Consider the following 66,316-nt stretch of genomic DNA (forward strand, 5'->3'; position numbering starts at 1 on the left):
TATCTTTTTAATCATGGAAGTTTCACTGATTTACGGTTTATGATTTTGCTCATCATGTGTTGTTCATATGAGTAGTGTGTTAGGATATTAGGGATGGATTAGGCTGGATGAGAGTTATGTAAGTTTAGACTGACCAAGCTTGATTGTTTAAATATCTCTTCTGGGTTGGGTGTGCTCTAAGATGTTCTTATATCTGAGAGGTTAAGAACAAATCCAAGGTTGCTTAGCATCATACCAATGTTTAAGCTTCTGGATAATACTAATACTAGAGATTACTGTTCATATCCCAAGATATTGGTTGTGTAGGAAGGTTTTTGACATATGATGATCTGGATCTTTATGCCTGCTTTTATATGCAATAGCTAGTGAGAACTAGATCTAGGAGTATCTAAGCTTGATTGTTATTGTCATGAGAATGGATTAACAAGTATTGGAAGATCATTGTCTAGAGGTAGCTCACTGTTGATTGAGGTTTGTTGGTCAGTTTAGATTAGTATAGCTCAATTCCAGCCCATGAATCCATCCCTAGGACCTTCTGTGTTTATTGATTTCTCTAGTTGATTATTGTTATCCGTTTTCTGTTTGATTTACTTTCTACCTGCTCAGTTTGATTGTTAAGTTCTATTTCTGTTCTTCGTAGCTTCCCACTCGACCTTGTACTCGATCGAGCATACGATCGAGTTCTTGCTCGAGTCTGTTCCCAAGTTCTTGTTTTATGTCCTGCATCTTTCTAGTTTCATTCTTGTTTCATTGCATATCTTAGTTTCAGTTATTATTTTGCATTTAAACTGTTAACTTGTTAGTTTTACATTTTGCATTTACATTTCTATCATCAAACTGATACACCAAAACCATTTTCATATTTGGCTTAACTTAGATAAGTGTTTACATCTTGACTGCTTGCATCATACTCATTATGGATTGACATCTCTTATACTGCAACTGCATAAGAGTAATTGAAACCTCTTGCATTCCACCTTATTATATATATCTTTGGTTTCAGCTTGTGTATGTTGTCCGATTGCATCATTCATACATTCATAAGTATTTCAAAACCACCAAAAAAGATATGTTTCACATAAGCTTCTAGTCTTATCTCTTCAAGTTCATGCAGATCAAGGCGTCTCTTGGCTTGGGCTGTTTCTAAATCCAGATTCAAAAGTTTGATTGCCCACAGAGCTTTATACTCTACTTCAACAGGAAGATGGAAAGATTTTCCATAAACAAGCTGAAATGGGGTTCTTCCTATTGGAGTCTTAAAAGCTGTTCTATAGGCGCAAAGTGTTTCATCAAGTTTGCTAGACCAATCTTTCCTTGTTTCTCCCACTATCCTTGATAGAATTGCTTTGATCTGCTTGTTTGAGACCTCCACTTGCCCACTTGTTTGAGGGTGATAAGCTGTAGATACCTTGTGTTTAACTCCATACTTCTTCAACATTACCTCAAAGACCTTGTTAATGAAATGAGTCCCCCCATCACTGATCACAACCCTTGGAACTCCATATCTTGGGAAGATTATGGTTTTGAAAAGTTTAAGAACCACTGTGTGATCATTGGTGGGGCTCGTTGTAGCTTCAACCCACTTGGAGACATAGTCCACAATTACCAATATGTAAACATTGTCATTTGATGGTGGGTTAAAAGGACCCATGAAGTCAATTCCCCAAACATCAAATATCTCAACTTCCAGAATTGGGTTTTGGGGCATCTTATACCTTCTGGTAATATTTCCCATCCTTTGGCAGGCATCACAGCTTGTAATGAACTTATGAGTGTCCTTGAACAGGGTTGGCCACCATAGACCTGTTTGTAGAACCTTTTGGGCAGTTTTGAATGTTGCAAAATGTCCTCCATAAGGTGAACCATGACAGTGCTTCAAAACTCTTTCTATTTCACTTTCTGCTATGCATCTTCTAAACAGGCCATCTGTCCCTTCTTGTATAGATAAGGCTCATCCCAATAGTAATTGTTGACATCCTTGAGCAGTTTCTTCTTTTTATAAGGGTCTATGTCTTCTGGAAATTCTTCACAAACCTTGTAGTTCACTATGTCAGCATACCAAGGCAAATATCCACTGTCTACTGCCATCCACTCCTCCATCTAGTCCTGATCGATTGAGTCCCCTAACACACTCGATCGAGTGTGAGTTCGAGTGGGCGATCGAGTGGCCTCCAATTGCATCCGTCTCTCTTCTGGCATTGAATCATCAATAGGTATAACCTCTTCTATCCGCATTGTGGACAAGTGATCAGCTACTCCATTCTCTATACCCTTCTTATCCACTATCTCCATGTCAAATTCTTGTAGGAGCAGGATCCATCTTAACAACCTGGGTTTGGTGTCTTTCTTTGAGTAAATATGTCTCAAAGCAGCATGATCAGTGTACACTATCACCTTGGAACCCACCAGGTAGCTTCTGAACTTTTCAAATGCAAATACAACTGCCAAAATCTCATTTTCTGTGGTTGAATACCTCCCTTGAGTCTCATCCAAAGTTCTGCTTGCATAGTGTATAACATGCAGCTTCTTGTCCTTTTTCTGTCCCAAGACTGCTCCCACATCAAAATCAGAAGCATCACACATGATTTCAAATGGAAGATCCCAGTTTGGAGATTGAACTATGGTGCTAATATTAAAGCAGTCTTGATCTCCTTGAAAGCCTTCAAACACTCTTCATCGAAATTGAACTCAGTTTCCTTGCATAGCAACCTTGTTAATGGTCTAGCAATCTTAGAAAAGTCTTTGATAAACCTCCTGTAGAAACCAGCATGACCTAGAAAGCTTCTTATGTCCCTAACTGTCCTTGGTGGTTGAAGTTGGACTATGACTTCAATTTTAGCCTTGTCAACCTCAATACATTTCTCTGAAATCTTATGACCAAGAACTATCCCTTCGTGAACCATGAAGTGGCATTTTTCCCAGTTCAGAACCAGATTTGTCTCTTCACACCTTTTTAAAACCCTGCATAGGTTAGCTAGACAAGAAGAGAAAGAGTCCCCATAGACAGAGAAATCATCCATGAAAACTTCAACAACATCCTCAATAAGATCAGAAAAGATAGACATCATGCATCTTTGAAAAGTAGTTGGTGCATTACATAGTCCAAATGGCATTCTTCTATAAGCAAAAGTACCATATGGACATGTGAATGTTGTATTTTCTTGATCATTAGGATGGATTGGTATTTGGAAAAATCCAGAATAACCATCCAGGAAACAGTAATGAGTGTGATTAGCTAGCCTTTCAAGCATTTGATCAATAAAAGGGAGATGAAAATGATATTTTCTAGATGCAGAGTTAAGCTTTCTGTAATCAATACACATCTTATGTCCTGTTATAGTCCTTGTAGGGATTAATTCATCTTGATCATTCTTAACCACAGTGATTCCACCTTTTTCGGTCACACAATGCACTGGTGAGACCCAAGTACTATCAGAGATAGGGTAGATCACACAAGCACATAGTAGTTTAAGGATCTCTTTCTTTACCACTTCCTTAAGGTTTGGGTTAAGTCTTCTTTGGGGTTCTATGCTAGAATAAGATTAATTTTCAAGGTGAATTTTGTGCATGCAAAGACTAGGTGAAATCCCTTTGATATCATCCAAGGAATAGCCAATAGCCTTTCTAAACTTTCTAAGTTCAGTTACTAGCAGATCAAGCTCTTCATTACTCAAACTAGCAATTACTATCACAGGATAAGTAGAGTTAACTCCCAGAAACAAATACCTTAGACCAGATGGGAGTGGTTTTAGCTCCACTTTTGGTGCCTTAAGTTCAGACCAGTCATCTGTGAGTGACTCGGCAAGGCACACGACCGGGTGATATAGGTGCTCGATCGAGTGCTCGTTCGAGTGTGGGGTCGAGCACTGTGCTTCTCCAACCCCAACTGACCAGACTTCTTCTCTTGATATTGCCAATTCTTCAAATGTTTCTGGGGTGTCAGACCTCCTGTGGGAATCCAATATCTCCTCAAAAACCTTGGTTTCTTCATAGAGGAACCCATCTTCTCCACTTTTGGTTAGAACAGTTTTGAGGTGATCCTGTTCTGATAGCTCTTCCATCAATTCTCCTGCTAGTTCCTCCATTTCTTCAACCCAAAAGACTTTTCCTTCAATTGTTGGTTTTTTCATAGCCTCAACAATGTCAAGTATCATCCTGAAGTCTTCTCCTAAATTTAGATCAATTTTTCCCTTCCTTACATCAATTATAGCCCCTGTTGTAGTTAGGAAAGGCCTACCCAAGATCAAAGGATCTTTTGGTTCTTCATCCATTTCTAAAACTACAAAGTCTGTTGGGACCTCCACTGATCCAATCCTGACTGGTAGGTCCTTTAATACACCATTTAGTAGCCTTACTGATCTATCTGCTAAGATTAATGATATATTGCAAGGCTTATATCTTGTAAACCCCAGGCGCTTGGCTACTGATAAGGGTATCAGACTGACTGAAGCTCCCAAATCACAAAGGCATCTATTGAAGGTTAGAGGTCCAATGGAGCAGGCTAATGTAAAGGAACCAAGATCTCTCAATTTCTGAGGATTCACTTGCTTCTGGATTATGGCACTGCATTCATGACTGAGAACTACCATCCCTTGGACTTCCTTTATTCTTTCCATCAGCATCTTTCAAGAACTTCTGGTAAGGTGGGATCAAAGCAAAAGCATATATCAAAGGCATCTTAAGCTCAATCTCTCTGACTTGCTTATCAAACAGTGCCTTGTACTTCTCTACCATTTGCTTCTTAAACCTTCCTGGAAAAGGCAATGGGGGCTTGTAAGAAGGGGGAACAAACCAGACTTCCTTTTCTTTCGTAGCAGCTGGTTTGACCTTCTCTTGGGTAGGCACTCGACCACCTGCTTGATCACTCACTCGGTCGTTTGCCTCTTCGAGTGGGTGATCGAGCTCTGCCTGTTTTTCATTCTGAGTTGCTCTTGGCTGAAACTCCTCCCCATCTGGATCTTCACTGTCCTTAGTGACTGGCAAGATACCAACCCTCTCTGGTAGTGTCCTTCCACTGCGTAGATTAATAGCACTGACAAATTCAGTAGTTTGTTCAACTGCTTTCCCTTTGAGCTTGCTTTCCATTGTCATGACTTTGGATTGTAGAGTGTTAAACTTGGTATACAGATCAGAATAAGTGGTGTCTAGCCTCTTGTTTACCTCAACAAACTTCTTGGAGGCTTCCATCTGACCAGTGGCTTGGTTAAGCAACAGCTGCTGCATCAATGTTTTTAAGTCTGGTTTCTGGGCTTGGGTGGTCTGAAACCCTGGTGGAGGACACATTTGACCCTGGTAACCTTGGTTCTGTTGTTTAGGCACATAATTGTACTGTTGTTGTGCTTGTTGTGGTGGATAGACTTGGTCATGTGGATTTGCCACATTTGTACTTCTATAAGACAATTGTTGTTCTTAAACTGGTTATATGGCTTGAAACCTCATTGGTTCTGGATGTAACATAGCTCAGCTACCTCATTCTCCCCATCTTGAATTGTTGTGTCCTCCTCAGCAAGAAAGTGAATGTTCTTCTGTTGACTGAGCAGAACCTTGTCTAACTTGTCATTCACAATCTTTATATCCTTCTTGTATTTCTCATCTAGGGCTGAATCCACAAATCTTACAGTTCTATCATAATCTTCATTATAATTTCCATCTGACTGGGCCAAGTTTTCAACCAGTTCCCATCCTTCATCCACATGTTTGTTGAGAAAGTTCCCATTTGATGCAGAGTCCAGCAACATTCTGATCTTTGGTAGAACTCCTCTTTATAGTGTGCTAAGTAGGGACTCATTGCTGAACCCATGGTGTGGCACTGAGTGTGATAACCCTTGAACCTTTCTCAAGCTTCACAGAAAGTTTTATTGTTCTTCTGTGCAAAACCAGAAATCTCATTCCTCAACCTTGATGTCCTTGCATTGGAGAAGAACTTGGCCAAGAAGGCTTTCTTGCATCCATCCCAATTGGTGATGGCTCCTGTTGGTAAGGTCTTCTCCCACAAGTGAGCCTTGTCTCCAAGGGAAAAAGGAAATAGTCTGAGCTTGAAACTGTCTTCACTTACACCATTGATCTTGGTTAGGCCACAGAGCCTGTCAAATTCATCAAGGTGGTCTAAAGGATCTTCCATTGGCAGACCATGGAACTGGTTTGACTGAATCATTGTGATGAGCCCACTTTTGATTTCAAAATTATTGTTTGCCACTGCAGGAGGAACTATTCCTGCTCTTTGTGTATGAGTATTTGGAGCATCTCCTGCTCCAATTTGTCTTGGTCTTTGCATAGGTGGATCCATCAGTAGTTGTTGCTCTTGTTCTTGAAGGATCCTGGTTTTCTGCTGTCGCAAGTCACTTGGTAGGCGATTGATGTGATCTATATACTTCTGCAAGTTCTGATTCCCCTTTGATCTTGTCTGCATCAACTAACCCGACCAACTGCTCAGACTGACACTCGATCGTGTACTTGCTCGAGTGGCCTGGTCGATTGGCTAACTGACTGACTTGTACTCGATCACTGAGTCGGAGGTCACTCGATCGAGTGTATGCTCGAGTGGTGTACCTGAAACTCAAAATAATCAACCAAAATTGTGATAGTGGTGAACAATTAGTAACATAACTTAATCTTGGATCGATGTAAACCCGAAATGAAACAAATCAACACACTAATGGCAACGGCGCCAATTGAAACTTATCTTTTTTAAAGTAGGTGTGTGGTAAATGGTGGTACTTATGCAATGAATGTATGCAAACCAGCAAACAAAGACATAAGAAATGATATGATCAAGTGGAAGAGGTTTCAGTTCTCTTATGCAGTTGTAGTATAAGAGATGTCAATCAATAAAGTGTGAGATGTGTATGCAATCAGAGTATGAACAGTAATCCAAGATAAGCCAAGTATGAAAGTGGTTTTGGTGAAACAGTTTGATGAAAATAATGTAAATGCAGAAAGTAAGATGCTGAAACAGAAATTAAAATGCAAGTAAATAAAGTAAGCAATGCTGAAATTAAACCAACATAAGTAAAAGTAAATGTGCAAAATTGAAATGGAACAGAAAATAAATGAACAACCCGAAGGTGCTCGATCAAGCACTCGACCGTGTGACTGGTCGAGTGGGTTTTGACGAAGAACAGATGCAATCTTGACAAACTTAAACTGAAACAAATGCAACGAAACAAGCTAATATGTGATAAGTAAACAATCAAATGATAAAGAAGGTTTCTATAGATGGATTCATGGGCTAGTGTTCAGGCTGTGGCTATGAACAAACCTGAGATATCTCTAGACAATGATCTTAATGACTCACTTATCCACTCTCATGACAGAAGTGATCAAGTTACAGTAACATCCTAACCCAAATCTCATTGGTGAAACCATATTGAACAGGCATTAAGAACCGGACCATTACTTGTCAAAAACCACCATGTGCAACCAATCTCTTGGGACAAGCATGATAATCTCCAGTGTTGGCTTTATCTAACAACCTAGACATTGGTGTGATGCTAGGAAGCTTAAGATATGCTCTTACCCTCTCAGATATAAGAACAGCTTAGAGCACACCCAACCCACAAGAGATATTTAAACAAGCAAGCTTGACCATTCTAGACTACCACAGCCCTAAACCAGCCTAATCCATCTCCAAAATCCTAACTTACTACTCAGATGAACAAAACATGATGATGATCAACATAAACCTAGAAAATGATGAAACTAGCATGATAAGCATGATGAAATGATGAACAACAACTTAATATAGAGAAGCAAGCTCAGATTCTCAATACACTGAAAGTTATGGAACTTACAAAGTATAGAAATCTGAGAAAAACAGTAAATAAAAGGTGCAAAGCAGTTAATAAATCCTAAAAACCCTTAAGGGGTAAGAACTAGGTTTTTTGGTGGCTACAGAGACTTTTTTGGCTAAAGAGGGTTTTTTTTGCGGCCATGGGGTACAAAGAGTATATATAGAGGGGGAAGGAAGCCCTGATTTGGCTACCAGACAAAATAGCAAGGCGGCTCGATGTACTCGACCAGATGTGGTCGAGTGGGTTTGGTCGAGTGTTCATCCTTCTGCTTTCCACCGGTCGAGTCTTGAGTTCCACACGGTCGAGCGCTGTCATCCAAACGGTCGAGTGCTTCAGAGTCCGATGGTCGAGTGCTCCATGTTTTGTTGGTTTTCTTCTTGATTCATCTCATATTCGCTCCATTGACTGTACTCTTCTCATCCCAGATGCTATTTTCGTGCTTCTTGAGTCCAATTCACCTGTTTAAACAAAAAACAATGCAAATGCAATGCAAATCCTACTCTAATGCACAAACAGTCCTTAAGCTATATGAACAGTGGTTAAACAAAGTAAAATATATACATATCACTTTTGCATGTGGATTATTGGTTTTTACTCCATCAATTAGAATTATCATATTTAGATACTAAGAAAATAATAATCTTGGTTTTATGTTTTAATAAAAATAGGAATGACACGCTCAACTGTTATGCAAAAGGATTGTATGCTGACTATTTTATGTATTATTGGAGATTAAAAGGATGCCATCTCACATACAAAACGGAGCCAGTGTTTTGTGTTCTACGTTTTTGGAATGTTGGTGTTATTGGAGGTATTTATCGATATTAGACTTTATTGTTTAAAATTCTATTATCAAATTTAATAGAACATCTCGACTATGATAGGGAAACTATGCATTGTCAATCTCAATGGGTCATCAAGGATCTTCATAAAACTAAACATTGCTGGTTTGGAAAATCACAAAACAAAGTAAGTTTAAAACGCAAATATTTATAATCTCTTCTTAATATGTTCAGGTCTAAGCTAAATTGTAAATATATTCAGCTCTGAATTCGCGGCGTCGTATTACATAAGGAACCTGATGGGACATCATGATGAAGCCACAGGAACATTGCATAGGTAGATCAAGGATAAAGTCAATATTTATAAGTGAAACCTATGCATCTATCCTTTTATGTATTTAAACCTAAGTGTTGTTGGACCATGTTATTTTGTTTAGTTGTACTCTTGATTTTGGCGGCTATTTAGTTAATTTTGCTTGGTATGTTTTAAAAACTAAACAATCTCACTCGCGGACACCTTTTACGGTATAAGGAAATACATATATGCATTACAATTATAACTTACCACAATTGTTTATAAAATTTATTATACATATTAATCTACTCCTTTAAAATATTAAATGTGAATTATATCTAAGAAACTAGAATAGGAATAAATATCTTTTTGAGTACTTATTGTAATTATACGCAATCACAACAACTAACAAAATTATCCTTCTTCATCTCATTCTATGCAAACAGAGTTTTTATACCTTCTACTATCCAGAGTTTTTCTAAACATACTGTTAAATCATTGAATATGAAACGGAGGAAAGATGAAAGTGAGAACAGAACTCATAAAACTCCACATTTTCCAAACAAAGAGAAGAAATCTCGGATAACTACATCTTCTGAAAACGAATATCCAGCACAGCCATTTCTTGGATCTAATCATATTGTCCCTATGAAATCTGCACTTCGTCGAGTGTTGAAGGATATTACAAATATCACTGAAAGTAATAAAACTGTTAGCAATCCTACAGGGCAGTCACAGAGGAGGTCAACATGTGAAAAAAAAATGAGAAACAAGTAGCATTAACACCATCCACTTCAAGAAAAGTACTCCATGGTATGTAACTCGTTAGTATAGATTATACATAATCATATAGCTCCATCAATTTAATGCATTTTTTATTTTTTGTCAGGTCATGTTGATGCAGCTCCTAAAAATATTGGATCTAATAATACAGTCCCTATCAACTCTATATTCGGTCCAATGTTGAAGGATTTAACAAATATAAGTGATAGTAATACAAGTGTTATCAAATCTACAGAGAGGTCAGAAAGGAGGTCAACACATAGAAATAGTAGCAGAATCAATACATTAACACCATCGACTTCAAGAAAAATCCTCTATGGTATGTACCTCTTAATTATAGATTATAGATAATTATTTACATCCATTATTTCATAGTAGTTCTTATGTTCGTAAGGTTCTGGATATGCACCTCCTACCAATATAGATTTTGCAGATTATGATACACCTAACGTATGCATTTCTCCAATCCGGCGTTTTTCTTCTCAAATAAATAAATCAAGGAACAGTCCATATTCAAAAGGTCATATTTTCGTATATTCATATACTATTTTTAATATATTGCATACTTTATAATTTAGTTCTAATAGACATATTTTTATTTTGAATATATATATACAGGCAATGGATCAAATTTGTCAGAAATCATTGACACTCCAAGCAAAGATTCTGTAAATACTAATCAAGCAGGCAATATGAATAAGGAGTTACCTTGAATGTCTTTACTCAAAATACATCTCAATCGGTGCTACCAACTATCATAGATCCAAGTGACAATATCAGTAAAAAACAACAAACTAGATTTGGTATACAATTTTAATTTTGATTTTTTTCACTTTATTTGGGTACCTTTTCTATTCAAAATATTGCAAAAGTGTTTATTCTACTAAGCTCCTACTTTTCAAACCAGACACATTAAGGGTTTCTTCATCTTACCCTTCTAAGTATAACAATACTATCAGTAAGTTCAGAGATTTGGATAACACATCTGACGAAGAAGACAACTCAGAAAATGAGGATTTTGTTAGTGGTATGTTTCTTATTCTCTCTACTAATTTATAGTCAATACTTATTCAACTCAATATATTCATAGAAAAAAAATTGTTTCTCAGATGATTCAGAAGCTGAATATGAACAACAAGTCTTTGACTGTAGTAGTCAAGAAGATGAACCTGATGACCCATCTGATTCTAATGATTCTGACTCTGATTCAGAAACGATTACACAAAAAATTGAACATAGACAAAAGGTGTTTGGTCAACCTAAATCAACTGTCAAGAACAATATAAGTTCCACAGAGAAACAAAAGACGATGAGCCCAAAAGACGGTATGTTTAACAAAATTTTTTTACTATATTGGATAGTCAGTTTCGTCAAATTTAATTAACAGATTTTTAACCAAATCCAGCTTATGATGATGACAGTGATCCTATCCACACATGTAAAGATTTTGGTGCTATTTTCTGGTATGGTGAAAGATTAAATAGGAGGAAGAATACAAAAACACCAATATACAGTGGATGCTGCATGCATGGACAAATTCAACTACCATCATGGAGAGAATCTCCACCTTTGTTGTTGTGGTTATTAACATCTAATGATGAATTAGCCAAAAATTTCCGAGAAAATATCAGAGTTTATAACACGATATTCTCATTTACCTCTATAGGAGGTAAAGTGGATCGTTCAGTAAAGAAAGGTCGAGGGCCTTCTATGTTTGCTCTGCAAGGCGAAAATTATCATCTAATGGGTTCTTTGAAACCCAAACCTGGCGACTATCCAAAGTTTCAACAGTTATACATTGTTGATACTGAAAATGAAGTTGCAAACCGAATGATGATAATGAGGTAATTATAAATCCTAAATTTTATGTGTGAAAATATTTTACAATTTATTCAATTTACAGTATTTGATCTTATATTATCCTTCTTTTATCTACAGTAAAGATGATGAGAATCGATCTGAAAAGAGAAAGTTCAGAGAGGAAATAGTTGAAAAATTACGGAAGATGTTGAATGAGATAAATCCTGACGTACAACATTTTCGTTATGCAAGAGATAGGTTTTCTTTAGAAAAAGAAAAAGCCAATTTCCATATGTGAATCGTGTCTACACGTGAGCAAGATGGCACCAAATATAACTTGCCTACTGCTTTTGAAGTTGCAACATTGATACCTGGAGATTTCAATGACGAAATGAATAAGCGTGATATAGTTATTGAAATGCAGTCTGGTAAGTTGAAAAGAATTCATGAGTGTCATATCTCTTATCTTGCTCTGCAATATCCTCTTTTATTTCCACTCGGTGAAGATGGATACACATTGGGTTTAAAAATGACAGCTAAAAAAGGATGAAAGAAGAAGAAGAGAAAGGATATAAGTATGAGGCAGTGGTACGCGTATAGGCTACACGAAAGGAAAGATGAGAAACATATATTATTCCGGTCTAAGCGGTTATTTCAGCAGTTCTTGGTTGATACATATACTATGATTGAGTCTAATCGTCTCCAGTACATAAAAAAAAACATAAGAAATTAAGGATTCAAACATAGAGGAGGTTCGGCAAGCAGCGAATGATGGAGAAAATGATCTCACAAATCATGGTAACAGAGTTGTTATTCCACCTTCTTTCACCAGTGGACCAAGTTATATGAGGCAAAATTATTTAGATGCCATGTGTACATGTAAACATTTTGGGTTCCCAAACCTTTTTATAGCCTTCACTTGCAACGCGAAGTGGCCAGAAATCACGAGATTCGTCAACCAGAGGAATTTAAAAGATGATGATCGACCTAACATCATTTGCAAGATTTTTAAGATGAAACTAGAGAAATTTATGGATGATTTAACTAAGAAGCATATATTGGGCAAAACAGTTTCAGGTAAATCTCTTCGACTAATAATTTTAATTTAATTCTTATAAAAATATGTTTCATTGAATGTAAAGATATTTATAAACATAATCTATTTTGCAGCTATTTATCAGATTGAGTTTCAGAAAAGAGGTCTTCCTCATGCTCATATTATTGTCTGGATGGATAAAAAACATAATTTCCCAACAGCCGATCATATCGACAAGATAATTTCTGCTGAAATCCCAGATAAAGAGAAAGATCCAGAACTCTACGAAGTTGTCAAAGAATGTATTATTCATGGTCCCTGTGGAAGTGCGAATATTAACTCTCCGTGTATGGTTGGAGGAAAATGTTCAAAGTTCTATCCTAAGGAATTTGTTAACACAACAAACTTAGACAGAGATGGATATCCAATTTACAGGAGGAGGGATGATGACCGTTTTATAGAGAAGAATGGTTTCAAGTGCGACAATACATATGAAGTACAGAGCTCACATTAACGTGGAATGGTGTAACCAAACTGGATCGGTCAAGTACTTATTTAAGTATGTGCACAAAGGTTAAGATCATGTTACTGTGTCTGTTGAGGCCGATGAGGAAGGGGATGAAACAGAGTATCCCTCCGACAGTGTCAATAATAAAGAGACAAATAAAAAGGATGATGTTCAAGATTTCTTTGACTACAGGTTTAACTATATTTCATTATAAAACATTTAACTTTTTCATTATAAGATGTTTATTTCGTGCTATAAACTGAATGTTATGAATTTCAACAATTTGCAGATATGTTTCCGCATGTGAAGCATTCTGGAGGACGAATCAGTATCCTATACACTATAGAACAACACCTGTTGTGAAACTTACATTCCATGAGGAAGGGAAGCATCCTATTTTCTACAAAGATGGTGACAAGCCAACAACCGTATTAAATCGCCCAACTCTTGATCAGACAATGTTTACGGCTTGGTTTGAGTTGTGTCTAAGGGATGAGGAAGCCATAAAGCTTACATATGAACAGATTCCAAATAAATACATCTATGATAAAAAGGAGAAAGAGTTTCGTCGTAGAGGTAAAACTGGTTTCTTTATTGGGCGAATCAATTATGTGCCCCATAATTTAGAAGATTCCTACCATCTTCGAATTCTCATCAACAGCAAAACAGGTCCTACCGTCCTACCTGTTTCAACGACATCAAAACTGTCAAAGGTGTTGTTTATAAAACCTACAAAGAGGCATGTTTTGCTCTAGGTCTGCTAGATGATGACAAAGAGTATATTAAAAGCATAAAGGAAGCTAATTTTTGGTGTTCATCAAATTTTTGTCGTAGACTTTTTGTGATAATGCTTATATCTGAAAGTTTAACTTCATCTAAAACTGTATGGGAAGAAACATGGAAAATCCTATCAGAAGATATTGAGAGAAAAAAAAACAGAGGAGACAACGTCCAGATATATTTTGTCTTATATAGCTTAATGTAATTAAACTATATACCAGCCATTAAATATATGATAGCTTAATTAAATTTCTCTAACCAAATGACTATTTTATTTTTTTCGTAGACTTTTGTTTGTCAGAACTGGAAAAGTAGAAATTGCTACTAAGAGAGTTACAGAAGCTATTGAAAAGAAATGGATGTTCATTGAAAAAATATAACCTTATGCCACACATATCCCTTGAAGATGTAACATTGCCTAATCAGTTGATAATGGATGAACTCAACTACAACCGTGAGGATTTAGCAAAGAAACATGATGGTTGGAAAAATATGCTAACAGAAGAATAAAAGAAGGTCTATGATGAAATAATGGAAGTTGTTATCAACGACAAAGGTGGTGTCTTTTTTTTTATATGGATTTGGAGGAACAGGGAAAACTTTTTGTGGAAAGTATTGTCTGTAGCAATAAGATCCAACGGTCATATTGTTCTCGGTACAATATCTAGCGGTATTGCATCTCTACTGCTGGAAGGAGGAAGAACAGCTCACTCTAGGTTTGTCCTTCCTTTAAATCCAAATGAAACTTCTACTTGCAACATGTCACAGAGCTCAGAACTTGGTGTGTTGGTTAAATAAGCAAAGTTAATCATATGGGATGAAGCTCCAATGATGAGTAAATACTGCTTTGAGACATTAGATAGAAGCTTGAAAGATATTATGAGGAATAAAGAAGACAAATTGTTTGGAGAAAAGTTGTCTTTTTTGGAGGTGATTTCAGACAAATTCTTCTGGTTATTGTTGGCGCAGGAAGGGAAGCGATTGTCAATGCATCATTAAACTCTTCATACTTATGGAATCAGTGCAAAGTTTTAAGACTGACAAAGAACATGAGGTTGCTTCCAAGACATTGGTAAACAAGAGGCCAGAGAGATAGAAGAGTTTTCAAAATGGATACTGGCAGTTGGAGAAGGAAAAACTAATGAACCCAATGATGGTCTTTGTGAAATACATATCCCACAAGAGTTACTTATTCCATAGGGTTCCTCTCCGTTAGAGTCAATTATTGAAGTTGTTTACGGAAAGAACTTTGCCACCCAAAAGGATCCTAAATTTTTCCAAGAACGAGCTATTCTTTGCCCTACCAATGAAGATGTCAATTCTATCAATGATGTCATGTTATCAAGTTTAAACGGTTAGTTCATCTTTAATCGTCCTTCATTTATTGTTAGTAATCCTTCAGACATATTTCATCCTATTCATTGATCTTGGTTTTGTTTTTTCTTATATTTTCAGCTGACGAAAGAATTTATCTAAGTTCTGATTCCATTGACCCTTAAAATAAACATACCCTGAAAAATAAGGTTTACTCACCAGATTTCATTAATACCATTAAAGTTTCAGGTATACCTTATCATCGGCTTCGTTTGAAAATAGGTTGTCCAATTATGTTGATGAGAAATATTGATCGCATGGTGGTTTAATGAATGGTACAAGATTGCAGATCACCCAAATGGCGGACCATGTTTTACAAGCTCAGATTTTAACAGGTACGCGAGTTGGTAAGATAGTTCTCATACCTATAATGTTGATATCACCATCAGATTCTATGTTGCCTTTCAAAATGCGTAGAAGACAATTCCCAGTCTCAGTTGCTTTTGCAATGACTATCAATAAGAGCCAAGGCCAATCTCTTGAAAAAATTGGGATATACTTGCCTAGACCCGTTTTCTCACATGGTCAGTTATATGTAGCAATGTCAAGGGTTAAAACAAAGTCTAGATTAAAGATGTTGATAACAGATAGTAATGGAAAACCTCAAACAAAGACAACCAACGTTATTTTTAAAGAAGTTTTCCAAAATCTGCATTAGGAAAAGGAATGGTAATTACTTCCTAAATATTTGGTAACTAATAATTTTTTTAAATAATATCTATACTAAGCCCCTATATATTAATAGAGAAGCATTCTTGAAAAAATGCTGATGTGTCACCGCCAGAGAGCTCGAAGTACATTTTAACAAATAACCCTCATTAATTATACTAATTACATCTATGCCATTATAGATTTAAATCAAAAGTCATTACATAAACTAAAACTACTTGTAACCATTTAATTTGAATCTATATTACTATTCTTTAAAAAACAACAAATTATTTTTTTAAATTGATGATTATTCATATTTAAAGTCCATAAAAATTTCTCCACCACGTTAAAATTTTTTTCTACATTCAAATATTTCACGGATGAAATCTATTTTTACACAAAATAGTCACAAATTTGAATAACAATAAAAAATTAGTTACATATTTGGTTTTATACAAACGAATCTTAGATCTCAAATAATAATTTTACTCATAATAATTTTATTCGAATCATTCATCCGCATTATGTGCAGGTTGTTTACCTAGTAACTCTATATTTATTCTATTTTGGTGTACAGGTTAAATACAATAAATGGTTAAAGCGGTTAAGGAAGGAGTATGATACCTCCGTCAGTTTATAAGTCATGTCTAATGTTACTATTTTTAATTTTTTTCTTCTCTTATTGTTTACTTTGGATATTAAACACTCATAAACACAAATTATCATTATTATTGCTACAAGAGATTATATATTTTGTTAGTTACTTTTTTGTAATTAGTATTTTTGTAAGGTAGTTTATTATTTTGACTTATTTTCTTTGTTTATATATTGTTTCTTTGTATATTTGGGGTTATATAGTATATAGATTTTTATATTTGTGTTTATCTGTATATTTGGGGTTATAGCTATCTCTCCAAGATGTCCGTAATCGAAGAAAAAAAAAATTATCTGTCTATAGCAAGAAAAAGAAAAGTTAAAAAAACAAATTACTAAAAATAAATATAACTCCGTGGTGTAGCACGGGTGATTCCCTAGTAAAAAAAATAAACATAAAACACAGTTATCTATATATTTCTAGACTATATAAGGGTAGTATATTTAAAAATATTAATAACTTACATATATAGTTAATCTATTGTACAAATGACCATTTATTTTTTTTAATATAGTTCCACGGTGTACCGTGGATAAATATCTAGTCTAAGTTAAAACTAAACAAAAGTTGAAATCACTTTAATCAAACAAAAGTATTACTATAATAATATGTTAAAAATGGACCCAAATTAATCTGAATCGAATCAGAGGGTCGATTGGTATCAACTATGATTGGAAAATTTGACATATATATATATATATATATATATATATATATTTAAATGCCTTGAAAATCAAAACCAATCACGCTCATATTTCACATAACCAGATAATTTTTTTGTTAAAATTATGCCTGACCAAACATAAAGTAGCATCCATGTGATTAAAAAAATGAAAAAAGCCAAGTTGTTTCAAATACTTAAGATACAACGAAAGATCCGAATCTTCATATCCGAAGATTCCGAAACCAAAGACGGATCCGACGGCTCCAAGCTGCATTATTCCCTAGTTACTTCTACCACTAAATTAAACCCCACATAAAACAATAAAGACACGAAATATAAACACATAAGCAAAACTATAGGAACAGAATAAATAAAAAGAATCATTCCAGCATCATTCCTCATATCATTTTAAGACAATTATTCAAAGCAGCAACTTGGTCTTCCCTTTTTTTTTGCTTCCAAAAATTTTAAAACCCCAAAAGATCTTTACATAAAGATCACCAACCAGCCACATAGAACTCACAACCATCGGTCTTCTTCTTATTCTTTCTTCAACACCAAACAGTCATGATGCAAGTAGCCTCTCCTCGTACACGGTCGGATTCAATCACTGAGAAGGTGTTCCGACGAGTCTACAGCAATTTTAACATCTCCACGGTCGAGGATGATGACTACATCCATTGTCGGAGATCAAGTGATTACGAGAAAGTGAGTCTAAGAAAGAAAGGGTTCCAAGAAAAGAAAGAGGTTATGGAGATGGAGCAGATGGGAGCAGAGAGGATCAAAACTGTTCTTATTCTCATGAGTGATACAGGCGGTGGCCACCGTGCCTCCGCCGAAGCTATCCGTGACGCTTTCAAGATCGAGTTCGGAGATGATTACCGGGTAAATATTTTATTATTTTAATTTATTTTCTCTTTGCCTTGAATCCAACGCATAGGGTGGAGTGGAGCCAGTAACAGGGTTCCTAAAACATATAAGTTTATAACCAACAAAAAACAATTAAAAAAAAAAAGATTATATAAGCTACAAAATCCACAAGCATTTACTTGTTTCTTTTAAGTTTCTATTTAAACGGGGAAAAAAAAACATTTTGAAGTGTTCATTTTAGAAATTTTCAAAGCTGGTAATATACACATCGAATAAATTGACTATTATGCTAATATATCATAGAGGAGTTACTGATTCTAACAACAAGCTTGATGAATCTCAGCCGTTTAAAGCCGTCGTAGTGTGGTCTTCTTGACTCTGAAAAAGAAAAATAAAATAAAAACCAAACAAATATCTACTTGGAAGTTTTGTAGCCTAGTATAGCTCTTGGAGTTTGCCAGGGTGTCGGAGATACGCGCTGATGTCAACATTTTATGTCTTTAAAAACCTGTCCCACGTCATTTTATTTTGTTTGTCAATTAATGATGATTACTATTTTTGCATTATTTATTTCTCTAGCTCTGATATTACTCGACGTACTAATGACCTTTTTTTTTTGTATTATAGATAATCATAAAAGATGTTTGGAAAGAATACACTGGATGGCCATTGAATGACATGGAGAGACAGTACAAGTTCATGGTGAAACATGTTGGTCTTTGGTCAGTCGCGTTTCATGGTACCTCTCCCAAATGGATCCACAAAAGTTATCTCAGTGCTCTTGCCGCATATTATGCCAAGTACTTATACGACAACCTTCTGTTTTTTGTGTCTTATTGATCCCTTAGTGTGACAAAATTAGCAATATAATGGATATTATTCTTCTACTTTTGGTTAACAGAGAAATAGAGGCCGGTTTAATGGAGTACAAACCGGACATTATTATTAGCGTGCATCCATTGATGCAACACATCCCATTGTGGGTAATGAAATGGCAAGGACTTCATAAGAAAGTCATTTTCGTGACGGTCATCACCGATTTAAACACTTGTCACCGTACATGGTAAGATATATGATATTTAATACTTATAATATACTATATGTATTTATTGTATGAGTACCTCAAATCAGTTTAATCCACACGTCAACATGTTATTTGGTTCACAGAAATCATTTCATGTTTCTCTCATGATTTTTCTTATAATAAATGTAGATGATATGCGATGTTTAAAATTAATCTAACAGCTCGAAAATGAAATCTTTTATTTTGATGTACGTACGTAATAGGTTCCATCATGGAGTCAGCAGATGTTATTGTCCGTCCAGAGAGGTCGCTAAGAGAGCATTAGTAGACGGCCTTGATGACTCTCAAATCCGTGTCTTTGGCTTACCCGTCCGCCCATCTTTCCCCCGCACTATTATCAACAAAGTAACTTTTGTCCCATCCAAACCTTTTAGAGTTTTTTTTTTGTTTTCCGTCACCAAGATCAATATTATGTGTTTTGTCAGGATGAACTAAGGAGAGAGCTTGAAATAGACTTAAATCTACCTGCGGTTCTATTAATGGGAGGCGGTGAAGGAATGGGTCCGGTTCAGAAAACCGCTAAAGCCCTTGGGGTTTCTTTATACAACTCTAAAGAAAGAAAGCCAATAGGACAATTGATTGTCATATGCGGCCGGAACAAAGTTCTTGCCTCTACATTAGCATCCTATGAATGGAAGATTCCCGTCAAGGTACAAATTAAAAGGTTACTTTTTACTACTAATTATATTTATACTTATAGCCAGTACGTAATTAGTAATATATATTCGTTATGGTTTATAGGTTCGAGGGTTTGAAACACAAATGCAAAAATGGATGGGAGCTTGTGATTGTATCATCACAAAGGTAAGTCATATCTTTGAAGTTTGATTCCTCTATACTCCTTGCTACTACTTTAACTTATGATGGATTTTAAAAAACCACAAGCTTAACAAGGGTTTATGTCATCAAACAGGCTGGTCCAGGTACAATCGCGGAAGCATTGATATGTGGTCTCCCAATTATTCTCAATGACTATATTCCTGGACAGGTACATATTCACCTTTGGGATTGATCAGGCCCATCATAATCCATAAACTAACTCTTGTGAATGGAACTCTTAAAGGAAAAAGGGAATGTACCGTATGTTGTCGATAATGGGGCTGGAGTTTTCACTCGAAGTCCCAAAGAAACGGCGAGAATCGTGGCCGATTGGTTCAGCAGCAACAAAACAGGATTAAAAAGTATGTCAGAAAATGCTCTTAAGTTGGCGCAACCTGAGGCCGTTTTTGACATCGTCAAGGATATCCATCATCTATCTCAGCAACAACAACAACGTATTCCACTCTTAACAGATTTTCCTACTGACTGACGTACTTCTTTTTTAGCCTCTAGGTTTCCTTCCTTTCTTAATATTGTATATTGTCTAGTGCTTTTGTCATATTCTTTGATCGCTCATTTGTAACATTCATATATAGCTTGTCCATCACATTAGCTATTTCTTTTCATGTGCTTTTATGGATTTAAGTTTTGAATATATTTAATCCTTTTCTCTCCAGTTATTTAGTTTTTAACATTGTTGTGCTATAACTTTATTACATCGGATTAGCGGATTATGCGTTTTTGTTACCTTTAATTTTTTATACTTTCAATTCTAGACGGGATATTGTCAATTCAATCATCTTAGGGAATGCTAATGGCACTACACGGTTAAAAACATGTTTTTGAATAAATAAGGAGAATTTTTGTCTCATCTCTAGAAAAATTTAGCCTTGACCAATAACAGTGTCACAGTCACAAATATTTTAAAATTTTACTCATCCTTAGAAAAGAAAACTCGTACATAATTTTCAACAACAACAAAAACCCTACTCCCCTGTGGTATATTACACAAAATGTCACTGTATTTAATTACAAAATATAATAACCTCATCTTAATATTATCTTAATATTATTTTGCTGTAACCAGAAAATGATTACCCAACAAAATAGAAAATCAAAAATGACCTATTAAAATGAAATAGTATATAACATTACAATTATTATCATAACTGAAATAACATTAAAATTACCATCATAACTGAATTCGTATGTAAAGGATCCATTCCTCATAATAGACTTCGAAAAATCCCACCAAAATAGAGTTGTTCAAACAAATCTTATTCTTGAACCGAAGAATCACAATACAATCAGAAAATATGTTATAAGCTCGAACAACTAAGATTCTGCATTTCAAAATTACAATTACATGCAATTGGCAATCCCACAACTACACAACTAACGAGATATTACAGTTTAAGAACCTTCTCTCAATGAAGGGATCATACATTGATCATATAGTTCCTGGAATATATCGTAAAAGATCTTCTTAGTCGAATGATCCCTTTTTGATGATAATATCAAACTTTTATCTCTGCAATTTAAACCTAACATATTTGCTACTTCATTATCTATATAAACAGCCCATTAGCAACTTTCTACAAACCATCCACACAAATACGTAAACAGCTATCCTCTTATTAGAAGCAATTGACATACCAAAGATAAATGGTCTTATGGCAATGACTTACCTCACTGATGTCAAGTCATACAAAACCAGTTGGAGGGTTCAGGTTAAGGTACTTCATGCGTGGAAGCAGTACACTTCCCAATCTGGAGAAACATTGGAGATGGTGTTAGCTGACCAGAAGGTTAGTTGTTATTTTTGTGTATTTTTAGGCTACTATATTAAAAAAAAAAAGTAAACATCTTATAATCAATGTTTATAATGTTGATAATTTTTTAAATAATTATTATAACCAGAGTGCTAAGATTAATGCTTCCATCAAAAAAGAACTTGTGAGTAAGTTCGAGAGGCAGGTTACAAAAGGTGAGTGGAGGGTCATTGAAAATTTCGGGCTAACCCAGGTCAGAGTCCAGTTCAGGGTTACTAACCATCTGTTTAAGATGGGATTCGTGAACAACACTCATGTAACCCCGTATGTTGCCATCTCTGATGATGTGTACCTCACATTGCCCGACTTTCAAAACATCATTGTTGGGGATCTTAATCCCTTCTACTTGATTGGTAAGTTTCTATTTTTTTTAAAAAAATTCAGATTTAAGTTGCACTGTTTCTTACAAATATAGGAACTAAAATATTTGTTATTTGACATTTTTGTTGTAGATGTACTTGGTCAAAACGTGAATGTTGGTCCAATGGATACCATTGAGGTAAACAACAAACCAACAAAAAAGCTTGAGTTTGAAATCAGAAACATAAGGTAAACATTATGACCATTCCATCGATTTCAATATCAATATAACAATCTCTAGTTTTGTTGGTTTGTGTGGGATTCCTATAACAATGACAGTCTACCGTGCACAATATGGGGCAAATTTGCTGATCAGGTTTACCAAGCATGTGAAGACGTTGAGGGTACCAGGGTTGTTTGTTTGATCAGATTTACAAAGATCCATACTTTCAGAGGTGAGTCATATTCAACCATATCAAATAATAGTACTAGAATCATATGAATACTAACCTGTTTGGGTGTTATATCTATATAGTGACTACATATAGATATAAATATTTAGTCGTACATTTGTCGCCTTTTTATGACTACATATAGTAGTCGGTATATTAGTCGTAAATTAGCGATTGTTTTATGACTATGTCGCATACCGGAACAAGTAGTCACTAAATAGTCGTTAATTTAGCGACTAATGTGAGACTCAAGTTAAAGATCGCTAAAAAGTCGCATATCAGTCGCAGTTTAGGAAATTTTAAAAAATTTAAAATTTAGCCTCAAACCCTTAACCAAACTCCAAAACTTAAATCATAATCTCTAAATTTTAAACTTTCAATTTTTAATCTTAGAAATTAATTCATAAACCATACAACCAAAACATAAACATTATTTATATACATAAACCAAACTTTAGAACTTATAAGAAAATCTATCCCAAATCTTAAATCTTAACCCTAAACACCTATACCCCAAACCATTAACCAAACTTCAAACCCTTTAGTAAACTCTAAAACTTATATTATAAACTCTAAATCTTGAACTTTCAATTATTAATCTTAGAAATTAATTCATAAACCATAAAACCAAAACTTAACCATTATTATATATATATACAAAAAACCAAGGTTTAATACTTACATAAGAAAGTCTAATTAATATAATATATCCAAAAACTGAGATCTAAGGCTGAAAAAAGATAATAGTTTTCTAAATCTTATATTATTATCAAAACTTAACCCTAAATCTTAAACATGTACCCCAAATCCTATAATTTAAACATTAAACTTTCAAAATTTAAAATTTTATAATATTTATATAAAAATTAAAGCATAAACCATTATATATGTATAAAAGCAATGTGTAAAACTATTTAATTATGTTTGATATATTATGTACTATTATTATTTTTAAAATTTGTTGTTTTATGTTTAAATAAAATGTCAAGAATGAATTATGTTTTTAAGTTTATATGTGTTTATTTTTATATGGATGGCTATATATTTTTATGTAATAACATATTTTTTTTGAATTAACAACAACATTTTATGGGCTAACAACATTAAAATTGATTACTGATTTTTACAGTTTACAAATTGGGCTAATTAAATGATTAAGGCCTAAATATTCCTAAATTAAGCCCACTAACCACTAACCTCTACTTTATATGAAACCCTAGCTACCCTCTCTCACAATCAGAACCCTTAAGTCATTCAATCTCGAAACCCTCTCTCAATTCTTCCTCTCAGTTTTTCTAATCGAATCTCTCATTGATCTCTCTATCAATCCAAACTCAAAACCCAAACTCTCTCCATTCTTCTTTCTATTCGAATCAAATCTTTGCTCATCAGTCACACGATGCCAAATCAAGGAAAAAAGAGAAAAATTGCCCATAGTGTCTCTCCATTCTCCAAGAACAGTTGAACGAAGCTCAACGCATGATAGAAGAACAGGCTACTCAATCGTTGAGGCGTGATGCAGAAATTGCTGCGCGTGAAGCTGAGCAATCCAAAGTTATTGCTGACCAGAAGGACAAGATTGACCACTTCTCCTTGGTGGAGCAGTTTCTGAGGGAATGTGATCCGCGGTTATAGAATTTCGTTGCAAGCCATTCAACTAAAGAGACAACCATAGAACCTCTTCCCCAAAATGATTCAACTCCAACTCCATCAACATCTGCTGAATAGGTTTCTCTGTCTTAACTCTTTTTGGATTAACTCATTCTAACTCTTTTCGGATGAACTCTATCTCACTCTTTAGGATGAACTTATTGCCGCTTTTAGATTGTGTTTATGACTTTTTTTATTTCTGTAACTTGAACATGTACGGTGTAATTCTATATTTCAATATTATGTCTTTCCAAATTTGAATCATTCTATTTAAATTGGTATAAAAGAATGAAAGGAAGAGGATAAAGGGAAAATTAGTATATGCAACATTCAGATTCTGAAATCAGCATCAGTGGCCAAATAGTCATAATGTAGTTTCTAAATAGTCTCCTCAAAGTCACAACGATAAGTGACTATATAGCGACTACGAAACCCATAGTCTAGTACTTAGTCGCCAACAAGTCACCACAATTATACGACTAAAAACCAACAACAGTAAGAAGACCACTTGTCTGTGACACTTAATCACAATATAGTAGTAAAACCATCACTAATTTAACGACTACGGGACGACGACCTTATGACAATATTATGACTACAAGTTTTGGTCGTAGAGTAGTCGCAAAAAGATGACTATATGTACGAATACATTAATTAGCGACTCTCGATCGCTGAGTGCTTGCGTTAGTCGCTATTTAGACATAACCACAGTTTTAACGACTACATAGCGACGAATAATGTAGTCGCAAAACAGATGTTTTCTTGTAGTGTAAACATATTTTTTGCAGAGTTAGTTTTATCTGATGAAGAGAAAAAGAAATTTGCGCTACAAGATATAGACATCAGACCTAAAAGAGACGACAGTTCTCTTGATAAATTTAAGTCAATGCCACAGCCACCTAGACGGAGTATTAGTGACTCTAATGTGTTGATAGTTGACGAAAAAAACTATGACCATGATGATCAGGCAAAGAAACATGCGGGCTGGATAGAGATAATGACTCCATAACAGAGAAAAGTATACTCAGAGCTAATGGATGTTGTATTAACTAAGAGGGGAGGAGTCTTCTATGTATACGGATTTGGTGGTACTGGGAAAACGTTTTTATGGAAAGCACTATCTGCTGCATTAAGAAAAGACGATGAGATTGTCCTAAATGTTGCATCCAGTGGTATAGCATCGCTTTTATTAGCAGGAGGGAGGACTGCTCATTCTAGATTTGGGATTCCATTAATTTAGGATGAGCTTTCAACATGTAGAATGCAACCAAGTTCAGACTTAGGGAAATTAGTCAAAGAAGTTTCTCTAATAATTTGGGATGAAGCACCTATGATGAGTAAGTACTGTTTTGAATCATTGGATAGAAGTTTGTAGGATGTTGTTGTAAACAATCATAGCAAACCTTTCGGTGGTAAAGTTGTAGTATTTGGAGGAGATTTCAGACAAGTTCTTCTAGTCATTAATGGTGGTTCTCAGACAGAAATAGTGATGGCTACATTGAATTCATCATATATTTGGGATCATTGCAAAGTACTATTACAAAGAATATGCGTCTGCTAGCAAAGGACATCAGTGCTAATAAGGCGAAGGCAATTAAAGAATTTTCAGAATGGATACTGGATGTCGAAGATGGTAAAATTGCAGAGCCCAATGATGAGGAGGCTGTTATAGATATTCCAGAAGATTTGCTTATAACAGAAGACACTAATCCTATAGAAGCTATAAGCAAAGAGGTCTATGGTGATCCACGGTTTTTGAAAAAAATAATGATCATAAAATTTTTTAAGCCAGAGCTATACTCGCTCCAACTAATGACGATATCTATCAAATAAATGATTATATCCTAGATCAAATGGAAGGTACAGTATTATGATTAATTCTCAATAATACACTGTTTATCAGAATATGTGATAAAGATATTGTAAATTTAATTTGCAGGTGATGAGAGAGTATATCTTAGTGCTGATAGTTTGGATCTGTCTGACAAAAAGTCCAAGAATAACGCTGTTTTCACTCCAGATTTCCTCAACAGTATCAAACTTTCATGTTTGCCCCACTACCGTTTACGATTGAAGATTGGTTGTCCAGTAATGTTGTTAAGGAACATATATCCTACCGGTGGTCTAATGAATTGAACAAGATTACAAATCACTCAAATGGTTGAATTTGTGATTGAGGCTAGAGTTATTACTGGTGATCGTAGGGGATAAAGTAGTCATTCCTAGGTTGTTGATAACACCATCGGAAACAAGATTGCCTTTCAAGATGAGGAGAAGACAGTTGCCAATTTCAGTTGCATTTGCGATGACAATAAACAAAAGTCAGGGGCAGTCTTTGGAAAATGTAGGATTGTTTTTACCTAGACCAGTATTTTCACATGGCCAGCTCTATGTTGCTATATCTAGGGTTACATCAAGAAAAAGATTGAAAGTTCTGATACTCGATAAAGATGGAAAGTTAGAGAGTAAAACGATGAATGTAGTGTTCAAAGAAGTTTTCCAGAATATTTGTTAATGACACCGAAATCAGCTTCTGTCATTTTCGACGTATAAGATAAGGTACTCATGCTTGATTTATAAACTGTTTAACTCATATTTTTATTCTTTGAATTTTCAGACTTTAATAATTCATTTTCACCTTTGAAACAGGATTCGTTACTGGATAACCGTAATAATTCGGATCTTCCTCAAGTTTATGAGAAGTTTTTAAAGAGTTAGATGTTAGCAGTTTTCGATACATCTATTTGTTATTTAATAATAGTATAGGATTTTTCTATACAATAAATTTGGGGTTCTTAAAACATCTTATTAGATTGGTCTTTTTGGCAAATTTAAAAAGTTTTTTTTGTATTCGATGAAAATTTGTTTATATTTATCATAACAGTTAAAATATAAACCAAACAAATTATTATAGAAGAACTATCTATCTTAACATTTTTGAAGTACATTTTTGTGTCATCCTCTCTTATCTTTGTATCCAAACAAGTCTCAACAAAATTCTCTACAATCCTTACAACCAAACACAATTATTTCTTTATTTGATAATATTAATTTCCTTAAAACTATCTACCTAATTTAAATCAATATGTTAGACTAAAATATAATTCTCCTTGCACTTTTATTTAATCTTATATTTAATTATTTTAATTACTATTTAATACATAAAGTTGATAAAATTTTAGATTTTTTTCAGCATATGATGTGATTTGAATTTTTATAAACGGATATATATTTTAAAAAATTTCTTAGGATATTTATAATCAAACAAGTATATCCACATATAGAGCTCGAAATACATTTTTAAAGTACAATAGGGTGCCATCACTTTTTGGCTTTTTGCCAACTTCGGGTCAGATTTTTAACTAAAATTATAACCGATTCAATTATCCGGATCCTCCTTAAGATTACCAAATATTTTGGGCCGGTTTTTAATCCATAGCGTACTTATTTACATCCAATTAATGCCAATTAATGCCCATTGTATCTTAGGAAAGATCTAATTTACATGCCAAATTTTTTGGGCTGAGTTTGACAAAAAGAATTGATAACACAAATTCTGTAATCACATCCCTATAATATAGCAAATAATTCAAGATGAACACATCTTAGAAAATATCTAATTTGCGTTTAATAAGCGATTGCATATTTGCTAAGTTCTTATTAGCTTTAAATGTACACTATTAATCCAATAATATCAATTGAGAATCAAAATAAGAATATGTCATATCTTTCATTCCTAAATCATAACTAACTAAATCATCAAATGTATATTCCCAACTTTCGAATCAAGAGTTTATACAAAACCTATCTACAACCGTTAACAATATATATATATAGATGCAATTCACCATCGATTACAAACACCACAAAACTATTACAGTATCATATCAACAAAATAATAGACATGTGGTGTACCACGGAGTAAAACCTAGTATTAACTGAAAACAGGATAGCAAACCTACTGTAACATCCGCGAATCGAAATCCCGGTTTGGGGATGTGCATCGGTCGATGCTGGAGGAGCATCGATCGATGCAGGTTCAGCTTCTGCGTTTTGACTTAAGTGAAACGCTGCGTTTTGGGCAAAGGGAAAAGGAAAACCCTAAAATCGTTTCTTTTGTCTCATTAGTCGATTTTGGCCGCTTTTGAGAGAAACGAAAGAGAGAGAGAAGAGTTCTTCGTGTTCTTGAGTGTTCTTGGTGATTTCTTGGAGTTGGAAGTTGTTTCTGTAGAGATCTGTAGTTGGGATCGTTGTAGGAGCTTCCTAGGAGCGTTTTCTTCCTGTGTTTGGGTAAGATTTCTTCTGTGGCAAAGGTAAAGGCAAAGTGTGATCGTGGAATCAAGGAAATGAAGAGGAGGATGTTCTAGGAACTCGATTGGATGTTGTCTGGCATTGCTAGGTTAATGGTTTCATGTTTTCTGATGATTGGTTATTGGATTATTGTTATATTTGATTATTGGTTATTATTTATTGGATTTTTATTGGTATTGGTTATTCCGATGTTGGTTATGATTGTGGTTAGGTTGCTAGTCGGTTATGGGTCCACTTGTTGTAGTTATTATTATGATTATTTATTATTTAAAAAAAAAATGGGTCAGGTCGTTTCAGTTTGGTATCAGAGCCCTTACAGTTCTAGGTTTGGGTTCACTAGTTTTCTGTTGTTGATGTTGGGATTGCATGCTTTGATTAAGTATGTGAGTTAGTCAATTATGTGTGGTTTGGAGTCCTAGAACATCCTTTTCGAGCCTATAGTGTGATTCCATGGTGAGTTTATGTTTTTGTGGTTTTGTGTTATGTTAAGATTGCTTGTTAGCCTTTGTTCTTGGGACTGCAGTGGTTAAACGGGTTTGAGTTGTTGGTCATGGACGTGGGCATTGTTGTGGTCATGGTCGGACAGGTTTCCGAGGCCCGCGAGTGTGTGGTCCAGAGTTCCACGAGGAGGTACGTCGTAGGAGCGCAAGCGTATCAGGAGTTACCAGAGGGGATTAGCCGGTGAGCGTGTCGGGGGTGCTGGGAACCCAAGTGTGGGGTTGCAGCTGGTGGATCTGTTGGCGTGTTGTGGGAGCGGTTACCGAGAGGGGTACCAGTGCAGGCTCCAGTTGTACCGCATGTGGTGGGGTGCAGCCGAGGGCAGCGGATGTTGAGGACTATCCATCTTTTGTTAGGAGGAAGGAGCAGTTGTAGATGACCGATACGAGATTCTTCTCGAGAGGTATCAAGCCTAGAGGGGCAGATAGGTGTTCATATGCAGGTTGATATGAGAATTTGAGTGGGAAGGTGTAACATTGCAATATTATACTCGGACCACATGAGGTACTTTTGATCAGGAGATGTTTATAGTCGTTAAGGATTGTTGCTCCTGAGGGGATGGTGATTCTCCTGAATACCGATAGCTCGAGGGGACGGGGGCTCCGAGAGTGGCAGAGGGGATTATGTTCCCCTGAGGGGATGAGTAGTTCCCCTGATACTGAGATCTTGAGGATTGTGGTCCAAGAGTGAGACGGTATAACTTGAAGACGCTGGTTTGAGAGTGAGATCGGTATGGCTCGAAGGTTGCGACCTAAGGGTGGAGGAGTTGGGAGCAAGCAATGCCTAGGACGTGAGTATAAACAAACCGATTGAATGTAGACCTTGAGAGATTGAGGTTGGTTTAATCTCGGGTTTTGGATGTGTTGACCAATGGCTCAGGGATTTAAGACCAGGGCAATTATGAATGTGTAGTTGTTGCGCCAGGATTGTGAGGCTGGTGGTTCTGGAGTCCCACGAAGGGAGTTGCAGCAGGTTTAAGCCGGGAAAGGCATGTTTGCCAGATACATAAGTTCATGAGAAGCCTTTATGGCAGGATAATCTAATCGTTGCGACGATTTTGGTTTACGTTCATTAGAGATGGACAGGGTTGCTAGATTCAAGGTTTTGGTAAGCTTGTTGAGGAAAACAAGGCAAGTGGTTTGAGTTGGCGGCTTGCAAAGCATTCGATGCGGTGAATCAGAATATGCGAACGTATGGTACTTGTTTGTTTTATTACGCTCGTATTGATGATTTGCTGTGGAGAATTCCTAAGCGGGAAGCTAATTTTGTAATAACCTATCTTGTGGAAGTTTCTTTAAGAGACAAGTTACTAGAGCTTCTTGGATGGACAAGAGGTGTTGATATCCGGGTGGTGATGAATTGATGTCAGCGTACTTGATTATTAGTCTAGTAGAGTTGAGGAAGGAAAAAGGGGATTCTTACGTCTTATCATTTCACCGTGGGGAGCGTCGGTGTGGTGCGTCAAGTAGAAAGGATGAGGTATGGGTTTAAGAGTTCGTGGCGATGCCGTTTGGGTTGACAAATGCGCCAGCAGCGTTTATGTTGTTGATGAACAGCGTGTTTCAGGAGTTTATGGACGTGTCTGTCATCATTTTCATCGACGACATCCTGGTTTATTCTAAGAGTCCTGAAGAGCATGCAGTGCATTTGAGGGCAGTTCTGGAGAAGCTGCAAGAGTAGAAGTTGTTTGCTAAGTTGAGCAAGTGCAGTTTCTGGCAGCGTGAGATGAGTTTTCTGGGTCACATTGTGTCTGCAGATGGGGTTTTTGTAGATCCGGAAAAGATTCAGGCTATCAGAGATTGGCCTAGACCGCAGAGTGTCATAGAGATCAGGAGTTTCCTTGGTCTGGCAGGTTACTACAGGAGGTTTGTGCAGGGGTTTCCGAGCAGAGCACGACCATTGACTAAGTTGACAGGGAAGAATGTTCCTTTTGTTTGGTCACAAGAGTGTGAGGAAGGCTTTGAAAGCCTCAAGAAGATGTTGACTACTACTCCAGTGTTGGCTTTGCCTGAGCAGGGAGAACCCTATGTGGTTTATACAGATGCATCCAGAGTTGGTTTGGGGTGTGTGTTGATGCAGCATGGGAAGGTGATTGCCTATGCTTCGCGGCAGTTGCGGAAGCATGAGGAAAATTATCCTACTCATGACCTGGAGATGGGTGGTGTAGTTTTTGCCCTGAAGATTTGGAGATCTTATCTTTATGGTGCAACGATACAGGTGCTTATAGATCATAAGAGCCTGAACTATATATTCACTCAGCCCGAGCTGAACTTGAGGCAGAGGCGATGGATGGAGCTGGTGGCGGAATATGATCTGGAGATAGCCTATCATCCATGTAAGCCTAACTTGGTTGCAGATGCATTGAGTCGGAAGCGGGTGGCTTCGGCTCAGGAGCAGGATATGGAGTCTCTGGTAGGGGAGATCAGTGCATTGAGCTTGTGTGCGGTTTCTCAGGAGCCGTTGGGTTTGGTTGCAGCTGATAGAGCATATTTGTTGAGCAGAGTGTGGTTGGCTCAGGAGAAGGATTTGAGGCTGGTGAATGCCTCAAAGGATGTTGATTCAGAGTATCATGTTTCGGCTAATCGTACTATTCTGGTGCATCGGCGGATTTGTGTGCCTAAGGATGAGGAGTTGAGGCAGGAGATCCTGAGAGAGGCTCATGCGAGCATGTTCTCTATTCATCCAGGAGCGACTAAGATGTACCGTAATCTCAGGAGCTACTATCACTGGGTCGGGATGAAGAGGGATGTGGCTAGTTGGGTTGCGAGGTGCGATGTGTGTCAGCTAGTAAAGGTTGAGCATCAGGTACCAAGTGGATTGTTGAAGAGACTTCCCATTCCAGAGTGGAAGTGGGATATGATTACTATGGACTTCGTGGTTGGTTTGCCAGTGTCCAGGACGTTTGATGCTTTTTGGGTCATTGTGGACTAGTTGACTAAGTCGGCACATTTTCTGGCCATTAAGAAGACTGATGGAGCAGCGGTCTTGGCTAAGAAGTATGTGAAGGAGATAGTCAGGTTGCATGGGGTGCCCGTGAGCATTGTGTCTGACAGGGATTCCAAGTTCACTTCGGTGTTCTGGAGGGCATTTCAGGCAGAGATGGGCCCTAAGGTGCATATGAGTACAGCTTCTCATCCCCAGACAGATGGACAGTCAGAGAGGACGATCCAAACGTTGGAGGATTTGTTGAGGATATGTGTGTTGGATTGGGGTGGCCATTGGGCAGATCATTTAAGCTTGGTAGAGTTTGCTTATAACAATAGTTACCAGGCCAGTATTGGCATGGCTCCTTATGAGGCTTTGTATGGAAGATCGTGTCGTACACCGTTATGATGGACTCAGGTGGGGGAGAGGAGCATGTATGGGGCAGATTTTTTTCAAGAGACCTCGGAGAAGATTTGGATTCTCAAGCTGAACATGAAGGAAGCTCAGGATCGGCAGAAGAGTTATGCCGATAGGAGGAGGAGAGATCTTGAGTTTCATGTTGGAGATAGAGTGTACCTCAAGATGGCCATGTTGCGGGGTCCGAACAGGTCATTAACTGAGACTAAGTTGAGTCAGAGGTATATGGGTCCGTTCAAAGTGATTGAGCGAGTTGGACCAGTGGCATATAGAATTGAGTTACCTGAGGTTATGTGAGCATTCCATAAGGTTTTCCATGTGTCTATGTTGTGGAAGTGTCTCCGTGAGGACGATCAGTTGTTGGCTAAGATTCCTGAGGATCTTCAGCCTAACATGACTTTGGAAGCGAGACCAGTAAGGGTTCTCGAGAGGAGGATCAAGGAACTTCGGTAGAAGAAGATTCCTTTGATGAGAGTCCTTTGGGATTGTGATGGTGTTGAGGAGCAGACTTGGGAGGCTGAGGCGAGGATGAAGGCAAGGTTTAAGAAGTGGTATGAGAAGCAAGCCGCGACTTGAGCTTGCCTAGGCTGGTCCCATCTGTAATCAGTGACTGGAGCGGGAATGGAGTATTCCAGCCCATCTCTCTTGTTTACATGGTCGCTTGAGGTGGTTGGTTGTGCGACTAAGTAACAAGATGAGGTGGTGCTCGCGGTACGGAATTCCCGTGAGGCAGTGGTTTGAGGGAAAGTTTCCTGAAATAGAAGTTTCTATAAGTGGAAAGTTTCCAGAAGTGGAAAGTCTAAAAATGGAAAGTTTTATGTGAGTTAGAATTTGTCCATTTTTAGTGATTGTGAGCCTTGGAGGGGCTTGTGAGGCCTTTGTGATGGACTTTTAAGTCATTTTGCTCGTGTGTGGCGGTCTTTTGTGGCCTTTGTGGCGGGCTGTTTAGCCGTGTGTGGCCTTTGTGGCGAGCTGTTTAGCCAATTGTGTGGCCTTTGTGGCGGGCTGTTTAGCCAGAGTGCCTGTTTTGGCGGTCCTTCGGGACAGATAGTCTTTGTGACGGTCCTTCGGGACAGATGGTCTTTGTGACGGTCCTTCGGGACAGATGGTCTTTGTGACGGTCCTTCGGGACAGATGGTCTTTGTGATGGTCCTTCGGGATAGATGGCCTTTGTGGCGATCCTGTTTAGGACATTTGTTTGGCCTTTGTGACGGTCCTGTTTAGGACATTTGTTTGGCCTTTGTGGCGGCTAGTGGGGCAGTGAGATGATCCTTGTGTGGTCATGAGGTATTCCAGTGAGGGGATATGTGGTTGGTAGGACATCGTGTTGTCTTACGCGAGCCATGGAAAGGAAACCTGGATAGGGATATGACTCAGACGTGTTCAGAATTGTTTGCTCGCGACTCTTGGGGAACTTTGGTTCTCCTAGTACCGTCATATTCTAAGACTTTGTGTCTTGAGAGTATGATTGGTATATCGACTTCGGATGACGATTCGGGGGCGCGCTGTAGGGTGGCGATCCGAGGGACGAGTATTGGACTTCCTTATATATTATGGCATGCAGGCTTAGACCCGACGAGGAGCCAATATTATGGCATGCAGGCTTTGGTCTGATGAGGAGCCAATAAAAACTCAAGGTTTAGGTCTGTGAGTAAAGGAAAGTCCAAAAGTCGAGAGCAAATAATACCTAGAGCGTGAGTCTATCGCCTAGAGGTGACCTTTCGTAGACCGGTTGGAGGAGTGCAGACCTTGGAGACGGTTGCACGGGAGTCCTTGACTGATGGTTGTTCGAGATTCGAGGACGAATCTAAATTGGTGGGGGAGAATTGTAACATCCGCGAACCAAAATCCCGGTTTGGGGATGTGCATCGGTCGATGCTGGAGGAGCATCAGTCGATGCAGGTTCAGCTTCTGCGTTTTGACTTAAGTGAAACGTTGCGTTTTGGGCAAAGGGAAAAGAAAAACCGTTAAATCGTTTCTTTTGTCTCATTAGTCGATTTTGGCCGCTTTTGAGAGAAACGAAAGAGAGAGAGAAGAATTCTTGGTGTTCTTGAGTGTTCTTGGTGATTTCTTGGGGTTGGAAACTGTTTCTGTAGAGATCTGTAGCTGGGATCGTTGTAGGAGCTTCCTAGGAGCGTTTTCTTCGTGTGTTTGGGTTAGATTTCTTCTGTGGCAAAGGTAAAGGCAAAGTGTGATTGTGGAATCAAGGCAATGAAGAGGAGGATGTTCTAGGGACTCGATTGGATGTTGTTTGGCATTTCTAGGTTGCTAGAGTTGGGTCATTAGAAAAATTGCTAGGTTGCTGGTTTCATGTTTTCTGATGATTGGTTATTCGATTATTGCTAGGTTGCTGGTTTCATATTTGATTATTGGTTATTATTTATTGGATTTTTATTGGTATTGGTTTTCCACTGTTGGTTATGATTTTGGTTAGGTGGGTATGGGACCACTAGTTGTAGTTACTATTATTATTATTTATTATTTTAAAAAAAAACGGGTCAGGTCGTTTCACCTACATGGAAGTACCTTTTGCAGTCAATTGAATCCATTTTCTTAGATTTGGTTCATCCCTTAGCAAATCCTGCATTATGACAAAAATTGTATAAAATTAGTATATAATGATAGATGAAATTAAGTTAAATCTATATACATATATCTATGTATATCAAATAGTTTCAAAATAAAATAAAAGAGAGAAATATATAACTTTAAATAGAATTGCAGAAACTGAACTTATGCATGCCATTTTTAAGAACTTTTTCAAAATGGTTTTGTCCTTTTTATTATAACATTTATTGGATCTGCCAACTTTAATGTTTAAAGTGAACTGCATTGACTAAACTTATGCATGCCATTTTTAAACAGTAAAAAATGGTTTTGTCGTTTTATATTTTAACGTTTTCTCGCTTATGTCTTTTTCCTATAAGTTATTGCTATCATATATGTAAAAGAATATTGAGCCAAGATATGAGGGAATCAAAACAGTTATAAAAGATTTTACAAAATTATTATCTTATTTATTAACAAAATGTTGTAACGTTTAGGTATGTATTTTGCCTATAAAAGAAAGCAATACATGTCATTTGAGAAGATATCTTCTTCCGATTATTTTTCCCATAATATTAAAAACATCAATTCATGGAGATCTGGCTGGAAGATTCAAGTGAAGGTGTTGAGGAAGTGGAGGAAAGTGTCTCAGGGCGATGCTACAATTCAACGAACTATATATGATGCATTTCAACCCTTTCAACCATTTTAATCTCTATATACTTACAAATGCATCACACATAATTAGTTGAATTGTGGCATCGCCCTGAGACACTTTCCTCCACTTCCTCAACACCTTCACTTGAATCTTCCAGCCAGATCTCCATGAATGTAGATATTTGACTCTATCATATTCATTCATTTTTTGTGAAAGATGTTTTTAATATTTTGGGGAAAATAATCGGAAGAAGATATCTTCTCAAATGACATATATTGCTTTCTTTTATATGCAAAATACGTACCTAAGCTCATTAACAAGAATGTCCGAAATCGCATGAGCACCATTGGGGAGGGGGGTGGCTGTCGAATTCAAGTTTGGTTTGCAGCTAGATTAATTTCAAGATGATTTATTTCTCAGTTTCAAAACAGTCTTTGCATTTAACAATGTAAACAAGTTTATTTTTCTTTTGAATATAATTTAACATTAGATTCAAAAAAAAAAAATGTACCTAAGCGTTACGACATTTTGTTAATAAATAAGATAATAATATTGCAAAATCTTTTATAACCGTTTTGATTCGCTTATATCTTAGATCAATATTATTTTACATATATGATAGCAATAACTTATAGGAAAAATACATAAGCGAGAAAACATTAAAATATAAAATGACAAAACCATCTTTTACTGTTTTAAAAATGGCATGCATAAGTTTAGTCAATGCATATCACTTTAAACATTAAAGTTGACAGATTCAGTAAACCTTATAATAAAGAAGGACAAAACCATTAGAAAAAGGTATCGAAAATGGTATGCATAAGTTCAGTTTCTGCAATTCTATTTAAAACTTATATACTTCTCTCTTTTATTTTATTTTGCAACTATTTGATATACATAGATATATATAGATTTAAGTTAATTTCATCTATCATTATATACTAATTTTATACAATTTTTGTCATAATGCAGGATGTGCTAAGGCGTGAACCAAATCTACGAAAATAGATTCAATTGACTGCAAAAAAGGTACTTCCATGTAGGTTTGCTACCCTATTTTCAGTTAATATAGTTCTTCTATAATATTTTGTTTGGTTTATATTTAAACTGTTATGATAAATATAAACAAATTTTCATAGAATACGAAAAACACTTTTAAAATTTACCAAAAAAAACAATCTAATAACATGTTTTAAGAACCCTAAATTTATTTTATAGAAAAATCCTATACTACATTATTAAATAACAAATAGATGTAACGAAAACTGCTAACATCTAACTCTTTAAAAACTTCTCATGATCGGAATTATTAGTTTGAGAATATATTTATAAATATATATTTGAGTCTGAAAATATATTAGTTTATTACATTCTTAGTTTCATTTATTAAAACGGGCCGGTTTTAAAACGGGCCGAGGCCGAGACAAATCCGTCACAGCAACCCTATAAAGAAATTGAGATTGCCGATGCAGAGTGGTCGGTCGGTCGCTTGATTCCGAAATGTTGAGAAGAAAACCCACAAAAATCCAACTCAAAATCGAAGACCGCGAGGAGCTTGAACAATCACGCAAATCTCAACCTCCCACCACCACCACCACCACCGCTACAACAGCTTCGTCCTCCTCTCTCCTCCACCTTATAGACCCAAAACACAAAAACCCTTCTTCCAAATCCGACAGAATCGGCCTCTCCTGAAAACTTCCATGGAAGTCGAAGTCAAGCTCCGTCTCCTAACCGCCGCTGCTCATCTCCGTCTCACCACTCTCCTCACTCCTTTCCACCTCAAAACCCTTCACCAACGCAATATCTTCTTCGACACACCCAAAAACGATCTCTCCCTCCGCCGCGCCGTCCTCCGCCTCCGCTTCCTCCAAAACGCTGCCGCCGTTTCTGCTCCGCCTCCTCGTTGTATCGTCTCCCTCAAGGCGAAACCGACTCTGGCTAATGGGATTAGCCGTGTGGAGGAAGATGAAGAGGAGATTGACTATGGTGTTGGTAAAGAATGTGTTGATTCACCGGATAAGCTCTCAGCCGTTGGATCTAGGGTTTTGAAAAGGGTTCAAGAGGAGTATGGGTTTAAAGACTTTCTAGGGTTTGTTTGTTTAGGTGGGTTTGAGAATGTTAGGAATGTGTATGAGTGGAGAGGTGTCAAACTTGAGGTTGATGAGACCAAGTATGCTTTTGGGAAATGTTTTGAGATTGAATGTGAGACAGAAGAACCAGAGCGTGTTAAGACCATGATTGAGGAGTTTCTTACAGAGAACAAGATTGAGTTCTCAAATTCGGACATGACAAAGTTTGCTGTTTTCCGGTCAGGAAAGCTTCCTTGACATGGTTAGTCTTTCTTAATCTCTGTGGTTAGCTTGTTTTGATTGAATTTCACCAGTAAACTTATAAGTATTCGATTTAATGAGATCAAAATTAGTAATTGAAGAAATGGTTTCTGTCAGATTCTCTAATATAGAATGGTTAGCTCGATGTTTCGACTGAATTTGTAGGTCAACGTTAGAGTGCTCTCTTTTGAAGTCAAGTTGGGGTTTTTGAAGAAATGAGTTCCATTTGATTATAGTATAGAATGTTCTTCTTTGTATAGATGGATCTCAATCATTTCAGTATGATGTCTTGTTAGTTTGTTTGCTGGTCTGAGAGGACCAAAGTTTTCATTTTGATGTGTTGATACTATTCTGATTCATGTATATGTCAGAGACGCCTAAACTGGTTTAACTCTTCTATCAATATGTGTTGCTAAACATCTTCATATCCATTTTTGTGGATTGCTTTTTGGAATCTTATGCTTTGAAGAGACTCATACAATTTTGGTTTCTTATGTTTGTGGTTCCATATGATCTAATTTACTTTGTTCGTGTATTCAGTAGGTGGGAGGAAGAGTGGTGTCTTGGTTCACGGATTTCGGGCATCAGCATGATCAACTTAACTATAGTGATTGCCATTTGCAAGAATTTTTACTATTGAACTAGATGATCACAGTTTGTACTATTTTCTCAGTGTCTTGTCAATCTTTCTAAGTTCTAAGGATTGGTTCACGAGCCTTAATATTATTTTGGAATTGGTTTTTCTGTAAATTTGATTTCAACCAAAACCTTTACACCTATAAGATAATCAGACTACAAATTTTAACAGTTAAGTGAGAGAGGGAAAGAGAGAACCTAATGATGAAGACAAAAAAATGAAGGGTTTATATAGGATTTGTTAAACATCTGAAATAAACTTCGAAAAGGGCCCTTCGTTTAAAAGAAGAAGAGTTGGTTACTGATAGTCTGAACTACTTCAAGTTGACAAGTCAGCTGAGATATGATGGGTTGTGAGACTTCTATGTAAGCTCTTACCATAAAAGCTTACATAATTTCTATGTTCCGTACCTTACAAATTGTGTAGAGGGTGGTAGTCTTAGAACCTTCACCTTTGTATCGTGGCATTGGAGAAGTACGCCAAAAGTCTGTTAGTTGAAACTCAAAAGAACAACAACGTAAAATATTCCTAAAAAGGACATATGGAGAAAGCTCTTACTATAAAAGCTCCTAGGTTTCTTCTTAGATTCGTTTCTCTTATTGCGAAGGTGTACGTTGTTCGACCACATGAATTGTGCCTACCATATTAATACACTAAGTAAGTGTTAACGACTAAACAGCTGCTGCAACAATGGCAAGAGAAACATCAACAGCAACCAAGAAACTGCCAACCACGGTTGGCATTCATGCCGCTAACCACCGTAGGCAGATGTGGAAACAAAGAAAAGAAGAAGAGACCAAGCATTCTAAACACAGAAGATAACTAAAATCCACATCGAAAAAAAATCACACATGACAACAAATGGTAACCAACACAAGATGAAATCTCAATAAGAGGACAAGAAGTATCCCTACACTACGTAAACCAACACAGAAGATCATCCTCTTCAAGTCTTAACCATCCAAAGCACAAACACTTGTTAACACATGATTCATTTTCTCTTCTTAGAGGGTGGCTGGCGAACATCGTCATCATCTTCCTCATCCTCATTGTCCTCATCTCCATCATCATCATTATCACCCTCCTCATCATCGTCGTCATCATCATCATCATCACTGTCTCCTCCACCATTGGCCACTGGATCATCCTCTGGATCAGCTTCTTCCCCTTCTTCCCCTGAGAAATCTTCATCATTAGCATCATCCTCATCGTCGTCATCCTCATCAGCGTCTTCATCATCATCGTCGTCATCGTCACTGTCACTGGCATCTTTGTTTTCCTCAACACGGCTTCCTGTTTTGTAACCTTCCTTCAGAGACAACCTAGAGAAACATGAATCCAGATTGGTTCATTTAGATAAAACTCTTGCACCTCGACAATAAGACAAGGAAAGGAACCCCGTCATACTCACCTCTGGTCAACAGCAATCAACCCCATTAGCAATGATTCTGCCTGCGACAATCACACAAGAATGCTTATTAAAATAGGAAGCCAGAAATAAACAGCAGAATGTGTGATAAAGATATGATGCATTAATGCAAGACTGGTCGAAAAGGGAATTCAAAAGCGAGAAAACAAGTTTAAAAAGGATCATACTCGAAAAAGGAAAGCAAATAACAACCACCAACAAACAAAAAAAAAACTAAATTTGCATTGTTGCAGTCCTTGTGTATAGAGATCCGAACTTGCAAAGAGGGACTTCATTTGTGTTTTGCTCTATTACTTAACCAACTCCAAGAACACATCCTCAACACAAAGAAACACACAAGCGGTGGGCAAAACAATGAGTTAACAACAATTGGCAAAACCCACAAAATAAAAGTGACCAATTAACAAAAAGAGTGACACTGGACTTTGTTTTCTAAGCTACATTCAACTTCATAGTCCAGAACCATTTACACAGAAGACTATAGACCCATCAAAAACCTGCACATTGCTAAATTCAAACCACAACAATATCAACACAAAATCTAGACCTTAGAACAGAAATCTGAATATGCAAATATGAAGCAATTTCTCAATCTATAAACCTTGGATTAAGACAAAAGAGAAGAAAAATCCCTAATGTTCTTTGCAAATCAAATACAATACAAACAACCACAACTACAATCCTAACAGAGAAACAAGAAGCAAATCTACACTACAAGGAGACTGATAAAGAAAGAAAAAAAAACTGTTCTTTACCACAAGGAGCAGACAAGCCAGATTCTTTCCGACAAGGATGAGAAGCGACTCAGTGACAGAGCAAGCCCATGTCTGTTGACTCTGCGTCACCATTGACCCAGCAGCAGCAACCACTTCCATAGCTACTCAAAATTGAACACACACAAAAAAAACACTCCTGTAAGAGATGAGAAGACAGAAAGTGTTCAACTTTTAACAAAAAAAAATCTACAGGAGACCAAGAGACAGGGAGAGAAAGAGAGAGAGAATAAGAGGAGAGAACCTCAACAGCTTATGTGTCTAGATCCGGTCAAGGTAAACCCTAGATTTTGGTACGACTAGGGTTTTTTGGTCTTTGAGGTAAGATCTGATTTATAGACAGATTAATTGCTATGTCGACACATGATAAGAATTAAGATGATTTTTGATTGGTGTAATCTAGATTTTTATCCTGATTATTCATTATTTAAGGGATTAGCTATTTAAAAAAAATAGATTTTTTTCGTGAGGGATTAAATTTTAATCTAGGAAAAATTGAATAATTTAGTTATCTATATAATATTTCATGTAACTTTTATTCACAAATTTTGGTTACTGTAAAAGTGTACACATTAAATTCAAACCAATTATAATGAAAATAATTTTCAAAAAAAAAAAAAACAATCTCAAGTTCATACTTGATTATTTAATGTTGTATAATTATCATTTCTTTAAAAAAATATTTAATTATTTTAAAATTCATAACTTTTCTTTGTATAGAATATTAATCTTATTAACACCATTGAATTTTTTTTTGTAAAATGTTAGTTTTATTGTTGGAATTTTCATAACTACAACTATTATATGGAAGAAACATGACAAAAATAATCGAACCAGATGAATCGATTTGAACTCGATGCAAATCTAACCCTGAAATTACAAAATATCATAGTGGGCTCTAAATTTCAAGAATCGAAAACCTGAATCTGGATGAATACTCAAATACACTGATAATATAAATATATAATAGTAATATATTAGTAATATTTTTATATTTATTTATAATCATCTAAATGTCCAAAATATTCAGATTTTGTATATTAGTGGATATTTTTTTTAGGTATTAAACTATTTTTAATAAATTTGGATAAAAATACTAACTTTTTGAAATAGTTTATATATTTTCTATTTGGACATATTTGGATACTAAAATTTAAGTTTTCAAATTTTGGTTAATCGTAATCTAAATCCAAAATAACCGATCCAAACCAGAATATAGAAATTGTGGAATGGATCCTATATTTCTAAACTCGAAAACTCAAAATACTCAGCTTCAAACCGGAACGCCCACCCTGGAAGACAGAAAAAAAAACTTTAAATAAATGATAACAACTAGGATTTACTCTGTGGTATACCACGAGACAATTTTTTATTTTGATATAACTTTATGATTTTGTGTTACAGAATTATTAAATTTGTTTGATTTTAAGTATAGATGTTGCAGTGTTAATTGTTATTGAATTTATGTGTTGGATCTGAAAGAATTATAAGTACTATATGTGTATTGTTAATATAATACAACTCATATTTGCTAAAATAATGTATGAGTAAAACACATTTCTATTTGTCAATATATTTATATTTGTAAGACTTAATACAGCCCATTAATCAGTTTCTTTGAGTTAAATTTGAAATAAACATAAGTATTTGTACTTTTTAAATTAAATAGTAATTTTAAACTATAAGAGTCTATATTAAAATTTATAATGAATAAGATAGATTTATTTACAAAAAAAAGTTATCATAATGTATCAAATTTTAATATATTTTCAAATATGAAGTATGACTAACTTCAGAACTTTATAAAAGTAATCTGAATGAATCACAACTTATACATAAATTCAAAAGATTGGGTTGTTATGTTATATTCAAGTTTTCAATTTTAAATGTCTGAGAAATAAAGTTAGTTGAAAATAATAATTCTTTTATTATTATTATTATTATTATTATTATTATTATTATTATTATTATTATTATTATTATTATTATTATTATTATTATTATTATTATTATTATTATTATTATTATTATTATTATTAATATTGAGGTGTTAACCAAATAAATAATGACGATTTAACCAATGCTCGATGATTCTTTTATTTTATTTTATTGTAATAACCTATCTCACCATATAACCCCGTTTTATAATAGTTTGATTTTTTAATATGTATATGACATATATATTTGATTTTGTGACTAAGGAAACTGACTTTAAAAAAAACAATACTCAGTAAAAGTTAAAATAAATCGAAGAAACAAATAGAAATGATAAACTGATTTTATTCAAAATTAAATTAATATATAAATTAAATTAAGTACACGACAATATTTGTCTCTCATCACTATACAAAAAGTAGTATAAATTATTTTTATATCATACAATGAAAAGAGCTCTAAATTATATATATCAAAGTCTATTAAACTCACTTTCAATTTCTTATTTCGAAATGAAGCTTGTTGGCTTGTTGTTCAACTCTAGCATTTGCATCTCCTAATAGTAACAATTTGGCCAAGCACATCTAGAAAAAAGAAAGAAAATTATTTAGTTATAATATAACAAAAATAATAATCTATATCTATACAAAAACGTCTATTAAGTAGGCAAATGAAGCATCCATTTCAGATTTTCGTAGGAGTGGGTTTTTGCAATGAAATATGGTTGTGTGTGTGGCGGTGGATGTGTGAATGGTGAATGGCACACTTATGTAGTGTTTAAGGTGGTAGGTAGGGTTTCATCACTGTTAGTCGCACGAAGCCTTGATTCGCAAGGTTAGAAGATTTTTTTTTTGCGATCTGATTTGATCTGATTTAGGGAAGATTGGTATGGAATTATCTTTCAATATGATCAGTTATAGATCATTGCGACTACACCATTATAGGTCCGATAAGTTAGGCTTATAATTTATAGAAAGTTGGTATATTGGATTTATACTGCATATTTAACGATAATGAGATCTTACCAATTACCAAAGATGTAATCGAGTTTCTATATATTTAGGAGATTATTAAGATATTATTCAAAGATGAAAAATTCTTGAGTTCACTCCTAAGGTGAACCCTTTTTTTCACTTCTACTTATTTTAGTCAATGAGAATCTGACATGTCATAATACATTTAAGAACTTATTCATTTATCTCCTTATAAAATAAGGAAACAAAATCTGTATATATTATTATAAAATTAAAAACTTAAATCGCTTATCTATAAACTCAAACTGGTATATAATTTCATTATAATTGTAAAATCTAAACCCTAACCATCTCATTTGTAAACCCAAACTAACATATAATTTCATTCTAATTGTAAAATCTAAACCCTAACCATCTCATTTGTAAACCCAAATCGACATATAATTTTGTTGTAATTGTAAAATCTAAACCCTAACCATCTCATTTGTAAACCCAAACCGAGATATAATTTTATTTTAATTGTAAAATCTAAACCCTAACCACTTCATTTGTAAACTCAAACCGACATCTAATTTCGTTTTAATTGTAAAATCTAAACCCTAACCACTTCATTTGTAAACCCAAACCGACATATAATTTTGTTTAAATTGTAAAATCTAAACCCTAATCACCTTATTTGTAAACCCAAACCGATACATCATTTCATTATAATTGTAAAATCTAAACCAAGCCAATATTTAACTTTCTTTAATAAAAATATACAGAATTGTTTCTTTCATCTGTTTTGCATTTTAATTTAATTTTGATTTATTTTTTTAAACAAGATAATGCATAGAAGATTTTGATTGGTTGAAAAGGAAGAAGTGAATAAGAAGGTTCACCCTAGGAGTGAACCTAAGTATTTTTTTTCAAAGATATAATTATACGTGTTTCTATAAACATATAGGAATTGCTATATTATATGAATTGATTAAATACAGTAAATAATAGAGAGTCTGCTTAGTAAAGTCATAAAAATCTTTCTATCTTAACATTATATTAAGAATTAAAGAGGATCCGAGAGTGGAAATCAGATGTTGTTTATCGATTGTAAACCGACCCGACACAATTAAAGAGGATCCGTTTACAGCAATCGGGTTTGTTAGTTTGTATTTAACCCGATCCAATAATAAGGTTTATACAAATAATCTTAATGAACTTTGATTAATTGGCTAAACCTAAGGATAATAGTGGAAATTGTTTGCAAAAAAAAAAAGAGAATAACACAAAAATGTATTACAAAAATGTTAAGATAGATGGTAAAACACATTAATTTACAAATGCTAACAACTAAAATATCAAACATTTACGTGGATTAAAATAAGATTTATTTGAAAGATAGAAAATAGTAGAGTTAGTAAATCCGTTAGCTAGTATGGGCCATACTAGGAAAAACATCATATAATTTGACTCTTTGCTATATCGTCTTTATATAACTCGCCTCCATTGCATAAACTCGGAAAATCATTCTCTTGAAACCTTTCAAATATGGAAATCTCAGTCGAAAACAAAGATTGACTGATTAACCTTATATAATAAATAAATAAAAAACATCATGAAGTTTATAGGTAATGATTTACAAGGAGGTGATGGATTCTCACTTCTCGAAGTCATTATACCTGTAGTGGTGTGATGGAGACTACAATTACAAGATGAAACACTAATCTACGTATAAAGCCTACAGGGAAGTCGCCAGGAAATGGTCTTTAAACACAAGAGAAGTGTTGGTTAAATAAATAACACTACAGATCTGTACGATCTTAGGTAAAAAAAAAAACAGAAAGCAATCTTGTAGTACCACAAAGCAATATAAAAAAAAGTATTAATGACAACAATGACAATCAAAGATTCCTCCCATCAGTTACTACACATAAGATCACCAAACTGTCACACATAATGTACACTGCGAACCCGCAAAAGAAGATAATATCTCAATGGCCCTTGCTTCGTGGATCTTCAGAGTGCATGGCATTGTAGTCTTTTGTATAAACCCGGTGCCTCCTCTCCCGCGCATATAAAACCCAAAACACCAAAGACAACATTACGCCTGCAGACACCAATACAAGACCCACATAGATCCACTTTGTGTATCTCTTCAGTCCAGGGCAATGATCCCTCTCTATATCAGTGAATGTAGACCTCACGAAGTCACACCCTTGCAGGTCTGCCAAGAACGGACCATACCGGTATAGACCATAGCTTACATTAACTGCTGCAGCCATCTGGTTGTAAAGCTTAGGGGTCAAACGTCCCTGTGTGCTGCATGTTCCCGGTGTTACAATTTGGCAAGTGAAGTTCTTCCACACCTGCATAAATACCGAATCATAAGACAGACTGTGATACAAATTCTACACTACTTTTAAGAATGTTCTGCATTCAATTTGAATCTTTTGATTTCAATTTCTAGTTGTGATTTTGAAAATTCAGAAATATACAGATGGAATCATAGATTTACCTCAGTAGCATTGTTCAGATGGACCTCACCAGGCTGGCACTGTTTGTCTGACAGATCAGCGTTGAAGGGGTTACAGAGAAGGGGCATTAGAGGACCCGACTGGTTGTAATACAAGGGCCGAAGTTGAGGTGGCAAGTTCCTGTTGGCCATGTTGCTGATGGCAGTGTCAAGAAGGTTGACCAACTGGTATGTCACAAGCTTAGTCCGAGTCAATGTTTCTCTCGCGGTTGCATTATCAACACATGGTAGAATATCGTCTAGAGCCGTGTGAGCTGTTGGGTGTTGGACCCATTGGTCCATGGCAACACATGTATCCCCTACAACGCTGACAAAGTAGACGAAGTTTTTTTTTGTTTGTTTGAGAAATCTTTCAATGCATTTGAGTAAGACAAAATGGTAGAGAGAGAACAGAACTCACTTGTGTAGAAGCAGAAATCCACCACACAAGATGAAGGTACCCGTGACGAGAATCCAACCAAGAATCACCAACCTAACCATTGATAATCACAAACACAATTTCAACACGAGATTGGAACCATCGTAAACGGGAACATAAGAATGAGACTTCTTCACTCACGTGTACACAAGGCACTGCAGTCCAAAGATAGAGAGAACTGTGAAAAAAAAAAATCACCAAGTTAAGTGCTTGCTGGGAGTTTTAATCAAATATTAATCTCTAGACATTTGCTGATGCATATAACTAGACGACTTAGGACTTACGAAATCCAATAAATGCAAGGAAAAGCATCACGGCAGCGATGATGACGAGCGCAAGTCTCCTGCAAGAAATAGAGACACGAATTATATAAAGCAAGAAGGTGAAAACAGATGAAAAATAACAATATGGTACTGGATTTGTTACATGTTGTCTAAGACATTTTGAATCTTGTCTTGGTTCTCCATTGTTTTGACAGAAAGAGTTGTGGCGGAGGAGTTAATCTTTCCCTGTATGTTATCAATGCTCGCAAGAACATCCTTTGGCAGAATGGAGGACTGCACGTCCACCTTCTTAGCAGCGTTGAGATAATCTGACACATTCCTAAGGTTTTCTGACGTGAGGTTTGCCTGACTCACCACATAGTCCAAAGTATCGGTTGTGCTAGCATGAAATTTCCCTTGACCCGTGTAAAGGAAAACACATCCTATTCTGGAATATCAAACACAAGATACCGCAGTCAACTCCAGAAATTAACCGCTAGAAACAAGGGTGAGCAAAGTAAAAGGAGAGTAATGAGAATTACATTGCTGCAATTGTGAACAATATGAGGAGGATAAGGGACAGAGCGTAAGCAATTCGAGAATAGCCGTAAGGTTGACGGGCACAGCAGCAATAACAAAGGCAAATCAGAGACAACGATAGCCCGAAGAACACAAACCACACTAATGCGATTATAATGAAAGGCGCTGCCGTATAACCAACAGACTGCACCACAACCAAAGAATGAGAGAGTTTGTTTTAGTCAAAAGTTTATAACAATATCCTCCACACTCGTCACAAAGATGAAAAACTATCGATTGGTTTCAAACATCTTTCATTCATATAAGCACAAAACTGATTCAAACAAGAAGGCTAGCTATGAATGCTAATCCAATTTCATAAAGATGAAATATTTATCCATTGTTTTCAAAAAATCTTCCATCCATATTAGCACGAAACTGTACCAATCAAGAAGGCTAGCTAAGTATCCTAATTTTTTCATTGAGCATAATAAATACACATCAAAACAATCAAACTTCACTTACCCAGAGTTTTGATAGTAAAGATCAAAACTTTAAATCAAAATAAAGGAATCTAAGAAGAACCCAAATCAAACAAACCAAACCCAAATAGTCTGTGACCTAATCCATTGATTAATTCATAGTGAGCATAATTACACCTCCCTAGCCAATCTTTACTAAAGATTGAAACTTTAGTCAAAATTCAGGAATCTAAGAAGAACCCATGGCAACATGAAGCATACCCAACAAGGAAGGAGAGAGATTACATACACCCAACAAAAGAAATGTTTTGGACCACAGAAAAAAAAAACGACTCACAGTCCAATAATGAGAATTGCTAATATTCCATCCACCAGTGTAAAGCTTGAAATCATCTTGAGGATCTTTTCTTTTGGTTCTCTTTGCAGCCAAAATCAAAGATGAGTTTCCTCCAGTTTCCTCTGCAATAACTCTTTCTATTACACTTGTTGTTGTCCTGGTCCATTCTTCTACACCTCCTTCTTCTTCCTTCTTACCAAACCCTTAAAAACAATCCAAATCCCTTAAGAACTTGAATCGATACGATTAATAAATGAAGTACATTTAAAAAATGTATCTGTGACAGTAGTATTTTTTACCAGTAAACGATGTTGCAGTGGCGACAAGAAGAAGCGAAGAAAGAATACACAACACTAGTTTAGATCTGGAACACAACATTATGTTTGGTTTTACTTTTTTTTTTTGCTCTCTCTGTTTTTTGTCTTCTCAAAATTAATGTTTATTCTTGATGATCGTGTTTGAGAAACAATGGGGTCACGTTAAGAACACGATTGATTTTGAGAGCTCGCTTCACGCGGTTCTCCTCTTCTCTTCCTCGAATCATCGGCGTTTTCATTATTGATTTTTTTTTAAATCAATTTTTTTAATAATAGTTTTTAATCTGCATTTTGTAAAGTAATTAAATCTTTTTAAATTAAAAAGATGTTCCATCGAATTTAATTCTCCTAAATAAAAGCATAAATTTTCTTTTCTTTTCTTTTTTTAAGAAAAAATTTGAGAATAGAATATTTTGGTTGTATCATGTGAGGGTTTAGCGTTGTTGTCTATTTCTTTATTTTAAAGATTCATCTTCTGTTTTGGGTTTAATTTCTATATTTTATAATTTTTACTTTGGTTTCGTTTTATGTTTCCGGGAACTTCTGTTTGTTTGTCGGCTTAATTTCTTTCTTTTGGACTTTAAATTTTGAGAATATTCTTGTTTTCTGCCGGCTAAATCGTAATTCACTATGTATCTTTCTAATTTATATAATATCAGTTGATAAAAAAAGAATATTTTGGTTAAATTTAAAACTTTTTGTATAATTAAATTAGTAGAAACTTAACATGATTTTTCTAAGTATATATGCCCACGCGTCACAAAGCAAATCTTTGAGAATAAAGACTTGTTGTTGGAGCCTGCAGGTGACAGAGATATTTAATCTTTTTGAGCACAACTGTCCTCTTTATTTATTTATTTAATTGTTGTTCCTTTATTTTAATTTTCAATGTGGTAAAATATCTTCGGATACGTATTTGTAATTGTGAGTATAATGTATCACACGCTCTGTTCGGGTCGAATTTCGTATTCAGTAGACAATTCCAAGAAGGTGAACATTTGGAAATATCCACTGAGAAGTTAACATGTGTTCCATCTTGAGTAGTACGTTATCTTATCTCCGAATAGCTATATAAGAGAGAATTACTATAATATTATATAAAAATTTTCTTATTATAAAAGTAGCACATAGTTGTTGGTAATTACTAGAATAAATTCTTTATCTATACTATTCTTAAAATTGGTGTTGAGAAAGAACGCAATTACAGCTAATACCATTAGTGGAAAATAAAAAACATTGGGAACTGGGAGAAAGTCTACCGGTTCTTTGACGATACATTTTTCTGGTACATAAAATCAGTAGTTATAGTTGGTATATTAAGGTGGCAGATTGAAAGGGTACGTTAGATTTAATCAGTGGACTTAGTTGTAGTGTTGGTACACTTATGGTTAAAGTAGATTAATTTGATAGATATATGATTGCGTTAGATTAAGTTGGTAGAGGAACTACCTTTGATGATAGAATTATGTTTTGAGCGGGTAAATCGATAGATTTAAAAGATAGGGAAGATATTTATGGTAGACTAATGACATGTTGCGACAGATTTATGTGACAGACTTAGTCCTTGACAGATATTTTTGGTATACTTTCTTTGTTTTTTGAAATAGTTTTAGTAGTGTACTGGTTGACTTCTTTTTTGTGGTAGATTAAGTAGGCATTTTTGACAGCTGTAAAGTCTTACCAGAATAATACAATTTGTTTGAGCTGGCAAAGACAATATAGCGTTGCGATAGACTTATTGGGAGATCTATATAACTCACTTTTTATAGGTTTTTAATTTAGAAATCAGATGTTGAGATGAAAATCTATAATAGTTGAGTAAAAACCCCACAAGTGAAACAAAAAAAATAGACATAAGTCAGTGAAAAAATAAAGTGAGGCAGAGGAAATTAGGGTTTTCAGTCGTATGTTAGAAGTAGAAGACGAGGATATTCTAGTAATTTTGGTTTCATTAAACCTAAAATTGAACGTGTACGTACATATAAACGTGTACGTACATATGAACATATACGTACATAACGTTATTGAGATTAGTGTACGTACATAACGTTCTTTTGCTTAGTGTACGTCCATAAATCCGTTTTAATGAACGATATTATTGTAATTTTGTAGTCATCTTCAACATATCTTCTTCTGCAACCTTAGCTAATATTGGCGTTGTTGTTCACCGGAAATGGAACAAGTAAGAGATGTTACTAGAAAAAGTAAGAGATGTTACTAGAACAACCTATGTAATTCGTAATTGTTTATTTATTTATTATATTTTCGAGAGGTAATGAATAATAACCACACAAAATTACATTTTAACTATAGAAGGTAATATTTAGATAACATAAATGGTATTTGTCGAATTGTATATATTACTCAGTTCAACTAGGTACAACTAAATATATATTTAGATTTGTATTTATATTTAAAATATGAAAATGATAATTAAGGTTTATAAGAATTTCTAAAACATATTGAACTATTAAAGAACCATGTTTAATCAACCATACAGGAATTTATCACTTTCTAATATATATTATCGTTTTCACATAAAACACTCTTTATAGTATAAGGAAGACTTAGTAAGTGATCACTTCAAATGAAGCAAAAGAGGTGAAACCCAAGTTTTTATGAACATTGTGTTATAAAAACCTTGTATATGCTAATTAATAGTGTGATAAATCTTGTGGCCAACTGCTAATTAATAATTTATATTATAAACTAGAAATACAAAAAAAATGCAAAAGTTCAACTATGAATATAAGAGTACAACTAGATAACTATGTATAGTTATGTGCATACCAAATAATGTTTTACTAATATCATGTTGTCTTTGGTTCATTTTACCACAGTGTGATAATTTTAAATAAATATTTGTCGCGAAAATCTATTTTTTATTCCTTTTCACATGATCCATATTTAAATTTATTTTAATAACTCTAGTAGTCTTGCACCAACTAGTTTAAGTTATACTGAAATTTTCTACCTAAGTGATCTAGTTATACATAAGACCTCACATTCACCCTAAAATTCTATTAATTACAACCAAACAAGTCTTCCCTCCGTCTCTGTTGCAACTCTTTTATCTTCTGCAAAGGCTCCATCTTCTATTCCTTATAGCTTCTAAATAGATATTATTTCTCACCTATTACTTCATTAAACTCACCCACTTCTTTTCTCAAACATCTCTACTTTTATTACTTCATTCTTAAAGAAATACATCATTTCATAAACCAACTAGCAGTTCATACATAACACAAGTATTGAGAGATTTGTAAAAATCTAAAGCCAACAAAAAAATCATAAAATACCAATGCTTTTCCATAAAAGATCCAAATCATACAAAGTGAACACATCACAAGCATGAACTCTAGAAGAGAAGATGTAACCATCAAACAAAGCCATAAACAAAACACAAAGTCATGTCCTAAACTGATCAAGTTCTCAACAGGCTCGAACCAAAGGGTCCTATTGCTTTGTTTGAAGCTACATCATCTTCAAGCATATCCTCAGAAGCTTATATATATACCTGAAGAACAACAAGAAGACGGACATGAACTATGCTGCTGAAAATATAGATGCCATTCATAATCATGCAGAAGAAAAGAAAGAAGCTTTTTTTTTACCATTCCGGAGACTTTTGAAGGAGACGGACTTGCTCAAAGAAGAGAACTTTACAGACAGTAGATGTAACTTTGCTACCAAACTCTTGTGACTTTTCCTTTCCTGTATAACTTCATGTAGCAACAAACATCAAACACTATCTCAAACTTCAAGCCTGAGAGAAGAATCAAGTAACATTGTTTTGATAAAAACACGAAATTTATTTACCTCGTCTGATCCACATGCTCTCACAAAAGTTAGCTGGAAACAATGCTAATGAGTTCTATCCTTTTGCATCCATTATCTTCAACGAGAGGACAACATATTAAAAAGAAAACAACAGTTAAGAACAAGCCTCTTCACTTTCTGCAGTCAAGTACTAAAGTATTGAAGCAGCATACAACGGACTCATGGGTTAAGCTAACTAACCTGACCCAAATAGTTAAAAAAAATGTTGGCTCCTAGAGACCATCCTGCAAATTTATCTCCAACATGAGCCTCAACTTGAACAAATAACCACAAATCCGCACACAAAACCAGCCTCAAAACCAAATGCTTCCAAAGCAAAGAGATTTCCTTCACTGTCGTTTTCGGTATCTGAGGAGTTCCTTCCCACATGGAGAGAATCAAAGCTGTCTAACAGTTTGGGGCCTTTGAACAGAAAGTAACGAAGTTAGAGAAGAAAGAAGAACAACTTTTGCCAAAATGGTTACATCATAAACAAAATACACTTCAGAATAAATCGGCAGTTAATAAAGTGATTGAACTTACAGTTGAGCAGCATGTAAAAAGATGCGTAGCTTCTTTCCGTCCATGTATGCCGCCACCTTTTCGTAAATGTAACAAAGAGAGAGTAAAACAAAATACACCTAATTTCTTATCAAACAAATTCATCTAGCTAGTTATATGTATCATAGGAAACACAAATTAATCAGCTTCGAGGACGACTATTTCTAACTAGAAGTACCAATAGACTGAAACTGTGAGTCTGTGACACATACCTGGAGCATAATAAAGATGGTTGGCGGATAAGCAAGAAAATAAAAAAAACCCGAAGAAGAAATGCTTGGGAACTGAACCGTGAACAGATCTAAGAATTTCGACAAACCCTAACCGCCACCCTTGCAACGCGACCATCGCTGGACATGGCTGAGCCACCACAGCGAATGACTTGCGAAATCCAGCATAGACGCACCAAGACACCACTCCGAGATTCGAGACGGAGACCTGTAACCCACAGTTCGCCGATACGGCCTTAAGATCCTTCGATTACAAGCTCCGAATCACCTTGCAAAAAACCAATACTAATCGCACTTACAAAGGGGAAACTCACGAAGGAAGCAGAATCAGAGTAAAGGAGGATTTGACAAAAATCAAACAAACATCGATTCAAAAAGAAATAAAAACAAAAACAGGGAAACCAGAGCAAGAGCATAAGAGCATCTGCATTAGCGTATATATGGTCTGTCCTTCAGTAATAAAATCTTAAATTTAAATAGAAATCAACGATATATCGAAGGAACGTTCCTATAATTGGGATGTATTTTGCTTCGTCCGTCTTAACACGTGTTGGCATCTAATTTGTTGTTGTTTTATGGGTAGGGTGAAGGAAAAAAAATCAAAGTATCGAGATCATTTCTTTTCTCTCCGAATCTCTCTCTTTACTCTCTCTCTCATAACGGCGATTTGTTTGCTCCGGCCGATCTGAGCTATCACCTTGAAAATTTCCTCACGCAAAGGCCGATCTGCTCTATTATATTGAAAGTTATCTGCCGGTTCCAATTGAAAGAGGTTTGTGTTCCAAATTCGTTTTCGGTTTTGATGTATTCTCGATTTAGGGTTTTTATGATGTATTGTCGATTTAGGGTTTAGGAAAATTGTTTGTGTGATTCGATAGATTACACATCAATTCTCGATTTAGGGGTTTTATGATGTATTGTCGATTTAGGGTTTAGGGAAATTGTGTGTGGGATTCGATAGATTACACATCAATTCTCGAATTAGGATTTTTATGATGTATTCTCAATTACACATCAATTCTCAAGTTTTTTTTTAAATTATAAATGGCATGTTCCGTAAATAAACACACAAAAACTGGGTTATAAGTAATCTTCTACCACAACTCAACTTGCTGTGTCAACCACGACAACTAACCCCTACTCGCTCAGCAGCTCCGACAACCTTGGTTCTCTTATCTCCTCGGTGGTGTTGAAGGAAGATAACTATCCTGGATGGGCCACCGAACTTCGCAACTCTCTGCAAGCGAAACAAAAACGGGTTCATTGATGGCTCGACTCCTAAACCACCTTCGAACCCAGAACTTGCTCAGTGGCTCGCGGCGAACTCCATGATTGTTGGTTGGATTTGTACTTCTATCGATCCTCGCATCCGCTCCACTGTTTCTTTCATCTCCGAAGCTTCAACGTTGTCGGAGAGTCTCCGTGTTCGGTTCTCTGTTGGCAACGAAGTCCGCAAGCAAGTTCTCAAGGACGAGATCGCTTTTTGTAAACAAGACAGTCAACCGGTTCTTGAATACTATGGACGCCTTTCCAAGCTATGGGAGGAACTCCAGAATTACAAGTCAAGCAGGGTTTATCGTTGTGAAGCTGCGCCTGATGTAGAAAAAGAACGTGAGGATGATCAAATTCATCAATTCCTTTTTGGCCCTGATCTCCCTCGTTTCTCTCACATTCGCTCCAAAATTACCGATGAGGATCCATTACCTTCTCTCAACCTGGTTTATTCGAGGGAGATTCGGGAAGATCAAAACCTGGATGTTGACGGTCAAAGAGACAACAAAACCAGAAGCGATTGGTTTTTCGGTTCACGCCGAGCAACCATTGAAGGTTGCTACAGTCTCGCCGCCTAAATCTCGTGATCGTGTGTGCACACATTACCGCCGCCAGGGTCATGATATTAGTGAATGCTTCTTGCTTCACAGTTTTCCGGACTGGTATTATGAGAAAAAGAGTCTTCCTCGCTCCACTCCTGATACACATGACTCCCTCTTCGGCTTTGACAACAAAGCTGTTCAACGTGGCGGACGCTCGAACAGAGGTACTGATCGCGGTCGTGGTCATGTTCACAGTGCGCAAGCGGCTTCTTCCTTGGCTACTAGTACCGATCAGATTCCTCAACAGATCTCTGTTCTTCAAGCTCAGCGTCCTAATGTGTCTTATGAACAGTTATCAGGTTAAACTTGTCTAACTGATGTGATTCTTGATACTGGTGAGTCGCATCATATGACAGAAGATTGTTCTATTTTACATGACGTGATTGATATTATTCCCTCCGCTGTTACCAAGCCCGATGGTACTGCGTCCCGCGCAACGAAACGAGGCGTCCTTCCTCTCAACTCCACTTATAAATTGCGCGATGTTCTCTACGCTCCTGACTTTGATTGCACCTTGATCTCTATATCTAAACTGCTTAAGCAAACGAGTTCTATTGCGGTATTCACTGACACTTTGTGTTTCTTACAGTACCGTTTTTCGAGGACTTTGATTGGGGCGGGGGAAGAACGTGAGGGAGTGTATTACTTTACGGGTGTTCTTGCTGCTAGGGTTCACATAGCTTTGTTAGCTCAAGCGTCGTCTGAAGCCTTGTGGCATCAAAGACTAGGACATCCTTCTACTAGTGTTTTGCTTTCTTTATCAGATTGTAGACAATCTCCACATGATGTTGGCAAGATTGCAAGTTGTGAAATTTGTTTTTGTGCTAAACAAACACGTGATTCTTTTCCTATTAGTATCAAGAGATCATTGGTATATTTTTCTTTGGTTCATTGCGATGTTTGGGGTCCATATCGAACTCCATCTACTACTGGTGCTGTTTATTTTCTCACCCTTGTCGACGATTACTCACACTCCGTTTGGACATATCTTATATCCGCAAAGTCTAAAGTCTCTCAACTCGTACGCAATTTGTGTGCCATGATAGAATCCATGTAATCCGCAGTGATAATGGTACTGAGTTTATGTGCCTTACTCCTTACTTCCAAGAACATGGCATTCTTCACCAAACGTCGTGTGTGGATACTCCCCAACAAAACGGTCGGGCTGAGCGTAAACATCGTCACATTTTAAATGTGGCTCGCGCTTGTCTCTTTCAAGGCAACCTCCCTGTCAAGTTTTGGGGGGAAAACATTCTCATTGCCACTCACCTCATCAATCGGACACCATCATCAGTTTTAAACGACAAGACACCGTATGAGGTCTTATTTGGTACACGACCCTCTTATGACATGCTGTGCACATTAAGGTGTTTATGTTATGCACACATTCGTCATAGGGATAGAGATAATTTCAAGTCCCGCAGCCGCAAATGTGTCCTCCTCGGTTACCCCTATGGCAAGAAAGCTTGGCGTGTTTATGATCTTGACTCTGGTAAGATTTCGTGAGTCGAGATGTTCGGTTTTATGAGGATGTTTTTCCTTTTGCTACGTCATATACACCATCTTCTCCATTACTGTCTCCACCTTTAGTTGTCGAAAAGGATTATTGCTTTGCTCCTGTGGCTCCAGTGTCGTCTTCTTCCCCTCCTATTGCTTTGGATTCACCACAGTCTCCGATTGCTATTGTTTCTCCTGCACCGACTGGTCTGGTAACAATACCGGTTACTCCGTCTGTAGTAGCCTCTCCGAAGTCTCATTCTGCTTCTAAGAAAGCCGATGACTCTCCTTCAGTTTCTGATAACTCTCTCATTTACATGTGTTTAGCATCCTTTTTGTCCATATTTTGCATTGTTTATACCCTTACCTTAGCATTTTTAGGTCATTAACTGTAGGAATTCACTTTTAGGCCATTTAGGGTGTTGCATTCTTGCATTTGCATACTTTAGATGAAAACATGTGCTTTAGAGCCTAAAATGGGGAGAAACAAGGACAAATCCGAGCATGTACCCGAAGGAGCCATCAAGCTGGAAGAACAGTCCGAACCCCAACACGATCGAGGAGGATCCAAGAGCAGGAAGAACAACCCGAGAGTCTACCCGAAGAGCAACCCGAGGACATCCTCGTGCACCCCATCGAGCAGACTCTCGGGCAGGATAAGGAAGCTAGGGTTAATGGGTTTCCATATATAAACGAGCACGCCGCAGACCCTCAAACCAGAGAGCGAGAGCTTCTGAGAGAGATCTAGAGCGACTCAAACACTTTTTACTTTTTGTTAGGATTTATTTTATATATTTTTGTAATTTTCTTTAGATTTATACTTTGTACTCTTATTTCTCTACTCTATCCTTTTACACAATGCAATTTTCGTTCATATATGCTTTTATGTTTCTTGCTATGATTTCTGAGTAGCGCAGCAAAGTTTCTAAGGATGGGATAGATGATTTTGTGTTCTTGATCGGTTAGGATGTCTTAGTTTGATTGTAAATGTTTTATAGATTCCATTCTAGGTTGGTGTTCTTAATGTTGTCAACAAACCGAGAGGGTGAGATTAGATCTAAGGTGTTTTACCACCGAGAGGTGTAGATGAAATACTTGAATCAACCAATGCTAGAGATTTACTCACTTAGCCTAAGAGATTAGATGAGTAAGGGGTTTATTGACAATAATGAATCGGTTCTCATTGCCTACTTGGTCATGTTTCTCCAACGAGAGTTGGGTAGAGAAGTGATTAAGATTGTTTTTTTCTATCACAAGAGTGGTTTAACAAGATTTTACAGATTCATTGTCTAGGGAATATTTGCTTGAGGCATGTAAGACATCTGTATTGTTCAGGAACACTTAGGATTCGATTACCCCATCCTTAGAAGCTTTCGTATTTTAATTGTTTGCATTTTCATTCATCACTCGACCCATTACCCGAACAGGTACACGATCACCTGCTTCGAGTAACACCTCAAGTTGTTCATACCTTCTTTGCTTACTCGAACACCCCACCCGATCCTGTACTTGAATGCTTGCATCGAGTGCTTAGGTCGTGTGGTTTCTTGCTTACATTCTTTCTTTATTCATTCTAGGATTGTTAGACGAAAACCATCTTTTGCCTCGCTTGACTTTCATTGTTCTGATTGCATCCTTCCTGCTAGCATAAACAACCATTTGGATTGATAACCTTTTGTACTACAACTGCATAGGGAATTGATACCCTGGGTGAAAATCCTGTTATCAATTTGGCGTTGTTTCCATTTGCTCGAATTTAATTTTGCTACGTTTAGGATTTCAGCACTTGCTAGATCAAGTTCTTTTATCTATATTGGTTCGGCATCTGACTTGTTTGCTTTCGTGTTTGTTTGTTTTGAATCTCAGGTACAACCCGAGCACCCACCCGACCTGTCACTCGATCACCTGGATCGGGTTGACCCTCGTGTACACACTCGGTCACCTACTTGTGCATGAAAACACGATCCAAGGGTAACCACAACCTGAGTCCATTCATCGACAACATCGAAAGACAACGGTTACTTCGACAACAACAAGTTCAACAACCGCAACCAGCAACCATTGAGGAGACAATGAACAATCAGAACGGTCCACCAGCTCCTCAAGCAAGGACCAACATAGGAGCAGGATGATGTGTGTGGTTTTTCACTTCAAATCTTTTACCTTAAAAAGACCACACAACTGCTGAAAGTGCACAATTAATCGATAGTAGTATTTAAGGATCGATCCCACAGAGAGAGAGTTGTTGTTCAACGGAATCTGACGGAGGTAAGTAAGGCTAGGACTCAATAAAAATAGGGTTTTGGTTGTCACGGTTGTAGCAAGCAAATGAATGTAAATAAAAGCAAGTAAAATAAATGAAACAAGCGTTGGGCATCAAGGGGAATCGCAGGGGTTCAATGATCTATCTATCTAGGAAAGTTTAGGGTTAGTTTGTTTATCTAAACTCGGACTATGAAACACTAATGAACCGTTAACTTAAAGTTCTCAAGCTAACCGTCTAAGATCACTACAATTCGTTACTCAACTGTCGCAGGCAACGACGCATAGATCAAAGCATTTAAAACAGGTTCGATTATAATCCGTGGAATTCCATAGGTAATGGGTATGTGCTTCCTATGTCTCCCCACACATCTAAGCTAGGTCAAGCACACATGCAAGCTTTTGGCAAAGCACACAAACTTTAGATCATAGTTAGTTCATGAGGCTAACTTAAAGCATTAAGTAAAGACTTAGAATTAAAGCATAAAATAAACAGATTTAAATTTAACAAACCCTAAAAATTGCCACCTAAACTAAGATCATCTCCCCCCTTTGATTATCCCTTTAAACCCAACTAGAAAACTACTCTACCATGTTTAAGGGAATCATCAAAGAAAGGTTTAAACAATTCATAAACATAAAAGAATAAATAGAGAAAAGGGTTTTAGATATTACTTCAATGATTGTCAAACAAAGTTGTAAGATCTTCTCCCTTAGAAACACTTCAAAGAGAGGGATGAGGGAGAGGTCTTGACGTCGACTGCTCCTCTGGTCGTGTCTCTTGGCTGCTCCAATGATTGCACACACTAAACCCTAGGCTTTAGAAGAGTATTTATAGGGTTTTGTCTAGGTTTAGAGTTTTGTAAGGGTAGAAACGTCTTTTCTTCTTTAAGTGCATGGAAAGAGGCGGCGTAGGAATGTTCTAGAACGTGGTGAAGGCTTGGACTGGGCCGCCATGGTGGTAGCTGGTCAGGCCTTCAATAAAATCCCATTGGCTTGATGGTTCTTCTTACGTCGGTTTAAGATACGTCTCGGTAAATTCGGGCATAACTTCCAGATGAGTGAATAGATTGACTTGATTCTACTTCGAGGAGAAATATGACTCTTTCAGCTTTCCATAGGTACCAAGTATGTCGAAATGTGAGTTCTGAAAGTTCTTCAAACGTTGCCCGTACTGTAAAGCTCTGAAACTTTCCTAAAACGTATTTTCCTTGTTTTTTGGTCATTTTTGCTATAAAACCTGTAAAACCTTTTTGAAACCTAAAATATTTGATAATAGACAATAAAGCCTTGAAATCATACTAAACTCTTCCTAAATTCATACTAAAACTATAGCTAAAATGGGTAAAATAATGATGTTATCAACTCCCCCAGACTTAGACTTTGCTTGTCCTCAAGCAAATAATCAGAATAAATCATGGAAAAGTGGTTTTGAAAATACTGGGATTTCACTTATCTTTGGGGATATTGTCTTTGCACTCTTCTTCGCCTTGACATTAGGAACTTCCATTTGTAATCCACCATGAGAGTCATCAATGCTCCTTGATCCCACAATTCTTTAGAGTCTCCAGAATCTCCATTGTCATCTCTTTACATAAATTAAGCAATAATAAAAAGTGAAATCTTACCAAGGGAAAATTGATCAATGGCTTGCAAACTCTCTTCAAGCCAAGACTTTATTCATATGATTCATTTCCTCTCCCTTTTCTCACTTCTTCTCTTTTTTTTTAATCAAAGGTGTAGGCGAATACCGGGGTCATCGGTAATTTACCTACCCCTCGCTTCCAAGCTTTGTGTGATCATTTGACTCAAGAGTAGAATAATGAGGTTATAGGTAATTTACTTACCCCTCTAAACTGATCAAAATCATCTTTTCTTCTCTTTTTTTTTCTTTTCTTTTTTTTTGTATTGAAAGGAAGAGAGAGGGGAACATACTCTTGAAGAAGTGCAATGTCTTGTGTGGCTTGAATGTAGAGATCTAGTCCAATGCATACCAATTCCCAGGGCTTGATAATTAAGTCCGGTTTAGGTCCTATAAAAGTTAGAGACAACGTTAGATCATCTGAATATCCATCGAATAGGGACTTGGGGGATTGTTGACTCACAGTCTTTCCAAACTTTGGTTCTGTTGTCAAGCATAATCAAGAGTCATAAGAGTGTTAATCCAAATCAAATAAACCACTAGAATAAGATCATAATCCCCTACTAGTTTTGACTCAATAAAAAAAATGTGACTCGATAAAAATGTCAAAATAATTTATGTAAAAAGTGGAAAAAGGTCTCAAGTCAACAAAATAGAAAGTAGCATTAGTATAGGATGGTACATCCTTCCCCCAAGACTTAAATCACACCGTCCTCGGTGGGAAAAAAAGAAAGAGACGAAGATTAAAAATCATAAGGAAAAGTGTAGGGTTTAAGAACAATGTCACCTTGATGGAATGATGTTGTGTCGACTTCTTAGACATTTTATGGTTGCCCAAAATTTTGCCTTAGGGTCGGCTGTGGAATGAAAATGTGGTGACTAACCGTTTGTACTTCCTTTGGTTGCTTGAAATCGAGTTTGAACTAGGCTAAGTTCAATCGAATTGTGTTTGATATATCTCTAAATGCATCCTCCTTGAAACAAAAACCTAAAACCATCAATAATAATGAGAAAAATAAAAATATGAAAAACATACCTAAGTAAAAGAATGGTGATGGTAGGTGGTGAGGATGGTGGTGGTTTGGAGTTTTCTCGCGGCACACAGATGAATGGTCGCGGACGTAAGCAGCAGGTACGGTCATGATACACAGGACATGGCATCAGCTACAAGTGGTACAGCTAGTGGGGACTCTCGGCATCGATCACTCAAGGATGGTGATGATCCATCGCCTTCGGCATACATTGGTCAAGTTGAACATGGCCGGTCAGTAGGTGGTTCTTGCCACTAGTCATGGTGTGTTGCCAATCCATGAACCTTCTTCTTCCTTCTTTTTGGCTTTTCTATTTTCTATTTTTTTTCTGTTTTTTTTTTTTATAAACCTGAAACTAAAATGCAAAAATATTAAAAGTAAAAAAAAATAAATCCTAAAAATAAAAACTTACTAGACATGGTTTGCCTCCCAAGAAGCGCCCTTGTTTAACTGTCGTTGGCTCGACGTTAGTTGCTTTCTCAAGCAGGATGAGGAGAGTGGGTTGTCCTTAGACAAGCTCTCTTGGATCTTTCTCCATCAAAGTTATCAGGTGGCTCTCTTGCATAGTCTTCTTCTCTACACCGTTGAGTATGTGGGTTGAATGGTTCAGCTTCATAGAAGATGTCTCCATTGATCTTTGTGAGAGTCATTCTTTGGTTAGGCCAGTCCATGACGGCTCCGGCTGTGGCTAGGAATGCTCCTCCAAGGATAAGTGGTGTAAACCTTCCTTTCTCAGCATTGATAACTTGAAAATCAGTTGGAACATTGCAGATTCCAACTCTCACATGAATGTCTCGGACCATTCCTTCGAGTATTGTGAATGAGGAGTTGGCGAGTCCTATGCGTATGTTCGAGGGTTGTAAGTGTCTCAAGCCAATCTTCCTTGCAGCATCGGTTGACATGATGTTGATACATGAACCGGAATCACATAATGCATCTTCGAATTTAACACCATTGATGGAACAAGTGATGAGGAATTGGCCAGGGCTCTCCACTTTGTGTAATGTTTTCAAAACTTCAGGTTCCAAAGCTTTTAGGAACAGATCTCAACTCTCTTCTACCGATTCTCTGCTTTCCAAAAATAAACGAGAGATATCATGTTGGCACCAAGCATTCATGAAAGACGTACCAAGGGGTAAAGCTTTGACAGCTTTGTTGAACTTCTCCAAGTCTTCCTCGCTAATGCGTCTTCTACGCCATAGTTTTTGTGTTTCGGCTGGTGCGTTTGGATAGAGAGATATTCTTGCCTCTCTAAAGTGATCCTCCACATGTTCTTCAGTAATATAGCTCTCCATGAAGAAACGCTTCAATGGGAACTTGCTCCACTTCTTCGAATGAGATGTGGGGCGGAATAGCTTTCATCAAAGTCTTAAACTTGTCTCTTGGGGGCTCATCGCATCTAGAGACTGTTTGTATCTCTCCAAACTCGGCAGTTTGGTGCTCCTCTTCTTCTTCTATCATCGGCTCAACTTCTGGTTCTCCTTGTTGAGGGTTAGAAAAATCGGATCCATCATGTCCAATGGACTCATCCTCAAAGTCGGTTTCATACTCTTCCTCTTCAGCGACTTCTTCTTCTTCTAGACCTTCTAGGTCTCGTGCTGGTGAGGCATCAAGAGTTGTTACAGCAAAACAATCCTTGTTAAGGATCGAAACTTCTTCTTCTCTAGAAGTCTCTTGCAAATCGAGTGTAGGGTTCTTGGTCTTCATCGGAACTTGTGGCTTATCTCTCAAAAAATATGTTTTTTGTTCTTCGGTGGCTTGAGCAGCTTCCAAGTCGTGGTCTCGTAGAGGAGGAGTAGGGTTTTCCTTCGGTTTTATAAGGCCAAGAATTCCCTTTCCTAAAAGGAAACATGAATGTTTTCCTTTTTCGTCAAGAATTTCCTTTTTTCTGACTTCTTCCTCTCCATCGATCGAGATCTCTTCTTTGGTGTGTCCAACAACACACGAAATTGAGCTCTCTAGATTCTCCTTTCAATGGCAGCTTGCTTAGCTCCAATGTTAGACTCAAGTAGTGGAACAAGAAGACTAGTGAACTCTTCGGTTAGAGCGTCTCCCAAGGTATTGAATCGGTTACTAAACTCTTCTACTTTGGTTTCGGTTTTCTTAGTTCTCTCTTCATACTTCTCCATATGGCTGCACAGGTTGAGGGTCTTGTTAAGAATGGTTTCGGAATTGTTATAGCAACGGCTCTCCAAAGTGTTAATCTTCATGTTGCAATCACTAATCTCCTTAGCATTTTCTCTTATCTCCTTTGAGTGTTGATTCTGCTCTTCTTCAAGACAATGGAACTTCCTCTCAATGGCTTCAGCAGTTTTAGAACTTTCCTCCTCTATTATTTTAACTTCAACAGCAATATCATCCATTCTTCCCGAAAGATCGGATTGGATTTTGTCAAGGTTTCCATGTAGCATCTTCATAGTCCCATATAGAGAGTCTGTCATCCGACTTATAAAGTTCAGCATCATTTCTTCTTCAGCTTTTTGTTGTGTAGACTTACGATGGTTGTCTTGGTAGACTTGGTGTGGAAGTCGGAAAGGATCTCGGTAGGAATGGTTTAAATTAGCTTCGGCTCTCCTTGGATAGGGTCTTTGAAATCGTGATGGAGAGTGACTTGGGACAGGTTCCCAATCTTCATAAACATAATATGGTGCTGAAAATGGTCGGGTTCTAGGGTTACCTCGGTAGATAGCTTCCTCTTGATGTTGAAATTTTCGAAAATTGCGGTTTTCGGGAGCTTCTTCTCTAGGGACCTGATATGTCATGCAACAGTTGATGTTTTTGAGCGCTTCTTCTCCTTCTTTAGCTTCAATAAGTCGATCTAAGTGATTGTTGACGATCAGTATAAGTTTTTTCATCTTCTTCATGAGCTTGTCTAAGGTGTGAGAGCTCCTTGAAGTTCTTGGTTTGCGAGTGTCAAAGAAAACGTTTTCATTGACATCAACATTCTTGACTTCTTGAGGATTGAATTCTTGATTCATCGCAAAGCATGGAAAATCCGCGTCATACGGAGTGAATGAGTGGTCAGCTTGGTAGTGAGCTGAATGGGCTGGTAGAGAACGACCATTGCGGGAACCATACATCGAGTGAGCTTGTGGACCGTATGGGTCTCCGTCCATGGCTCGATAAAGTGACGTAAGCTGTGCAATAGTGAGATTCTCTAAATCTCCTGGGAGAGCGTCGAGGTTCATCCTCAAGGTCTCCTAAAACAATGAAAAACAAAAAGAAAAATTAAAAGCAAGGTGTCCTAGACGTTACTCTAGTTCCTAGACTCTTGTAAACAACAATCTCTCCCCGGAAACGGCGCCAAAAAGCTTTGATGTGTGTGGTTTTTCACTTCAAATCGTTTACCTTAAAAAGACCACACAACTGCTGAAAGTGCACAGCTAATCGATAGTAGTATTTAAGGATCGATCCCACAGAGAGAGAGTTGTTGTTCAACAGAATCCGACGAAGGTAAGTAAGGCTAGGACTCAATAAAAATAGGGTTTTGGTTGTCACGGTTGTAGCAAGCAAATGAATGTAAATAAAAGCAAGTAAAATAAATGAAACAAGCGTTGGGCATCAAGGGGAATCGCAGGGGTTCAATGATCTATCTATCTAGGAAAGTTTAGGGTTAGTTTGTTTATCTAAAACTCGGACTACGAAACACTAATGAACCGTTAACTTAAAGTTCTCAAGCTAACAATCTAAGATCACTACAATTCGTTACTCAACTGTCGCAGGCAACAACGCATAGATCAAAACATTTAAAACATGTTCGATTATAATCCGTGGAATTCCATAGGTAAGGGTACGTGCTTCCTATGTCTCCCCACACATCTAAGCTATGTCAAGCACACATGCAAGCTTTTGGAAAAACACACACACTTTAGATCATAGTTAGTTCATGAGGCTAACTTAAAGCATTAAGTAAACACTTAAAATTAAAGAATAGAATAAACAGATTTAAATTTAACGAACCCTAAAAATTGCCACCTAAACTAAGATCATCTCCCCCTTTTGATTATCCCTTTAAACCCAAATAGAAAACTACTATAGCATGTTTAAGGGAATCATCAAAGCAAGATTTAAACAATTCATAAACATAAAAGAATAAATAGAGAAAAGGGTTTTAGATATTACTTCAATGATTGTCAAACAAAGTTGTAGAATCTTCTCCCTTAGAAACAAAGTACAAAGCAAATAGAATAGAAAGAGTTGGTGGATCTCAAAGCTTCACAGAGAGGGCCGAGGGAGAGGTCTGGACGTCGGCTGCTCCTCTGGTCGTGTCTCTTGGCTGCTCCAATGATTGCACACATTAAACCCTAGGGCTTCGAAGAGTATTTATAGGGTTTTGTCTAGGTTTAGGGTTTTGTAAGGGTAGAAACGTCTTTTCTTCTTTAAGTGCATAGAAAGGGGCGGCGTAGGAATGTTCTAGAACGTGGTGAAGGCTTGGACTGGACCGCCGTGGTGGTAGCTGGTCAGGCCTTCAATAAAAGCCCATTGGCTTGATGGTTCTTCTTACGTCAGTTTAAGATACGTCTCGGTAAATCGGGCATAACTTCCGGATGATTGAATGGATCGACTTGATTCCACTTCGAGGAGAAAGATGACTCTTTCAGCTTTCCATAAGTACCAAGTAAGTCGAAATGTGAGTTCTGAAAGTTCTTCAAACATTGCCCGTACTGTAAAGCTCTGAAACTTTCCTAAAATGTGTTTTCCTTGTCTTTTGGTTCTTTTTGCTATAAAACCTGTAAAACCTTTTTGAAACCTAAAATACTTGATAATAGACAATAAAGCCTTGAAATCATACTAAACTCTTCTTAAATGCATACTAAAACTGTAGCTAAAATGGGTAAAATAATGATGTTATCACAGGAGATGCTCCATCTACTCATACTCAAAGACATGGCATTGTGCCACCTGCTGTCCAGAACAACAACTTTGAGATCAAGAGTAGTCTCATCCAGATGATACAAAGCAACAAGCTTTATGGATTGCCAATGGAAGA

General features: G+C 36.5%; 4 protein-coding genes, 1 long non-coding RNA gene, 1 other non-coding gene and 1 pseudogene across 9 annotated transcripts; 4 read left to right on the forward strand and 3 right to left on the reverse strand.

The window, feature by feature from the left end:
• The first annotated feature begins 5,793 nt into the window (after positions 1-5,793).
• Positions 5,794-5,899, forward strand: LOC147950208 (small nucleolar RNA R71). Its single transcript, XR_015565463.1, has one exon. It is a non-coding gene; the product is annotated as a small nucleolar RNA R71 (small nucleolar RNA).
• Positions 5,900-17,428: 11,529 nt separating this feature from the next.
• Positions 17,429-20,567, forward strand: LOC104700063 (monogalactosyldiacylglycerol synthase 3, chloroplastic). Its single transcript, XM_010415514.3, has 8 exons — positions 17,429-18,003; positions 18,616-18,788; positions 18,890-19,051; positions 19,276-19,417; positions 19,498-19,722; positions 19,814-19,876; positions 19,986-20,060; positions 20,136-20,567. Exons 1-8 carry the CDS (start codon positions 17,686-17,688, stop codon positions 20,379-20,381), a joined length of 1,404 nt encoding a protein of 467 aa, XP_010413816.1. The 5' UTR covers positions 17,429-17,685; the 3' UTR covers positions 20,382-20,567.
• Positions 20,568-21,570: 1,003 nt separating this feature from the next.
• LOC104710252 (uncharacterized) lies at positions 21,571-26,640 on the forward strand (annotated as a pseudogene).
• A 10,229-nt stretch (positions 26,641-36,869) lies between these two features.
• Positions 36,870-38,564, forward strand: LOC104700048 (triphosphate tunnel metalloenzyme 3). 2 transcript variants are annotated; one of them, XM_010415496.3, is made up of 2 exons: positions 36,870-37,815; positions 38,355-38,564. In XM_010415496.3, the coding sequence occupies exon 1, from the start codon at positions 37,185-37,187 to the stop codon at positions 37,809-37,811; it is 627 nt and encodes a 208-aa protein (XP_010413798.1). In that variant the 5' UTR covers positions 36,870-37,184; the 3' UTR covers positions 37,812-37,815; positions 38,355-38,564. The 2 variants fall into 2 exon arrangements, with proteins under 2 accessions (XP_010413798.1, XP_010413805.1); XM_010415503.3 differs by having other exon boundaries at positions 36,902-37,815; positions 38,358-38,564.
• A 690-nt stretch (positions 38,565-39,254) lies between these two features.
• On the reverse strand, positions 39,255-41,053 carry LOC104700038 (uncharacterized). Of its 2 annotated transcripts, XM_010415484.3 has the most exons (4): positions 40,898-41,053; positions 40,636-40,757; positions 39,863-39,903; positions 39,255-39,773 (listed from the first exon to the last, which is right to left on the reverse strand). In XM_010415484.3, exons 2-4 carry the CDS (start codon positions 40,753-40,755, stop codon positions 39,443-39,445), a joined length of 492 nt encoding a protein of 163 aa, XP_010413786.1. In that variant the 5' UTR covers positions 40,756-40,757; positions 40,898-41,053; the 3' UTR covers positions 39,255-39,442. The 2 variants fall into 2 exon arrangements, with proteins under 2 accessions (XP_010413786.1, XP_010413789.1); XM_010415487.3 differs by lacking the exon at positions 40,898-41,053 and having other exon boundaries at positions 40,636-40,890.
• Positions 41,054-45,290: 4,237 nt separating this feature from the next.
• Positions 45,291-48,729, reverse strand: LOC104700027 (uncharacterized). The gene is made up of 9 exons (XM_010415477.3): positions 48,393-48,729; positions 48,094-48,296; positions 47,298-47,479; positions 46,919-47,203; positions 46,777-46,835; positions 46,634-46,670; positions 46,475-46,546; positions 46,057-46,381; positions 45,291-45,907 (listed from the first exon to the last, which is right to left on the reverse strand). The coding sequence occupies exons 1-9, from the start codon at positions 48,469-48,471 to the stop codon at positions 45,533-45,535; spliced, it is 1,617 nt and encodes a 538-aa protein (XP_010413779.1). The 5' UTR covers positions 48,472-48,729; the 3' UTR covers positions 45,291-45,532.
• Positions 48,730-51,696: 2,967 nt separating this feature from the next.
• Positions 51,697-53,480, reverse strand: LOC104700014 (uncharacterized). 2 transcript variants are annotated; one of them, XR_015563615.1, is made up of 7 exons: positions 53,320-53,480; positions 53,003-53,228; positions 52,773-52,828; positions 52,431-52,652; positions 52,230-52,305; positions 52,025-52,132; positions 51,697-51,927 (listed from the first exon to the last, which is right to left on the reverse strand). It is a non-coding gene; the product is annotated as an uncharacterized LOC104700014 (long non-coding RNA). The 2 variants fall into 2 exon arrangements; XR_015563616.1 differs by having other exon boundaries at positions 52,025-52,124; positions 53,320-53,460.
• Positions 53,481-66,316: the final 12,836 nt, after the last annotated feature.

Source organism: Camelina sativa, chromosome 1 (assembly GCF_030686135.1).
Source record: "Camelina sativa cultivar CO46 ecotype springtype chromosome 1, ASM3068613v1".
Classification (NCBI taxonomy): Eukaryota; Viridiplantae; Streptophyta; class Magnoliopsida; order Brassicales; family Brassicaceae; genus Camelina; species Camelina sativa.

Bases quoted from the DNA above. Each gene is read 5' to 3' on its own strand.
- LOC104700063 (XM_010415514.3), top strand. From the start codon at position 17,686: ATGATGCAAGTAGCCTCTCCTCGTACACGGTCGGATTCAATCACTGAG. The intron at 19,418-19,497 runs GTAACTTTTGTC...GTGTTTTGTCAG, and splicing joins CCCGCACTATTATCAACAAA to GATGAACTAAGGAGAGAGCT. The intron at 19,723-19,813 runs GTACAAATTAAA...TATGGTTTATAG, and splicing joins AATGGAAGATTCCCGTCAAG to GTTCGAGGGTTTGAAACACA.
- LOC104700048 (XM_010415496.3), top strand. From the start codon at position 37,185: ATGGAAGTCGAAGTCAAGCTCCGTCTCCTAACCGCCGCTGCTCATCTC.
- LOC104700038 (XM_010415484.3), bottom strand. From the start codon at position 40,755: ATGGAAGTGGTTGCTGCTGCTGGGTCAATGGTGACGCAGAGTCAACAG. The intron at 39,904-40,635 runs GTAAAGAACAGT...TGATTGTCGCAG, and splicing joins TGGCTTGTCTGCTCCTTGTG to GCAGAATCATTGCTAATGGG. The intron at 39,774-39,862 runs GTGAGTATGACG...ATGTTTCTCTAG, and splicing joins TTGATTGCTGTTGACCAGAG to GTTGTCTCTGAAGGAAGGTT.
- LOC104700027 (XM_010415477.3), bottom strand. From the start codon at position 48,471: ATGTTGTGTTCCAGATCTAAACTAGTGTTGTGTATTCTTTCTTCGCTT. The intron at 47,480-48,093 runs GTGAGTCGTTTT...GTTGTGGTGCAG, and splicing joins GCAATTCTCATTATTGGACT to TCTGTTGGTTATACGGCAGC. The intron at 46,382-46,474 runs GTGAGTTCTGTT...CTACTTTGTCAG, and splicing joins GGATTTCTGCTTCTACACAA to CGTTGTAGGGGATACATGTG.